This window comes from Odocoileus virginianus, chromosome 30, assembly GCF_023699985.2.
Source record: "Odocoileus virginianus isolate 20LAN1187 ecotype Illinois chromosome 30, Ovbor_1.2, whole genome shotgun sequence".
Lineage (NCBI taxonomy): Eukaryota > Metazoa > Chordata > Mammalia > Artiodactyla > Cervidae > Odocoileus > Odocoileus virginianus.
In genome coordinates, this window is record NC_069703.1 from 42,910,886 (window position 1) to 42,982,455 (window position 71,570).

Consider the following 71,570-nt stretch of genomic DNA (forward strand, 5'->3'; position numbering starts at 1 on the left):
TTTGATAACTCCAAGGAACAATTAACAAGTTTGTTACCAAACCATGGAACCTTTTTAAAATTTTTATTGAAGTATAGTTGATTTACAATGTTGTGTTAATTTCAAACAATGCAGTCTTGATTTCTACTTATCCATTAATTGGAAAAAAAAACAAGAACTGATTGTTTTTGTTAAGCATGAACTTTGGAGTCAGAAAAACCTAGATTCAAATCTAGGTTCCACCACTTACTAGCTGTAAACAGTAATTTTGCCTCTGGGAGGAACCTCAGATGATGTGTTTTATTTTGTTTGTTTTTTGATCTGTAAAATGGGGATAATAACAGAATCTCTACTGCAAGGTGGTTGTGACAAATAAGATAAAGTATATTGTGGTTCTCAAAGTGTGGTTCCCAGACCAGCCACATTTAATCACCTGTGAATTAGCCCCACTCTTGACATACTGAATCTGAGACTCTTGGAGTGGGACCCAACAGTCTGTGTTGGAAGAGGCCTTCCGGAGGAGTCTAATATAAATTGAATGTGAAAGTCACTGGTATAGATACCAACCAGGCTCTTTATGCCTAACTATATAAATACACATACACACACACACACACACACACACACGTGCGTATGTGCTAAGTTGCTTCAGTCATGTCTGACTCCGTGGGACCCTCTGGACTGTAGCCTGCCAGACTCCTCTGCCCATGGGATTTCCCAGGCAAGAATACTGGAGTGGATTGCCATTTCCTTCTCCAGGGGATCTTTCCCACCCAGGGATCAAACCCTCGTCTCCTGTATTGCAGGAGGATTCTTTTACTGCTGAGCCACCTGGGAAGTTCCAATTATATAACACACCATGTATGACATATAATAATCAACATACTTAATATTATATATTGTATATAATGAGCTTCCCTGGTGGCTCAGATGGTAAAGCATCTGACCGCAATGTGGGAGACCCGGGTTCGATCCCTGGGCTGGGAAGGTCTCCTGGAGAAGGAAATGGCAACCCATTCCAGTATTCTTGCCTGGAGAATCCCACAGATGGAGGAGCCTGGTAGGCTACAGTCCATGGGGTTGCAAAGAGTTGGACACGACTGAGCGACTTCACTTTCACTTTACTTTCACTTTCATTGTATATAATTACATATATTACATATAATGTGCTAGGCATAAAGAGTCTGGCACAAAACAATTCTCATTATTATTATCATTACTGGTTACTATTAATAGTTTCAGCACATTCCCTCTGAGATAATGAGTTGGAGTGTATCTCTTCCTACTCCTATTCTACAAACATTGTACACATCCTACTCGTATTCTACAAACACTAGGGAGGTCTCCTAATGTGATTGATTAGTGAGATGGGCTTCCAGCCTCTCCCTGCTCACTATTTCTCCAGACAAGTTAAGCCCCCTTGGTCACTCTGCCCATACCTGCATGCCAACTGTATGTGTACTGTGAAGACCTCTCCCCGGGTGCCTCTTTTCCAAGGTCCTTCACCTGCACTCAGGTTCTCCTCAGCTGCAGGGCAGCTCTCCAGCCCACGTAAAGTCTGACAGCCCTGAGGAGCAAGAGAGGTTTCCTTCTCCAGTCTGGGACCAGCATTTCTATTTGTCTGCCCAGTGTTTGGCAGCTATTTCACTGGGATGACTCACTCTGGTCTGAGGTCAACCAAAACCCCCAAGCCTTTTTCTCAGGAACTGTCTGAGCTCTAGTTGTTCGGATCACTCAGTCCTCGATGTGTGCAATTCATTTCTTAAAAATAGCATTTGCTTTCGAATCACAAAGGTAATATATGCTTGATGCAGTAAGTTAGGAAAATACAGAGGGAAAATAATCACTGGAAATGATTGTTTTTAAACGGACTGATTTTCAAAAATGACCCTATGTTTTTGTAATCAAGGGAAAAACACCACTGTCAAGCAATTTCCATTTCGAGAGAAAGAAAAAAGAATTGGAGAAAGCAAAACTAATCTACCATAGGGAAATTGTGAATTCTAACATATATAGATATCTCATCTCATACATAATTCAAATGTATAATAATATAAACTCATCTCCCAGAGACTACCATTGCTAATATTTTTGATATAGCCTCCGGACCTTTATGTTTAACATTCTGTATTTTTTAACTTAAATCTAGGTCTAAACTTGGAAATGAACCTGGCTCAGATTCTGGGTTTTGTATTTATTGGTTGTATCACTTTTGACAATTGATTTAAACTCTTGAAGCCTCAATTTTCTCATCTGTAAAATGAAGGTGATAATCTCTACTTTCCAGGATTGTGATAAAGATGAAAATTAATGGAAATAAAGCACATAGTTGTTTTAGTCGCCAAGTTGTGTCCGTCTTTTGCGACCCCACGGACTGCATCCCGCCAGGCTCCTCTGTCTATTGGATCTCCCAGACAAAAACACTAGAGTGGGTGGCCATTTCCCTCTTCAGGGGATCTTCCCCATCCAGGGATCAAACTCACGTCTTCTGCGTTGGCAGGCGGATTCTTTACCGCTGAGCCACCAGGGAAGCCAGAGTACACAGTAAGAGACTGCAGAGAGCTTATATTTGGGTTGTCACTCTTGCTAACTCCACCTGGCCAGTTGTTGCTCCCTTCCTGATCCAGGTGGGACACCACTCCTCTCTCTAGCCTTGCCTGGATGCTCTTACACATGACGCTTCTTCCCTGTTTCCTTGCTGCCTTGCGCCCATCCTTTACAGTACCAGACACACGCTGCTGTGCCCCTTGCACTCCTAAACTCCTCCAGGTCAGAGATTGTGTCCACCTTGTGCATTTCTGTGTCTCCAGGGTCCAGAAAAAGGCGTGACCCAGTTTGGCTGTCCGGAAGAGTCTATTGAGAGAATTAGAAGGTTCTGGGGTTAAGAATTTGCCGAGGGAGTGCATGAATAAACATCAGGGAGGTCGAATGCATGAATGTATAAGTGTATGAGTCAGTAGCTGCTGGCGTCACCTACCAGCCGGACCTTCTTTCTTCTAGCGGGAGCGAACCTTCGTCTCCCAAGGTGGGCCTCCGCAGGTAAAGGGGCAGAGCTTCGGCATGGCCCCGCCCCTTAGACCTGCCGCACTGCTGGGGGCGGAGCCTTTCAAGCCTCAGGTGCTTGGCGCATGGAGGGCGGGGCGGAGGCAGGGCTGGAAGGGTCAGGGAGGCCAGCGGGGGCTGGAGGAGCTGCTGGCGCCCAAAGTGGGTGGGATCGGAATCTTTCCACCCACAGAGATCGACGCGTTTCAGCACACCCGGCTCCCACAGTCTGCGGCCCCACCGGAGACGTGAGCTCTGGAAGGGCTGAGAAGCTGAGGCCTTAGGGACGCGAGGCGGCAGGCGGCAGCCCATGTATCAGGGTACAAGCCTGGCAGGTGCTTCCTGCCTTCAAGTCTGACCCCAGCCAGTTAGTTCACTTGCCGTGTGTGACCTTCGCTAAGTCAAGTCTCCTTTCCTGCTCCGGTTTCCCCAACCCTGGGGGCTTCCGCTTTGGAAACGATGGGTGAGGCTTGACTCTTTCCCAGGCAACCTCCAAAAAAGTCTGCGAAAGCTAAACAAAACTCAGAACCTGATACTCTACTGATACACTACTGAACAGACCTTTAGGAGGAACAAATTGCTCAGTCAGACGGAAAAGTCGTTATTTCTCGGAGCTCCTTCCTGCTTTCACTTTCCTTACCTGGAAAAGGGCCATTGATAGTAACTGTAACGCCGCCGCGGGTTGGCTGTGAGGATTAAGTGAGCTCTTGTGTGTGTGAGGGCTTTGCAACGGTACGAATGTGTGACTCTTCCTCTCAGAGAGGAGCTAGCTTCAGGCCCGGCCCAGCCTGGGGCCAACCCAGCACACACCCTCTGCTGTGGCCGTGGCAGAGGCAAGAGGGCCTCCTGGGACATTCCTGAGTCCGGCGTGGCTTCAGCCCGAGAAGCTAGTCCCTCTGTGTTGAGAGAGCCTGGCTGGCCTCAGGGCCTGTGGGGAAGGGAGTTTTTAGAGAAGGAAATGGTTGTGGTGAGACAGGATGATGGAGCAACTTCTCTCGGGGATCTGAGTGGAAAGCCCCTCGCTCCCAGTGCGCTCTCATGGTGGGATGTGGGGCAGGCGCAGGGGCCCGGCCCATCCTCCTCACCGCCAGAAAGTACCTGGTGTTCGCCAAGTGCTGAGGTAGGGCAACAGCAGGTCTTAGCTGACGGAGCTTGGGGCCAGCCCCTCGCCGTTTCTGGGCCTCAGAATCTTCGTTTCCCCAGAGACGTTTCCCACGGTCACCCAGAGGCTGCTCCCACCACCCCTCGAGCCTCTATCCTGCCACGCAATGGGACAGCCCAGGGAAATAGCCGTTGACCTTAGACCCTGATTTTCTGGGTGACGTGGGAGGTTGTTTCCCCTCCCTGGATCTCAGTAGGCAGAGTCAAGTTGCATCTGGTTCCACAGTGGCATCATCTTGAACCAAAGATATAGTGGCCAAGACAAGTATTTTGGAAACTCTGGGCTTGAGGACCTTAGAAAGGTCCAGTTCTGTGGAGAGATGAAAAAACACTCGGGATGTTTGGAGGGCTTGATCACTATTTACTGAATAGCTTGGAAAAGACCCAACCTTCTGTGTTTCTACTTCCTCATGGGCAAAATGGGGACCTTCCCCTCTGGGCCTCTTTTTCTTTGTAAGGTAGGAGGGGGATGGGCTCCAAGTGATTCTCTTCCCAGCTGTGACCCTGGGCACACACTTCACCTCCCTGTGTCTTAGTTTCTTCATCTGCCCAATGGGCATTTACCCCTCCCCTCAGAGTGGGGAGGGGTAAATATGGTGAACAGGGAAGAAAGTGGACACTGATGTGGGCACAGCCTGGCTTCATCTCCCCTACTCCCTGAGGAATCTGGCGGTACTGTTTCCATGGTGCTTGCTGGGAGTGACCTTTTTTTTTTCTTAAGAATTAAAAAAATTATATATTTGGCTGTACCGGTTCTTAGTTGCAGCATGCATAATCTTTTATCTTTGTTGTGGCAGTGCTTTCTTAGTTGCAGCATGAGGGATCTAGTTTCCTGACCAGGGATTGAATCCAAGCACCCTGCATTGGGAGCTTGGAGTCTTAGCCACTGGACCACCAGGGAAGGCCCTGGAAGTGACTTCTGGAATCATCTCTCTGAGGATCTGTTACAGACCTACAGTGTCTCTCCATTGCCAGAAAGGAATCAAGGACCAATCTCAGCCTCCACTCCAAACCTCCTACCACTCATACCTAATTCTTCCTGCTCTCCAAGACATACCAACAGCCTTCCCCAAACAAACCTTTTACTTTTCCTTCTCCAGACCTTTACTCATAATTTCAGGGTCCCTGCTGTGCTTGTCATCCTCCCTTTAGATTTGCACTTCTTCCAACTGTCCTTCAAACTAGGGAAGGATACCCCCATGTACCCGGGAGCTGAAGCCTGGAACCTGTCATCTTTTATCCTCAATTTCTTTTTTCTCACCACCCACCTTTATACTAGCCCCAACCCATGAAGATTCTGTTCTCTGTGCCTCTCATAGGTACCCCAGGACCTTGTGGAACATGTGGGGACATTACTGAATAGCGGGCACACACACCTTCTCTATGCTAGGCCCTGTGCTCACTTTAGAGGCACAGAGGTGGGTCCATCTTTATTCCTTAGGGGTTCCAGGCTGGTGGGGAAAGAGTCACGTAAGCACTCTCTTGGACTTGCCTCTTGTATTCCTTTACCATCTGAACCCCTACACAGTAGAACACAGTGAGACCTATAAACATGGGTTGACAAGAACTGAATTGGCTCAGTGGGGAAGCCCATTGGATCTCTGTTTTGCCATCTGCATAATGGTGTGGAACTGATTTGAAGAAGGGAATATTGGGGGCTTTTCCAGTTCCAACAATATTGAAAGCAATGACTCTCCAGGTCAGGGAGCAGGGGGTGGGAAGGGAGACAGAGGCACCACTGTTTAGACATCTGATGAGAGCAGGGGAGGTCCTGCTCCTGCTGGCCGGTTCCTTTGGAGCCCCAGCCCCCTTGCCCTCACCTGCTCACCTAAGAGGGCGTAGGACCCTTTGTAAAGCCTTGCCTAAAACAGAGAAGCTGTTGTTTAGTCCTTCCCCAAGCCCCGCTTGGTTGTCTCTGGCTGGCCCGTGGCCTGACCTGGCTGGTAACTGGCTGCTTCTTTCCAGCTGGCATGAGGCTGGAGATCAGGCTGGGAAAGGAGAGCCCTGGATCTCTGCCCAGAGGCTGCTGCGGCAATGGGTTCTCGAGTCAGATAGTCCTGGGATCGAAACTGAGCCCTACCACTAGTTAGCTGTGAGGCTGTGATAATTTTATGTGCCAATTTGACTGGATCACATGGTGTCCAGATAGCTCCAGATTCGGACTGGAACTAAACCATCAGCTCTCCTGGGCCTCCAGTTTGCTGATTCACCCTGCAGATCCTGGGACTCGCTGGTCTCCGTAACTGCATAAGCCATTCTTTATTAAAAAAAAAAAATCTCCTATATATGTGTGTGTGTGCTAAGTCACTTCAGTAGTGTCTGATTCTCTGCGACCCCATGGACTATAGCCCACCAGGCTCCTCTGTCCATGAGATTCTCCAGGCAAGAATTCTGGAGTGGGTTGCCATGCCCTCCTCCAGGGATCTTCCCGACCCAGGGATTGAACCTGTGTCTCTTTATATCTCCTGCATTGGCAGGTGGGTTCTTTACCACTAGCACCACCCGGGAAACCCCATATATATATGTGTGTGTGTGTGTATATATACATATATACTTATAATAAATCTTTTATAGATATAAGTATAAATATTTGCATATAAAAATATAAGTGTGGCAATACGTATCTCCTATTAGTTCTGTTTTCCTAATACTGAGGCTTTGAGCAATTTGCTTCCTCACTCTGTCTCTATTTTGAAACTTGTGAAGAATCGAAAAAATCATTTCTTGCTTAAGTACCACTTCCCTGCTTTAGAAGTTCTGTTATTTACTGAAAAGAACTCCAAATCTTCTCATAAGCCTTTCAGCGCTCTTTGCCCTGCCCTGACTGCCTTGCCACGACTCATTTGCCCATCCCTGACTGGACTCTCTGGCTCTAGCTGGAGGCCATTCCCTCTCCAGGCCCCCTGCCTTCACACCAGCTGTTCCTGCCTTTGAAAGGCACATCTTCTCTTTTGTCTGCTTGGTAAACTCTCACACCTCCCTCAGAGCCCGTCTCCAGGGCGTCCTCCTCTCAAGACCTCTTTCTCCCTCAGGAGTTGTCTGTACCCTCACAGCGCCTGGCACACCCTGTGGCTGTCACACTTATCATGCCATGTCGGTCTGTGTGTCTGTCTATCCAGACTGTGAGCCCCTCAGAGGCATGATGTTAAACCACTCATCTCTGTACAAAACAAGAGTGGTATTTTCCCCTTGTCTGTGTCAGTTCAACGTTTTTCAGTTTACCAAGTACTTTCAGATCCATGATTTTACTTATTTATTTATTTGGCTATGTTGGGTCTTCGTTGCAGCATGCAGGATCTTCAGTTGCAGCCTGTGGGATCTAGTTCCCTGACCAAGGACTGAACCCAGGCCCCCTGCATTGGGAATGCGGTGTCTTAGCCACTGGACCACCAGGGAGGTCCCAGACCCACGATTTCACTTAAATTCTTATCAAAGCACGGAAGGAAGCAGAGGCAGGATGAAGGTCTCCAGTTCGTCCCACCTCCCCAGACAAGGCTTTTTCAGAAAGGAGTAGGGGCTGGTTATTTGGCTTTTAAGGCCTGCTGCTCAGCAGGAGCTGGAAAGGCAGGGCCAGCTGGTGCAGGGGGCGGGCAGGTGGGGAGGGTACAGGGCAGATGGAGGCCCCAGGACAGGGTCAGGTCTGATTCCAGATGTGGTGTCCTTCTCTGTGGGGATTTGGATTTAATTTCTCCATCTTCAATCTCTTTAGCTCCATAAGATGAAGCTCTGAGGGCCAGTGTGGAGCGTGAGATCATCAGGGAGTGCGTGCTCCAGGGATGAAAAGAACTGAAGCAACTCCATAGATACACAGCAAATATATGCAAACACTTCAACTGTTACCATGATTCTGACAAGTGATTTGTTATTGTCTGAATCCCATCACTGGGGTCCACAGTATTCAAAGACTCCTCATTAAAACCCCCAAAAGATCCATCTGTAAATGGTCTAGAGGTCCTCCCACTGGGACCCAGAGGCCCCTGAATGGGGATGAGATCCCCTTGGGATCCAAAGATACTCATCCCTCTTCAGGGCTTGAGGGTCCTGTGCTCCAGGGTTTAGAGCTTCCTACTGTTTACAGGTCTTTCTGAGGGTGGTGCCTGTGTCCCCTAGAGGCCTGTCCAGCCCTTGCTTACACTCCATTTCATTCAGCAGCAGTTCTGTTTGAAACATCAAGGGCAGAAAGAATCATGGTCCAAGTGTTTACTCTGAGCTCTGGGCTACCAGTAAGGGGGTTCCTGGGCACACTAAGCCCAGGAACATGGTCTTAGCATGGGGCTGCCCCAGAGCTGAAAATATTTCTTAGCAGCTCTCATCTCAAGGAAGTTGTTTTCCAGGAAAGCCCCTTGGGTGTCTGTCATTCCAGGGATGGTCTGGTCCAAGGCAAAGCTGGGAAAGACAGCGTTGCATTTCCTCCATGATCTCACTGGGTATCTCAGAGCCCAGACATGTGGGCTCTTGCCCTAGATCTGACTCGCTCTGTGGACTTGGGTGAGTCACTTGGACTTCCTAGGTTTCAGCTTGCCTCTAAATGGGCAGGTGGGCCCTACCTCAGGGAGGATCCAGCAAGATCAAAGATATAGAAATTCTTTACTGGTGACATCTGAATAATTTGAGAAAAATCCTGATGGGAGGAGGACTGTGAGGCAATGGACCTGGAGTCAGATCCCCTTTGTGAACAGAGGACCTGGGACAAGTCATCTGGGACTTGGTAACATTCTCTCCTCTCGGGCTTCAGTGAGTAAGCCAGCAACTCTGCATCCTCAGGCTCAGACTGCAACATTACCTCATCAGGAATGCCTTCTCTGTCTGCCCAAAGAGGTTAGCTCCTTCTTATAAAGTTCTCCAGCTACATGTATTTTTCTTTTATTTATTATTTTTAAAATTTTGAATTAATTTTATTATTTTTTATTGCAAATTTTTTTTCCACTATGTTTTTTAATCAGAGGATAATTGCTTTATAGTGTTGGGTTGGTTTCTGCCGTGCAACAACTCGAATCAGTCATAATTATATATATCCCCTTCCTCTTGAGCCTCTCTCTGCCTTCCCATCCCACCCTTAATTTTTAAAATTGGAGTATGGCTGCTTTACAATATTGTGTTAGCTTCTGCTGTATAGCAAAATGAGTCAGTTATACTTACAGGTATATCCACTTTTTTTAAGGTTCTGTTCCCATATAGGTCACTACAGAATATTGAATAGAGTTCCCTGTGCTCTTCAGTAGGTTTTTATTAGTTATCTATTCTATATATAATAGTGTGTGTATGTTAGTACCGATGTCCCAATTTATCCCTCCCCTCCTTCCCCCTCTGGTAACCACTGATTTGTTTTCTACATCTGTGACTCAACTTCTGTTTTGTAAATAAGTTCATTTGCATCATTTTTAAAGATTCTATGTATAAGTGGATATTATATGATAGTTGTCTTTCTCTGACTTACTTCACTTAGTACGGCAATTTCTAGGTCCATCCATGTTGCTACAAATGGCATTATTTTCATTCTTTTTTTATGGCTGATGTGTTTTTCTAAACAACCAAAACAACAGTAAATAATTAATTATCAGCATGCTCCCCTGTTTAGCATTTGTCCTCCCAGCCAGACTGTGAGCTCCTTGCAGGCATCCTGTCTGGCCCCCTTCTCCAGAGATAAACGTGGGGACTGACCCACAGGTGCTCAAAACTGTTTCTGCATCACCTGGCAGCTTTGAGCCTCAGCTGCCTCACTGGACTGCCAAGGAAACCTAGAAGATAGAGGATGAAGCTCCCAAGGATAAGGTGCTTGAGATAACTGGGCTGCTCTGTTAAGGACTTTGTCTGAGACTGGAGGGGATGGAGTGCCCTGACCAGGAGGGCAGGATGACTTTTGGCCTTGGAAAGGAGGAGGAACTGGCCACCTGGGGCTCCAGAGGCTCCCTCCCAGCTGCCCATGAGGCCTGTGTGTGGGCTCTGCTCCTTCTGGCCGAGGAGCCTTCAGCTGCGCCTTAGCGGCTTGGGACTCAGTGCGGCCCCGTGCTGCCTCCCATCTGCTCCTTCAGCCCCATTTCCTTGAACACATACACACTCCCCTCCCCACCACCTGCCACATGATGCTCAGCTTTTCCTCAACAGACCAGTCTTTTCTGCCTCCAGGCCTTTGCACAGGTTGTTGCCTCAATAGGAACACACCCCACCCTCTTCTCGACCTGGAAGAAGCAAGACACAGTGCAGTTCCCTGTTCTTCTTATTTGGAGGCCCTCCAGGTCACTGCAGGCAGAGTCAGCTTCTCCCTCCTTGGAGCCCCACAGACCCCCTTGGGTATCCTCTCTGTGCAATAGAGTACCGACCACACTGGGCTGCGATTGGTTTTACTGTCTGTTCCCCAGTCTCACAGCTAACTGGGAACTGCTTGGAGGCAGGAGTCAGCTCATCCCTGCTCTGTGGCCTCAATATAGAGCACAGGGCCTGGCACCGAGGAGAGACCCTAAGTAACGTGAGGGCCAGCTTTTCTGGCAGGAGAGATGACTCTGTGTGCCCCAGTGCCCTGCCCATCACAGGCCACATAAGGAAGGAAGGACAAGGACAGGGGCAAGTTTTACTCATTCACCTTCCAGGAAACTGAGGCCCATGGAGGGGTAGGGATTTGCCCAAGATTCCATTGCACATCAGTAACCAAACTGGGGCTCCTAATGTTGGGTCCCAAGCTATGGGCTCTAGCAGCCTTGCACAGTGTCCTGGCTTTAAGCCAGGGTGTCTGGAGGCCCCTGGGGCCCAGGCCCTGCAGCTGCCCAGGCCATACTGGCTCAGCCCTTCTGGCTGGGCTGTCGGCCAACTGCAGCACGAGGCTCTGGATGCCTCTGCCAAAGGTCACTGTCAGCAGTTTGGGGAGGTGGCCAGGTCACTTCTCTCTCTGTGGCGCGGATACAGCAAGGCCTGGAGCAGTGTCTCCACTGGACTCTGGGCTCTGGGGATGGCCTTCCAGCTGGACAGTATCCTTGCCGACCTGATTAGATCTTGATTAAACCTTCGGTAACAGTCCAAAGTTGAATATGCGCTAGGCAAACCTCATTAGCATAGCATTATTATTATTGCTGTGATGCTAGTGAGAACCCGTATAGCACAGAAACTGAAAGCACAGGCCCTGAAGTGTGCCACCAGGGTGCAAATCCAGGCTTCACCACTTACCAAGCAAAGCAAGGTACTTGACTTCTTTACACCTCAGTTTTTCAGTCTTTAAAAGAGGGTCCTGGGAGAATGGGATTTGTATAAGGTAATTAGAATGGAGCCGAACAGACTGATGACCGAGTGTTAACAGTATTTAGTGGCCCAAACCCCTGGACTAATAGAGCAGCTGCCTCCCGGGCTTCTATATCCCCTCTTCCCTCTACATTAAAACGCAAGCTGGGACTTCCCTGGCTGGGGCCCAGTGGTTAAGACTCCATGCTCTCAGTGCAGGGGGCCCAGGTTTGATCCCTAGTCAGGGAACTAAGATCTCAAATGCCTCACTGTGGGGCCTAAAATACAGAATCCCTCAAACTGACCATGTCACTCTGTTCCTGTTTGAAGATCTTCAATAACTGGCCCTGGGATGTGTATGTGTCTAAACTCCTTGACTTGAGGGTGAGGTCTGCTGCTCCTTGGCCCCTGCCTGCCTCCCTAGCCTCATCTCCCATATTCACCCCTCCCACCCCAGCCCTTGCCTCTGGCCATTCCTCTTATGCTCCAGCCATAAGAAATACTTTACTGTCCTGGAGCATGCTGGGCTTTTTCATGCCTCTGTGCCTTATATGTTTTTCCTTCTCTCACCACCCAGCAAACTCCTGCTTTGCTTTCAAGGCCCAGCTCCATGTTGGCTACTGCAAGTCTTCTCCAATGCACCCAAAGTTACAGGTATCCCCCACTTTTCAAAAGTTTGCTTTCACCACGTTGTGTTTACAGAAGACCCACCTCAGTACCTGTTTTTGCTAACCAAGGGGAATCCAAAGGGGATTTTCACTTTTACAAAACAAGGCAAAAAGCAAAAACAGCATTCAGAGTTTGTTCTGCAGCCAGCTGTAGAGGCAGCATGCACCCAGAGTAGAACAGTGAGAGTGGCATGGCCAAGCTCCTTCCTTGGGAATCCCACTCAGCATCTCAGCATCAAGCCCCCATAGCTTTCAACTGTGTCTGTGAGCACCTGGGCTCTATTTTGTGCATCCTTGTGTCCTGGGGTAACTGCTTCTTCGCCTTACGCCACTTGGGCTTATGAAAGGCTGCAGTGGAATGCCCCGATTTCAGGTATGCCCCAATACCTATAATTGCTCTCACCTGTTTTCCCACCATATCACCCAACACTACAATTACCTGTTAATGTGTGCTTCTCCCTGGACGGTACCCTGTGCTTCTTGCATCCACTATGCCTTGCTTAGCGCCAGCAGGCCAGAGGCAGAAGCCCAGTGTTGGCTGAAGAAGTGGGCTTTGAACCATCCACCCAGAAATGCAGCCCTGGGTCAATCCTATGCTGGACACTGGGTAGATCTACTTTTTGTCTTTGAAGGATCCTTAGTCATTTGTGGAGGTAGGTTGAGTCCATGTATTTATAAATAAAAAGGTGTCCAGGTGGCTTGTGGGCCCAATTATGTTTCCAGGAGATGAACTGGAGGTTGCCAGGCGGATGTGGAGAAGGAGGGGACTCAGGGAGGAGAGACAGGTTGATGTTGATCACAGGGACCTTTAAGAGGTTCTGTTGTAGTGTGGAGATTCCTTAAAAAAAACTGGAAATAGAACTCCCATACAACACAGCAATCCCACTGCGGGGCATACACACCAAGGAAACAAGAATTGAAAGAGACACATATACCCCAATGTTCATCGCAGCACTGTTTACAATAGCTAGGACATGGAAGCAACCAAGATGTCCATTGGCAGATGAATGGATAAGAAAACTGTGGTACTTATACACAATGGAATATTACTCAGCTACTAGAAAGAATGTATTTGAATCAGTTCTAATGAGGTGGATGAAACTGGAGCCTATTATACAAGGTGAATTCCGTCAGAAAGAAAAAAACCAATACTGTATACTAATGCATATATATGGAATTTAGAAAGATGGTAATGATGACCCTATATGCGAGACAGCAAAAGAGACACAGATGTAAAGAACAGACTTTTGGACTCTGTGGGAGATGGCAAGGGTGGGATGATTTGAGAGAATAGCAAGGAAACATGTATATTATCATATGTGAAACAGATCGCCAGTCCAGGTTCGATGCATGAGACAAGTGCTCAGGGCTGGTGCACTGGGATGACCCTGAGGGATGGGATGGGGAGGGAGGTGAGAGATGGGGTTCAGGATGGGGGACACATGTACACCCATGGCTGATTCATGTCAATGTATGGCAAAAACCACTACAATATTGTAACGTAATTAGCCTCCAATTTAAATAAATAAATTTACAAAAAAGAGGTTCTGTTGTGCCAGAGTGTAATATACAAGGGGAAGATGAAGGTGGATGGGCCTCTGTGTGGCGGGCTGGTGAGTCTAAATTTTGCCTTGCAGGTGGCTATGCCTCCCTAGCCCCTTGTTCTAGGAACTCTTGGCCTGGAGATGAGTTTCTAGCGCATTTCTTTGTTTCCTCTGTGAGCAAGGTGGGCTGAGGTAGGAGCTAGCAGGGCCAGACAGCCCCGTTAATAAAACACATTTGACACAAAATCTGTCCCCCACGGCTGCCTGGCAAATTCCCACTCACCTTTCAAGGTGTGGCTCAGATGTGCCTTCCTCTGAGGTCTTCCCAGATCCACCCAGGCTGAGCCGCTCACCCCCTGCCGTGCTCTTACTGCTCCCTCCACGTGTCTCTGATCTTACATCTGTCTCCTCTACTAGACCGGGAGGTCCTTGAAGGCAAGCAATCTCATTTGTTTCTTGGTGCCCAAAGCCCAGTACAGAGAGTAAATATATTGAATCAATAAATGTGTTTATTTTGCAGATGAGGAAACTGAGGCTCATAGAATGTGAATGATACATATTAATAAAAGCTGCCTAGTAAGGGGCAGAACCAGGACCAAGCCCAGGTGTTGGGAGTCCATCCAGTGGGAACAGAAGATGTGATTTCAAACAGCTGTGGGTCAGAGCTTGGCGAACTTTCAAAGGCATTATGCCTCGGTTCTGATCCCTGCTGCCTGGACAATGGCACAACTGAGCAAGGAGGGGAGAAACATATAGTGAGCACCTGGTGTGTGAAGACCTAGCATGGGACACTCTCACATATAGGATTCTGTTTAATTCTGAAGAAGGTGTCACTGTCCCCGTAGTACAGAGGAGGAAGCTGAAGTGCACTAAAGTGACTTGCCCATCATCCCCCAGCCAGGGAGATGCAGAAGGTGGGGAGTCAGGGACTCATATGAGCAGGAGCAGGGGCTGGGTGGCGACTCTCAAAAGGGGGTGACCTAGTATATCTTTTGAATGGGGGGGGGCCCAGTCATGTGATTGTGCCATCCAGCCCGGGGAGCACCTCCACCCCAGAGACAAAGGACCTTGTATTCTGGGGGTCTGCCCAGGGCTGTTATTCCTGCTGTTCTCTTCGTCTGGCACAGAGCATATGAGGGACCACATTGAAGCTCCACACCTGTGCCAGCCTGAGGCAGAAGCAGGGAGTCTCAGAGCCCGGCCTTGGTGGGGCAACAAGGGGTGGGGGAGGGCTCTGGCCTACAAGTGAGTCATATTAGCCCAAGCCAGTATCTCAAAGGAGGGGACTCTTGCCCACCCCCCACCCCAAAGTCATCACAGCGACTTCCTTTTGGTTTCTCAGCTGTTCTGAAGGGAAGATGTGTGGACTGGGATGTGGAAGAGGACAGGAGGATTCCGAAGGCCCTGCTGCGCAGGGCTGGTGTCACCGTGTCTCACAGACCATAACTTGGATAACGAAAGCCTCCATTTCCTGCAGAATCATCATGTGCCAGGTTCTGTGCTGGAAATTCAAAAGAACTATTTCTCACAACAGCCCTGGGAGGAGGTGCCATTATAACCCCACTATACAGCTGAGGGAAATGAAGCTCAGGGAGATTAAGTGACTTGCCCAGGTCACAAAGCCCGGCACAGAGAAGTTCGGATCTGAGTTCAATCTGGCTCCAGAGCTAATAATGCTCTTTAAGCCATATCATTTTGGAATCCCAGGCTCCAGGGTTCCAGACTCAATCGGTTCCTTGGGAAAGTCCCAACCTCTCTGGTTTATTTCTTTTCCTATAAAGCAAGAGGATTAGATAAGGTAAAGCTGAGGGCTCCAACAATCTGTGTCTTTGATATCCCTCCAGTCCTCAGAAGAGGAGGTCACCATGGCAACCATAAAGGGCAGTTCACTGTGTCAAGCCCCCCAGATGAAAAGTTGAAGTGCAGTTTTTGTGAGCTCACATAAGTCTAGTGAGAACACAGTCTCATGAAGTTCACATGGGCTAGGTGTTACAATGTATTATGGGGCTCAGGCTGTGAAGAGGCAAGGTTTAGAGAGGGATGTGGAGAAGGAATTCCAGGTAGAGGAGACAGCATGAACACAGGCTGGGAGATGAAATTCCGGAGCCTCACTTCACAGTCTTAACTACCTTTGTGATGATCTTTGAGGTCAGGCCACTCCACTAGTGCACACACTTCTCAGGTGGCCTTGGCCCTCTTCACTCACTAGTATCATGGCTCCAGAGCCAGACAGGCTGGGTCCAAGGCCCAACTTCAGCAATTACTGTGTGTCCTCTGGGTTTCAGATTCTCACCTGTAAAATGGAGACAATGAAGATACTAAACTTGCAGGTCGTTGTGGTGATTAACTGAATGCCTAAAGAGGGGTTAGCGTGCAGTCTGGCACATGGAAATGCTTGTGATATCTTCACAAGGGTCCTTCCTTCCTCTTTACTGCCCCCAGCCCACTACTCCCCATTGCCTAAATCGTTCATCTCAGGTTTTATTTCAGTCTCTTCTCCGTGAAGCTTCCCTTCTCCGGCTGCTGCAGCCCTCACTCACTGCCTTCTCTTAACTCTTGCAGCCTATGTCTATGCTACACAACTCAACAACTGAGTCAGATGCCTGTATGTTACCTCTCCAGGAACTAGATTGCTTTTGTCTTCTCAAAAATCTCAGTTTCCATTGGGGTTCCTCATGGTTTCAGGGAAGCTGATTCTACTCCCTCCTGCACTTGTTCTAATGGTAGGGCACATGATCTAAGCTAAGCCAATAAATAACCCCTCCCACTAATGGCCAGTTCACAAGTGATCGGATGATCTTTGTGAAGAAGCTAATCAAACTCGAAGAGCTGACTCATTGGAAAAGACCCTGATGCTGGCAAAGATTAAAGGCAAAAGGAGAAGAGGGTGGCAGAGGAAGAGATGGTTAGATAGCATCACTGACTCAATGGACATGAATTTGAGCAAACTCCAGGAGACAGTGAAGGACAGAGAAGCCTGGTGTGCTGCAGTCCATGGCGTCACAGAGTCGGACATGACTTAGCAACTGAACAACAGATGATCTTAGTCCACAGCAAATCCTGCTGGGAATTCTTGGATACATATTCTCTCTCTGGCTCCAGATGGTATAGAGTGTAGATGTGAGGTCTGGAACTGCTGCAGTCATTTTGCTGTCATGAGAGTAGCCAACCTGAGGATGATCCTGAGAGTACAGAGCTAGGGGACCAGCAGAGAAATAGATCAAATCATCAAATCTACCAGGCTCCACTAGACTTCTCAGCTGCATGAGCCAACAATTTCCTTTTCAAAGTCAGTTTGCTGTTATTTGCAACTAAAATTATTCTGATTCAAATACTATCTATTAATAAACTACTTTTACAAAGAGATGTATTTTCTTCACTACATATTGATTAGGCCCCTGCTACATATCAAGTGCTATGCTAGGTGTTAGGGATTTAACAATAAACAGTATTAAAAAAAAACAAAACAATAAACAGTACTGATGTGGACCTATCCTCCTCAAGTTTATAGTTTAGTGGAAAGAATCAGGGATTTAAGCAATTGCTTTGGGACCTGACTCTGATGTTGTATTTAACCTGCTTAACATCCAACCCCACTCCCTTGGACAATAGAACTCTGTCTTTTCTTTGGACACCATATAAACGCCTGGTCAACTGACCTAGGTCTGGCTATTTGGCATAGTCCATGACTCTGCCCACAGTGACTCAATCAGTAACGGGCATTAGGGTCAACTCTGGGGCTGCACACTTTAAAAACAGTTCCAATACTTCTGCAGGGGTCATCCAACTGGAGAAACATAAGCCTGGGGTTTCCTTGAGTTGAGAGAATGCTAAGACTAGTTGTAAGAGTTGATAGCAATAAAATTCTTTGATTTTACTCATTCATTCAATCAGAATTCAGTGCCCCCACCCAAGCTGCAAGACTGGGGAAAAGGAGATGAAGAAGACACGGCCCCTCCTTTTGAGGTCAGTCTAAAGAGGACAAATGAATAAATAATCACAACACAGTGTAGCCATACTAGGAGTAACCAGAGAGACACCAGCTCAGCCTGAAGGCATTAGTTTTCTAAGTATGCGATAATTATACACAGAAAAATTAGAAGACCCAAGAAAGTTTTTTAAAAACTCCATAGTTCCAACACTCAGCTATGATCACAGTTAAAATACTTTCATCTGTAACCGCCCATGCTTTTTCTGTGTGTATACACTAAAAAAAAAAAAAACCAACCCTAAATGCAATGTAATATATTGAGTTGGATCCTGGAACAGAAAGAAAGGACATTAGTGGAAAAACTGGTGAAAACCAAATAAAGTCAGAGTCTAATAATGTACCCACGTTAATCTCTTAGTTTTGACAAATGTACCATGCTTATGTAAGATGTTAACATTTGGAGAAGCTAGGTGAAGTGCATGCAGAAACTCTCTGTACTATCTTTGGAATCTTTCTGTAAACTTAAAATTATTACAAATCAAATGTTTACTTTAAAAAATGGACCCATTCTCTATTGTTTAATAGCCTTTGTTTATTCACTCAATAGTTTATCACGAAATTTTTCTGTCTTGGAATGATCTCATGATAGCATTCTATTTCATCCCTTGAATGAATCATAGCCTATCTCCCCTATTGTTGGAAATTTAGGTTGTTTCCAATTCTTACCCTGTCATACAAATGCTGTGAATACTTAGTCATTTCCTTAGGATACTTAACAAAGTGGAATTGCTGAGGCAGAGCTGCCAGCTAGGGAACACAAACGGAGCACCACAGGCCGTCACTGTTCTAGTGTCTGATATACATGAACTTGATTGCGCCAACCACAAGGGGGAGGTACCACTCTCATTCCTTTAGGGCAGTTTTCAATGGTTTTCAAAGGATGAGCCAACAAATTCTTAGCACTCTCTTTTAGCCCAGTCCAGCACCTCCCTGGTACCCCTGCCGTGGACGCACACAGACCTCTCTTGCTCTTTTGCACACCTTCTCATTTTGGCTTCCAGGAGGGCAGTTCCTGCAGGCAGCCAACAGGTGGTCTGTGGAATAAGGGCAGGTACGAGAGGTGGTTTCGGCAAACACTCCAGTGTCAAGCAGTCTTTCCTGGTTTGGTGTGGTAGCCATCTGGGGTGGTGGTGGGGGTGGAGGTGGCACTGGGGAGTAGGAAAGGGTTAAGACAGACTTTCTGAAATACACCTGGTAGCTATGGTAAGGTCCTTTTATCCTCAGCAAGTGGCCATGGGAAAGGAGAAAAAAAAGGGTCATTTACTGGGCAGCTGCTATATTTCATATTGACTCTGCCTACCTATAGACAAGTGCTATGATCCTCATTTTACAGTAAGTTTGTTGAGGCTTCACAGCGAGGTGTCACCCGAAGGCACACAAGGGAGCTACAGTCAGTGCCAAGATCTAACGACAGGTCATCTTCACCACCCCCAACCCAGGCCCACAACCACTAGGCACACGACTGAATGCTGAGCTACAGTAAAACAGGGCTTCTCCCTCTTCTGAGGGACTGCTGGGTCCCACAGCAAAGGATCACCCAATTCATGGTCGAAGCACCCATGCGGAGAGTTTGGGGGAAGCAGGAAGAAGGGTGGCCTGTGGTTGACCTTCAGTGGTCCCTCAAGCCTAACATGTACATGCCCCTGTGCTCTTCTGTGTTCTTGACATTACTTTTACAAAAAACAATATTTATTATTTATTTGGCTGTGCCGGGTCTTAGTTGCAGCATGCAGAATCTTTGATATTCATCTTGGCATGTGGGATCTTTAGCTGTGGCATACAAACTCTTAGTTGTGGCACATGGAATCTAGTTCCCTGACCAGGGATCGAACCTGGGTCCCCTGCACTGGGAGTGCAGTGTCTTAGCCACTGGACCACCAGGGAAATCCCTTGACATTACTCTTGAGCTGAAAATCTTCTCTTCCCTATGCTTGGTTTCAAGCATATTTCTAACCAGTTGCAGATTTCCCAAGAATTCTAGAGGCTCACTAGGTAAAAGCTGCCCGTAAGTGCCAGTGGCCTCCATACCTCCCCTTGAGCCATGACCTTTGCCTGGAATGCCCATCCTCCCTCCATGGACCCACCCCGACCCACCTCCTCCATGAAGCTACCCATTTCTCTGCAGTCTGACTTCCTGCACCACATAATTAGCACTTTTTCCACATTCCATTTCTTTTCCAAAACAGACTCAAGGCAGTTTACAACGCACATTGGGGCACAGAACAGTAAAATTACAAAAGCAGAGTTTGGGTGAGGTGGGGTAAGAATCTCATTAAGAAACCATGGCAGAGGAAAGCATAGCAAGTGAACATTAGGGGAGCTTTCTTACAGCAGGCAAAAAGGAAACAGTAGAAAATGAAGCATTCCTTATCTAATTGAAGAGTGCAGAGCAGCTAAATAGGAAGCAAAAGGATCTCCTAGCTCCAAGCTCAGAGAGGTTTGTCCCCAAAGTCTTTATCTAAGGGACCCCATACAGAGTAATTATTTGCTATGCAGCAATGTTACCCTCAAAGTGCAGATCTATTTAGCCTGAGTTACCAGCATAGGGTGGGGGGCCTAAGTCTTGTCTTGCTCTTGCTGACACCTCTCTTTCCCCTCCTTTCTGCTCTCTGCTTAGGGGCACCTCATTCAAACTGGGTACCTGGAAGGGGCCTTCTATGAGGGCAGCTCACCATCGTAGTGCCCTGGATGACTCCAAACACAGAGCCGCCACATTCCCAAGACATCAGCAGGGCAATGCTCCCTCTGGGGTGTGGGAGCCATGAGACGTGTGAAGCTGCAGCCTGAGAGGAAAGACTGCGAGGCAGAGCCTCCTGTTGCCATCCGTCCCAGAAGCAGGGGTTATTCCAAGAGCTTTGCAAATCCAACACATTGGTGCCTTCATGCCCATAACAAGGAAGCAAGAAAGAAAAACAACACAGAAAACTACTTTACCCTGAGGTGGCACTCCTGACCCAGGCCCTTCACTGGGACAGAGCAAACCTACTCAGGTTTCTTTTCTGTTCATCCAGGCTTCTCTGCATCACAGGTGCCTTCAGAATCTGTCTTCCAGAAAAATGTCAAAGCAATTGGCACAATGGTGTGCATGGAGTCACAGACCAGGCTTAGCCATTCATAGGTATATGAGCCCCAAAATGCATACATATGAGATAATGATAGTACTTACTTCCACATGGTTATTGAGAAGACTGAGATAATATATGCAGAACCTACCAAACAGTAAGCATGAAATATGTTAATCTATTATTAGTTATGAATATACAAAAATACAGAATTCTACATGCAATTTCAGGCGTCCATAGACTTCTAGATCTTTACGTTAAGAATTCTTACAAATTAAATGTCCATCAACGGATGACTACATAAAGAGGATGTGGTACACATACATAATGGAATATGACCCAGACATAATAAGAATGAAATAACGCCATTTGCAGCAACATGGATGCAACTACAGATCATCATACTAAGTAAAGCAGGAAAGAGAAAGACAAATACCTTATGATATCATTTATGTGTGGAATCTAAAACATAGTACAAATGAAGCTATCTAACAAAACAGAAACAGACACACAGACATAAGAGATCAGACTTGTGGTTGCCAAGAGGGGGAGAGGGTGGAGGAGGGAAGGACTGGGAGTTTGGGATTAGCAGATGTAAACTATTATATAGGATGGATGAACAACAAGGTGTTACTCGATAGTACAGAGAATTATCCAATCTCCTGGGATAAACCATAGCAGAAAAGAATATTAAAAAGAGAATGTACATGTATATATAAAACTGAGCCATTTTGTTGTATAACAGAGATTGGCACAACATTGTAAATCAACTACACTTTAGTTTAAAAAAAGAAAAAAACAAAAGAATCTTTAGCCTAGTCTGGTTCCTGACTCAGGGAGACGACAGCTCTTGCCCACACCCTCATTTTCACTCTGAGCTCCATCAGCACACACCGAGCACCTGCCGCATGCCCACGCAGTTGTCTTGGTCACCAGTGTCGTCAGCACATCTGAGGGGTGGGGATCATTCCCATTCAACGGATAAGGTGCAATGATTTGTTGGAAGGCTGGTAGTGGAGGAGCTGCTGCTGAAACCTGTCATCTCTGACTCATGTAGCTTCTTCCTGAGAAAAGGCTAGTTAGGCTTCTGGAGGACTGAGCCTGCTCTTCACCCCACTCTATCCTGTCTGCGACATTTTGTGCACATGAGATCCTAAGGACACACTTTGGGTCCTCAGACTGTCAACGATATCCCCCAAACTGGCTCTGGCAGTGTGGGGTGCCCATCTGGACGGGCCCTTTCTGCTGCAGTAGCAGCAAGCCTCTGGATCAGTTCAGCAGCAAGGTGTCAGAGACTGTGTGTAAGCCCCGACTGCTTCTTACGGCGCCCTCGGGAGTGTGACCACTGCTGAGGCCTGGTCTCCTCCCCCGTGACAGAAGACAGCGCCAACCAGCTAGGGCGCTTTGTGGGGGCTGGGGAGAGGTCAAGCAAGGTCGTGGGTGTGGGGCTGCTGCAGAGCACCTGACGTGTCAGCCTTCCAGAAACGGTGGGGACTCTTACTTCATCCAATCTCGGTTTCCAGAGAGGAGGCCAAGCCCAAAGGCGTGAGCGAGCAAGAGTTCACCTGTCTTCTTCCAGTTTATCCTTTCGACCCATACCACGTATCCTCCCGGGCTGCTCTGACAAACATTTCCCCCAGTTTGTTGCATGATGATCAAGGGAACGGAAGAAAATTTTCATGGGACATTTAAATACTTTGGGAATGAAAAGATCAGGGCAAATAAATCACCTAAGAATGACCCTGCAGAGGTGGGGGACATGGTAGAGCAGAAGAGGGAGCAGGAGTTCGGACACCAGAAACAGGCCTGCCTCTCTCCAGAGCAAGAACGCCTGGCTGGAGAAGGATGGTGCTTCCAGGTCAGCTCCAGCTGCTTTCAGGGACAGCAGTCACTTCTCAGAAACCCCAGTGAAAAGACAGCCCTTTCAAAGAGCACGAGAGCTTCAGTTTGGACAAATGATTTAAGCTCCTTTTTTGCAGGGGAAGAAATGGATTTACAAAGAAGCAACCAAGGGTATTAAAGAGGCAGCTGAAAAGGCAGCCAAAAATCTGGCTTAGGGATTAGAAGCACTGGCTTTCTAGTCTGTGGACAAACTGTTTGCTTAACAATCATCCACCCTGGCGGGAAGCAGGTTATTTTTCTATGTATCCTTGGATTCTGCTAGCATTTATCCAGTGTCTGTTCATGCCAGGTACCAAGTAGAAACCTTCTTATAAACTTCATATACTAGCAAATGAGTCTGAGAAGGTAGCATCACTAGCCTCTTATTAAAAAATATTTATCAACTTTTGGCTGCACTGGGTCTTTGTTGCTGCCTACAGGCTTTCTTCAGTGGCGGAGAGAACGGGTTACTCTCTCGTTATGTTGCGCTGGCTTCTCACTGCGGTGGCTTCTCTTGTTGTGGAGCACAAGCTCAGAAGCTGTGGTACATGGTTCTAGGTGCGCCACGGCATGTGGGATCTTCCCAGACCCGGGATCCAGTGTCCCCTGCATTGGCAGGTAGTCTTAACCACTGGACCACCACTAGTCTCTTTTTCACACGAGGAAATAGGAGCAGAGTAAATGATTGGCTGGGATTTGATATACATCCCTGAACTCCAAGCACAGCACTGTCTCCACTGGCCCAAGCGGCCTCGTCTTTGGGCTCAAGAAAATCCTGCAGATGAGCTGAAGGCCAAGAGGGAGCAGACTCTTCTTATGAACACACACTTGGACCTTCCTGCCTTCTCATGACTTGTAAGGACCCAAAGAAAGGGCTTCCAAATCAGATCCAGAATTCAGCGTCACTTTACTAGCCCACATCTTCTTAAAAAATGCCACAACAGGGGATACAAACTTTTAACACACTTTATTTAGGGGCCAAACAAGGCAGCATTTGGACAGTTAAGAAAGGCACCTCATTGAAAATAATCATCACAGTGTTGTAGAGTGATCCCGGTCATAGGATTTGAGGATGGAAAGGACAGTCTTTGGATAATGTTGCTTAGGACACTTGCTCATTCATTAAAAAGAGTCCTTTCACATAATGTGAATGGAGGAAGGCAAGATGCCGGACTGTGGCGTATGCTGGGTGGCTGCCGAGGGCTCACCCATGAGGGCAGGTGGGCTGGTAAATCAGTGGTGAGTATGGAAGGGAGGGACATCAGCCTGCCCCATGACTCCAGTAAGCCGGATTTGTTGAGATGCTGCCCCCAGGAACACACTCCATGTCTCTTTCACATGTGGCGATGATCTGATTTCATGGTATGGGTAACCAGGATTAGTAATCAACTCCCGCCCTGTTCTAAGCTATGGGGCAGACAGGACAATAGTGTGATTTCCTGCATTCCTGGGCTGGCATGAGGTTCTGATAAAAGCTGAGGTCTCTGGGCACTGAGACCTGTCCAGTTGTCACCAGTCCAAAGTAAATGAAAACATGATTCCTTAGAAATAATACTGCATCTCCTTGTTTCTATTTATACCCTCTAATCAAGTGTTTTAAAAAATTAATTTTTCCCTTTGCTTATACTTTTAAGAGTCCTACTCCATGTAAAAGGAATTGCTTCACAGCAGCACAGCTCCTCTCCCCATCTTGGGCCCTCGCCGTTCCTCCCTCCCCATCCTTACCCTGACCGCCCCTCCCTCTGCCCAGCACCTAAGAGCAGGGATCATGCCGTGGGGTGATGAGTACTGGTGCAGTCTCGCCTGGCCTTCTGTTACTAGGCTGAAATAAAGAGGAGACAAGAGAAAACAAAATGGGTGTTTAAAAACCAAGCAAACATCAGAGAAGGTTGGCATGCACACCCCAGCAACCAAATGCATTAAACACTGGACATTTCTCTGCCAGGTGAAAGCTCTCATGCCTGCTGAGGTTAAGTCTCTGGAATTAAGTGAAGCAAAAACTGAATTCTGCCCACTCCCAAAAGGACATATGCACCCCCGACGACATTCCCTTTCCCACTGGCAGCCCAAGTAACACAAGTATGTGTGTGCACGTGTGAATGCACATGGACGGATGACACATATTTGAGCAAGGATCATGCACACTCTATCAGCAATCATTCAAGGACCTCAACTTTGAGGCCAAGTGCCTGCCACTGTCCCCAGTCGAAGGGGAGTCAAGTCTAAGATTCATGAGGTCACCTCACCCAGAGAAGCAGCCCAGATCCCTGTGGACACAGCAGACAGTTTTGATTTCACTCCCCTTCCTAGTCCATTCTCAGAAGTCATGTGCTTCCCAGAAACATCCCATGCCAGACTGGGTTTCCGTTAAGCATGGGTGGAGTTAGCTTCCAGCCAGGGAAAGCAGGCAGAGCAGAGCCAGCAAACACAGAGGGACACAGATGGCCACATACCGCAGCCAGTTTCCAGGTGGACAGAGGACAGGCCCTCTGGTGGTCTCACAGACTGCAGGAGAGCTCAGGTCAGGTGGGGGCTGGGCACTTCCGAGGCCACTGCACTGAGTCAGCAGAGTACCCTGGGCAGGTGGCATTATTTACTGGACCTGTCACTGACTTTTTAATGGTTTTTCCAGAGCCTGCTGTTTTTTTGGTCCCTCATAGCAGTCTATTAATTCCTCTGTTTCCCACAGATCAAACCAGAGACCAAAAGGCACAGCGTGGACCTCAGAAAATGCCTAAGAGCCAGGAGCTGAGGTTAGGAAGAAAAGTTGGTTACTGCCATAGATGATCTTATTTTGGGGGTGGTCCTTTCTTGGGGAGACTGTGGCCACCACCGTCATGACATAAGGCGTGAAGGACTGGATATGGAAGGGAGAGGGTTGAGTTCAAAAGGGATATATCTGATTTCATATCCTTTAGAGACTGGGCTTGAATAAATTCTAATCAACATGATCCCCAAATGATCCTCAAATCACCATTTTGTTCACACTTGGAAACAGAGCAAACATTTAAAGACAAATCTATCCTGCTGTCTTTGGGGAAGTGGACTGGCTGCTCTCAGATGCGAAGCCTGGATGTTCAGAAGATAGTCTGAATTCAAGAGGACCTTTCACCTGGTTTAATTCTTTGGCATCAATTTAGTGTTCAACACAGGAACCAAATGATTCCTACTTTACAGAACCATGGTGCAGATCACAAAAATAATTCAACTTGGCCAGGCTCTTTCTGTGGTGATACCCTCTCCCAGTAATTTCTGGAATCTATAAAGTAAGTGCCTTTTCATTCCTGTTTAGGGGAAAAAAATTAATTATCCCTTTCCACACACTGATCTGCTGACTTTTCATTATGGGTGAGAAACAAGTGGAATTTCTGGCCAACAGCCTGCCACCAGGAACTGTAGCCCTGCCTGACTGCACGTGACCCAGGACTTCTAATTAGCTGCTGGAGATGGAAAAATACCCAGTAACTTGTCTGGCTAGTTAATTTATTTTGGTTGAAAATAAAGAGTACAGCTAAAGAAGTAAACAGTCTCGCCTATCACTTAGGAAGTATGAGAGTGTACACATACTGACACACGTATGCACGCACACACACACACACATACAGAGATGAGATGAGACTTGCACACACACCAAAGGTACGTGAAGCAAGTGCTTTTTTAATCAATACATCAAATGATATTCTTGCTGGCCTGAGGAAGCTTCTCTCTGCCTACTCTGCCATTCCCACCCACTCGTTCAACAAGGAAAGTAAGAAGAAAGAAATTCCTTTTTGGACCCGACATTAAATAAACATAACCAAGTCTTTACATGTGGCTTTGGAGAAGGCTGCTAGGATGCTTGCAAACACGACGTCAGGGGTCTGCGATGCATTGATGGCGGAGTGGATCCCCCGTTTACTGTAGTACTCCACCAGTGGGGTGGTTTGAGTGTGGTAGGCCTTCAGACGGATTTTCAAGGCCTTCTCGTTATCGTCTGATCGGCGGATCAAGGGTTCCCCAGTGATCTGAGAACAAGAAGAGGGCAATGAAAGGCTGGGACTCGGCAAGGTCTCCTAATCCAAGGCCAGATGCAGATCTGAGACGCTGTCTGATCCCAAAGTCCATCACAGGGAAAGACAGACAATCTAGACCTCCTTCAATAGAGAACTATGAAGACCTTCACTATTCCCAGCGAGCTGGTCCCAGGAGCATACCACCTGGTCCAGAGAAATTGGGGAGCCTGAAACAGCAACTGTGAGAACAGGGCTGAGGGAGGCGATGGGCAATGTCTTTCTCTCATAGCTGGTGCTCAGGTTGTTCAGCTTCCAGGACAAACACTTCGAGGGTCAGAAACAAGAAAGACAGAGGCCCCTGAGACCAGGAGAATACATCAAAATCAGAGCCACAGTAGCAATTACGATCTTAACTGCCTCAGTTTTTTTTACCAGGCCATCAATGTTCTAAAAGTGGCAAGCGAGGGAGAGGATACTGAGTGACAGCACTGCAACTCTGAAATGTGACAAAGCTGACAGATGGCTTTGAAACCCGTAGGACCTGATGAACTTGTCTCATTTGACAAAGGTTAAGTCCAGGAAATTTGTTCTGTATGGCCTGCATGTTCTGAAACAGATGAACTACTTATGGCAAATATTATAGCGACTATGTATGAGACTCTCCCTTTTACATCTGCAAACAACTCAAGACTGTCATAGGAACTTGGCAGTGTTAACCTGGCCAAGTTCTTCTGGAATCTGTAGGGCACAGTAGTCATTAGGGAGAGAGGATATTCTTCTGAAGCGGGGCTGGTCAACAAACCTCTCTTCAGTCCTGTCCTCCCAACCCTGGCTTTAATTCGGGCTTCCAAGCAGCCTTCTCCTGATTAGTTCACCATTGAGGTTCCCATGATGCCAGGAAGGGGCTGCTCTGGACAAAACAGGTACAAACTGGGCACCATCAAGTAGCTGGCACTGGTGGCTACCTCAAGGTCAAGCAATAAATCACCTGGAGGGATCTCTAAAGATGAGCCACAGTCCATGTGATTTACATGACAGTGATACTTCTCATAGTTTAGTGATGCTGCTAGGAATAGAGGGAAGATGGGAAGAACAAAAGGAAGAAAAAAAGGAGAAAAAGTGAAGTAAGAAAGAAGAAGGAAAGAAAAGGACATTTTCCACCCTGAATTTACATACATCATCTTTCATGGGTTCCTTTGGGGGGTTGAACTCCTCGTGGTACGAGCGGCCACTCTGGGGGTGAATCAGTCTGCAAGACAACAAATGAACATCAATCAGGCTACTGGAACTCCAGGGGTCTCCAAGACCACAGGCACAGACAGAGAAGCTGGATGCAATGACTTTAATCTGGCAGAGAAACCAGTTACAAGCATCCCTTGCTTAGGAAAATAACTGGGCTTATACCAGAGTATTTTTTCTCTTCTGACCCAACATTAAAATAAGTGTCTGGCTGGCTGGTGGCTGGCATGACAGCCTGTGGGCTGTGTGTCCCATAGGTCTCACACAGCCACCCATGTGTTCACCTGTTCATTCAACAAGTGCTGACTAACTGCCTAGTCCAGTTCAGGTCTTGAGCTGAATCCAGGGGCTACAGAAAAGTGAGTCAAGATCCCTGGTCACAAACAGCGCTTAATGTAGAGAGAGAGACAAACGTGTAAATAAGTAACTATAATAGATGTGGTAATCCTTTAACAGAGACTTGGATAACCTGCCATGGTGGACAGAGGACAGAGAGACTACCCTTATTTTCTAACCTACTTTGGGTAAAAAACAAGAAAGGTGCTATAGGAAAAGCACATGCTATGGACGCAGATGCCACCAGACAATACCGCACACCTCTGTGACCACAGAGACCCCAGCCATCAGAGGGCAATACTCAAGGTGTCAAGAAAACTGACACATTAAGTCACAGAACAAAGAGCTCAAGAAGAAGCTTTTATCTGGCACAGGATATGTAGGTAGCAGCTGCCTCTCTGCCATGTCCGCTTAAGCAATAAGCCCATGCCCATGGCTGGCAGTGGCCACACCACAGGAGCCCCGAAATCTAAGAAGGGAAGGAGGCAGGCCAAATGCTGCTCTGCAGCTGGGGCCCTCTCGAGTTCCCGTGGTCTCCCAATTCTATGCCAACCAAGATCTGCCTATTTAACTTATGGCGGCTCTCCTCATGAAGTCTGTTAGACCAGAGCTTCCCAACATTTTCTACCTTTTGGCAGGCACGGAAAGTACTTAGCGTGCTTGCTCTGGTGGAAGAGAGGGTCGGTATTTCAGCACATCAGTTGGGAAAGTTTGGGTCAGACTTCTGAAGCCACACAGATTTGCAAAATGCAGTACTGTATTTTCATAACAGCATACTTTTGGGGGCCAAGGGGTCCATTTATAGAATAAGGTGGTTGGGGACAAGTGATTGCAATCACACAGCGCAAGGTTGAGCCTTTCTTTATTTGAGTTGCTGGAGGGGTTCCTCTGGTGCATTCACTGGAAATGACGCCCACTGGGAGACCCAGCAGAGAGAGGAAGACCAGGAGCTGGGGCTCGGCTACAGCTTTCTCTTTGGGAAGGGCTGGGGGCATGAGATGGGGACCATGTTTCTTTTTTCCTGGCTGAACCTCGCAGCATATGGGATCTTAATTCCTCAACCAGAATCTGAACCCATGCCCCCAAGCATGAAGTCTTAACCACTGGACCACCAGGGAAGTCCCTGGACCATGTTTCGTCACCTTCTGCATAGCACAGGGCATATAGCAGCCAGGCTGCAACAAACACAACTCTCTCCTCTCCATGTCTCTACATCAGCTCTTGCTCACTCTCAGATTCCCTCAGCCTTCCAGTTATGTATAAACACACTGCTCCTTCTCCACCCCCAAATATCATTTTAAGAAGAATGCAAGACTCATTCCCTAGAAGGGAAAAGAAACCAATCTCCAAGTTCTTAAAATGGGACTGGTCTCAAGGACTAACCAAAACAGCTCTTAGAGCCACTGAGCCTGGCCTGGAGGTGAAGATGTGGGGGGGAGGGGGCAGGCTGGGATGCTACAGCCTTGGCTGTGATACTTCAGACACCTGTGTTCTCATCCAGAGAATGGCAATGGCACAAGACATAAGAAACCAATGAAACCAGAGAGCCAACACCGAACAGGTTAAAACAAAACCCACCAGCCATACTTATGGCAAGGAATAATATAATCGCCCATAAAATTATTAGAAGTGAGGCCTGAGCCAACTCAGAAGACATTTACAGTGGAGTCCTTATCGTGTCAGATAAGATCCATATTAAACTGGTTAGTTCCTGACACTTATTCTGGCAACCATCAGCACAGTGGACGATGAGGCAGAAAGTAGGCTTTTGGTGCTAGTTCTGCCACTGACATACATACAAATGGGATTTGGAAAAGCACTTTCACACAGTCTGACCTGTTCTGTTTCCTCCTCTGTGAGGAAAGCACTTATTTCCAAACCAGGAGACTGAGCCTTCCCTCTTTCGCCCTCTACAATTCTGTAGTTTGTTCTCAGAATCTCTCAGTTCCCCACCAGCCAACTTCAGCCTCGTCACTCCACAGGTGGATCACACGAGGCTCCTTGGTGGGGTCCTTGTCTGTTTCTTCTTTCCCTCAATGGAGCCTGTATACCAGGACCAAGCCAATATTCTTACAGTGCTATACTAGCCGCAGCACCTAGTGGCTTAAGAACATCCCATGACTCCTGACTCAGGCATGTCTACCCTCTCTGCTCCTTGGCAGACCTTGCACCTTCCCAACCTCACTCATTCTACCACCCAGCCTGCCAGGCCATTTCTCCAGCTCTGGATATTCTTGCCTCTACTTCCTTCTGGGAAAGCCTCAAGAAAATCCTCTCTATCCAGGAAGGTCAAGTCTCACTTTAGGTCTCTCTCCTAGCCAACCTTCCCTCTCTGCCCGCAGGCTCTCTTACTGTACCCCTACTGCACTAAACAGCCCAGATTTCATGTAGGGTTTGGGGATTGAGGTCAGAGATGGGCACTGGTATATCCTCTCTTGGTCCCTTGCTCCCAGAGCTGTGCTGTGAACAAAGCAGGCACTTAGGAAGCTGGGCCAATCAGATCAAAGGTCCCTTGTGTCATCTAGTTCTGTTAACATTTACTTTGCAATGTCTGGGATCCCAGCCCTGGTGATGTCCCTTCCTATCAACCCTACTGCTTCTTGGACTGTATCAACTTTGCCTACTCTGTGCCAGTGCAAAGAAACAAAAAATCTGCACTGAAGGAGCCTATGTGATAGCTGGAAATATGAAACCTGGACATTTGAAAAGGAAATTAATACAAGGTGCATTCCCCTGTATCTAACACCGCCTTCCAGAACACCTCTAACACTTATTCTGCTGCCTCTCTCCTTAAAGACACGAACTGCAGACACATGGGGGAAATGCTCAACTTTTATAAATGTATAAAAGTAATACATTTATACTTTATAAATGTATAAAAGTAGTACATTTATAATAAAAAAAAGTCCCCCTTAATTACATAACTTACATGTACTACAATGGTCAGAGCATCAGTTTGACAGTAGACAACTAGAAGAAACACAAATATACAACAACTAGGGAATAATGAAGTTAATGATGGTTCATCTACTGTGAAATAACATGCAGCAATGAAAAATAATGGTCACAGGAGTCTGGTTCAAGATGGAAAGCTGACCACCTTCCTGAGATTCCATTAAAATGACTAAAAGGGGACTTCCCTGGCGGTCCAGTGGTTAAGACTTTGCCTTCCAATGCAAGGGGCATGGTTTCCACCCCTGGCAGGGGAGCTAAGATTCCACATGCTTTGTGGCCAAAAACCAAAACATAAAACAGAAACAATATTGTAACAAATTCAATAAAAGACTAAAAATGGTCCACATTAAAAAAAAAAAAAACTTTAGAAATAAAGTGTACTATTGGTACAGTAATAGACAAATAGATGAATTTTCTAAAAAATAAATAAAATGACTAGGGATAAAAATTAGCTATCGTCTATAATCAAGATAAGAATGGGAGGGTCTATTAGTAGTTGGAAGCTTCCCAGGTATCTCTGGAAGGCAGCACAAGGCAGATGTAGAGTGATGGTGAAAGGGTTAAGTAAACCGCAGCCTAGAGCAATGGCACTCTTTAAGCTCCACTTGTCAGAAGCAGAAGCGTCTCTGTGTTCAATGTTAACTCCCATAGAGAAGTCAACACTTTAAAACAAAACACACAAATAAATTAGTGTTTTTTGCTAAGCTGGCTGTACCATGAACAAAATTTTCTTCAATTTTTTAAACTCTGTGAAGATGGTCATACTATTTTTATAACTAATAAAAAGCCTATAGCAAGGTGTGGTAACTCCAACTGAAATCAAACTTAAAAAGCACTAAAATGCAGATACACATGTAAGGAATTTAGTATTTCTTAAGCACCCATGTGAGCAAGGTTCTGAACTATGCACAACATGCTATCTACCATGCACAATGGTTCCTTGAAGCAGGTACTATTAACCCCATGCAACATAAGGATACAGCCTTAGAGAGGTTAAAAAACTTGCCTAGGGTCAGAGTTAAAAGGTGAAAGGACTGAGCTGCTGCTGGACTTCGGATCCCTTGCTCTTCTTTCCACATCCCCATCCCATGTCACCAAATAAGATCAATCCACGTGGAAATGGCACTAAGCTTCGTGGCTGGGATTAGGCCAGAGCAGTTCCCGTGGTCTGCCAAAACTCTGAGGAAGCATGAAAAGAAGGGACCTTCAGGGGACAAATACCTTCCTGTGATTCTCCGGATGAGCAGAGAGTCTGGGATGCTGAGCTCAATCACAGAATCAAGCTTCTCTTTCCTCTTCTCCATGAGGTCATCAAGCTGTAAAAAGAGCATGAGGCCCACCTAAGCTACCAGAGCTTGATAAGACCCATTTCCCTCAAAGGAATAAAGAAATAAAGGGCCAGGATTTGCTTTCCTGCCTTGGTGATAAAAAACCAAGTCACTCACCATTTCTGCCTGCCTCACGGTCCGAGGGAAGCCATCTAGAAGAAAACCATTTTTGCATGGAGGGGTCTCCAAATTCTTTTCAATGAGCTCCACGACCATTTCATCGCTCACCTGGAAGTCAAGAACAAAACAGTTGTTGGGGTTATATCCATTAACTAGGTGGCATTAGCCCAACTCCAGGGTTACAAGTCTGTGTCTGTATAGCCTAATTACTAAATAGGTTCTTGATCCCAAAGAAGCAAAAATCAGAGCACCTATGGAGTGGCTCCCTTTGGAAGATTCAGTTTCATGATTATTTCTGTAGTTGCCACACATGCAATCTCTTCCCTTGAGACTCTCCTGTGTCCCAGTAATCTGGGAGAGGAGAGAGGATTCCAGGGCCTGTCACCCCACCCAGAGACCTTCAAGTCTTAGGTCCCAAAGGCCTCTCTGGCTATTTGTCAGAATCCTAACCATCAGATAACAGCTTCTCAGCAAAGAGCTGTCCTCTAGACACAAGATAGTGAGGGTATACGGCTGAGAGACCACCTGAGGAAGGCTCCAGGAGAGAATGAGGGTTGACCAAAATGTCAAAAGGCACCAACTTAACCCGTTACACAATTTTGATTAGGCTAACAGTAAAGTGACCCAGGCCACCTTGGACACGAAGCAACAGAGTTTACTGACCTGACAAGACTGGGTCAGAACCAAGGAGCCAGCCCAACACCCTCTGAGCCTCTCTGAAAACCCTAGTAAAGATCCTCTCTGGCTTTCAAAAACTGGTTTTCCTCCTGGGTTATCACTGGAAGAAAAGGTCCCTGCCAGTGCTAAAGTGAAGGCTGCCCATTTTGGCAGCTAATGCTCTTATCTCCTGGGACCAGCTGTGAACTTGGGGACAAAGTATAAGCTCTACGACTAAGTGAAGGCTAGAGATAAGTAATCTCATTGCCACATCCCATTTTTTTTCTCAGTAGAGGATCTTCTATCAAGGTCCAAAGTCCAAAATACCAAGCTCTCAGCAGTGACTGACAGCCTCACTCACATGAAGGGAAAGCTAGAAATAAAGGGGCAGTAGGCGCATCGGCAGAGCTCCCCCCAGCTCCAAAATCTCAAAGCCTGACAGGAAGTAACTCAGCCCAGCATGTGCCCTAACCAACATACTAAGATATGTAAAGACCAGAGGCCCAAGCACAAAATGATTCTTCCCAAGACCAAGTCCCAGAAAAACTCAAGTTACGATTAAGCTCTGGCACCCGGATGGTGCTAGTGGTAAAGAATCGCCTGCCAATGCAGGAGACATAAGAGACGGGGATTCGATCCTGGGATTGGGAAGATTCCCTGGAGGAGAGGATGGCAATCGATTCCAGTATTCTTGCCTGGAGAACTCCATGGACAGAGGAGTCTGGCAGGCTACAGCCCATATGGTTGCACAGAGTCAGATACTACTGAAGCAACTTAGCACACACACTAACCAAAAACGATCTAGTGGATAACAAATTGTACTTCTCCTATCACATCAACTGGACTAAAAACAAGAGAAAATGCTATTATAGTCTCCAAATAAGGATACTTTTGTTAACTGCCAAGCAACCCCTCTGACACAAAAGACAGTCACAAAAGTAAGTAAAAGCACTCTGTGCCTTTTTGAGTCCTGTCTTGAAGGATCCTTGAGTTCTGGTCTAGGGATGTGTTTTGTTTCTGGCCCTAAAAACTAGGCGTATATTGCAAAATAAGCCAGCACAAAGGAACTTCAAGAATACTGTGAATAAAATCAGTGCCATAAATTCAGAATGAACCAAGTAGACTTGCTAACATAAAAGTTCATATAATCTTCCAGTTTGTTAAAACACCCCACAGCACAGGGCTGTCTGACAGGACTTTCTACAATGATTAAAATGTTCTATCTCGGGGCTTCCCTGGTGGCTCAGTGATCTGCCTGACAATGTGGAAGATAGGTTCAATCCCTGATCCGGGAAGATCCCACATGCCATGGGGCAACTAAGCCCATGTGCCACAACTACTGAGCCTGTGCTCTAGAGCCTGGGAGCCACCGCTACTGAGCCCACAGTGCCACAACTACTGTGGAGCTCAGGCTCCACAGAGAAACCACCGCAATGAGAAGCCTGCACACTGCGACTAGAGTCGCTCCCACTCGCCACAACTAGAGAAAAGCCTGTGCAGCAATGATGATGCAACATACCTGAAAATAAATAAATAAAATTATAAATACTAAAAAGTTCTATATCTGTGCTGGATAGCAAAAACCTGAAATGTGGCAAGTGAAACTGAGAAAGTTAACTTTAAATTAAAATGAATTTCAATAGCTCCATGTGGCTGGTGGTCACCCTGGCAGGGCAGACCGGGGCTGAGGAAGATCAACATTCATTGGTCCCACCAAACCTACCAGCTTCCCGGCATCCATAGTTGCTTTCAGCTTCTTTCCCAGCTCTGAGCCAGAAGCCACCATGGCCCTCAGCATGTCTCCAGTAGCCAAATGGCAGACACAGAAGTTTTCAGCCAATTTGGGTGCCTGTGGAGGGGAGGACAAACCACAGGATACGGTTAACAGCGCAGGCCTTGGAGTTTGACTGCCTGGTCATGAATCTGACCCTGCCACTTATTGGCTGTGTGCACAAATGCCAATTTCCTTACCTGTAACAGGGATAAAACTACCTTACATCATATTCCAACCTATGATTATAGGGTTGCAGTAAGAATTACATGAGATAATATATGGAAGGCACTTGCAACAGTGCACCTAGCACAGGAAATCGCCATAAATATCAGCTATTATCACTGCTTTCACTAGACACACTAGTGACACATAAGCCTCAGCTTCCCCCTTTATGAAGGGAACGAAACAGCAATATCAAGACTTTACACAGTTGCCCTGAAGTTTAAATGAGTTCATGTATATAAAGCACTTGGCACAATGCCTGGCATGTAATATGTTGAATGAGTATTTGCCAAAGGAATGGATGTGTGGATGTCAAGTAGTGGTCCCTAGTGTGGGAGGCAGCTGGAACCAGATGCAGAAGTCTCCCCCTGGCAGACGCGGTCTTCCCCTTCCCTGTCACTAGGTAGCTGCATTACCTGGGCCAAATCACTTAACCTCTCGAGAGGCAGAGTTTTCTAATCTGTTTAAAATGAAAGCACAAAGGCTCCATCTCAAAAGGCAGCAGTGAGCATCAGATGAGCTATATATGAAAACCACCTGACAAGCAGTGGGGCTTCCCAAGCTGGTGAAGAACCCACCTGCCAATGCAGGAGACATGAGAGATATGAGTTTGATCCCTGGGTCAGGAAGATCCCCGGAAGAGGAAACGGCAACCCACTCCAGCATTTTTGCCCGGAGAATCCCATGGGCAGAGGACCCTGGCAGACTACATTCCATAGGATTGTGGAATCAGACACGACTGAAGCAACTTAGAACAGCACAGCACCTGGCGAAGTAAGCTCTTAGTAGGTTTAGTAGGCAGGAGAGCCTTTTGGATAAGAGCACGGGCTGGAGAGTCAGACTGCCTGGGTTTCATACACCAGGTCCACCAAGACTGGATACGTGACTTGAGAAAAACTCTATCACTTTTGTAAATTTTAAATTTCCTCTAGGTAAAATGGAGATGGTACTATCATCTCCTGTATCACTGGATTGATGAGATTATGAAGAATCACTGTAAGTGCTCAGGAAGCATCAACTGTTACTGTGACCCCTGCCTTAATTCCATGTTCATTCATATGCCTCTTCTAAGAACCTTGCTGGGAGCCAGTGAAACAGATGAATAGGAGACACAGACTCTTTCCCCTATGAGAGCTCACAGCTCAGTAGACTACACAACTGAGTGAATACCAGAAGAGGAAGAGACCCTGGACAGTTCCACATTGGTTTTTGCAGAGGCAAAAAAGAACGTAGAATTCAAAAGGAACAGAATCAGTTCAAAAGCCTAACACTTACTTTTCTGGTTCAACTGTTTTAGAAAATAAGTAGGGTGGGGACCTTGTTCAAGCCAGTTTGTTAGGAGTTTTCTTAGGTGCACATAATAAAAGCTAAATAGACAGGGTTCAGTGCAACAAGTGCTGGTTTGTGAGTCACGGACTGATTCAGCTCAAGCAAAGAACTTCTGAGCAAAATAGAATCCAGGTGAGATGTTAAAAACAGCACTTTAGAAAAGCAATGAAGGTCAGGCCCTCTGGCAATGGAAAGTCTCTGGTCCTTTGCGCTGGCACAGCGGCCACAAAATCAGAAGGCTGTGCTTCTCTGGCGATCTTTCTTCTTGGTTGTTGAAATTAACTTGGGTGGAAAATTTGGAGGTCACGCCTTTTCCAAGGGAGAGACCAACCAAAACACCAGCGAAGCGCGGTCAGCACAGAACCTTACCATCCTATTTTTATCACCCCAAATCACAGGACACTTTTGTTCTGTTCCAGGTGACTGGCCTCTGCAGCTCCATGGAACAACACTCCCAGAGGAAAGGGGTGGCATGGAGCAAGACTAACTCCTTCATTTTTTGCTGGATCACAGGAATCATCGTGGTGGGCTGCAAAGAGCATGAACTGAGGAGTCAGACAGATCTGCATATGAACCTGGCAGCCCCCAAAAGCTGTATGACCTTTGGCTAGTTACTTAACTTCTCAGAATCTGTTTCCTCACCAGTTAAATGGGGGACAATGTCTACTTCACAGGGCTGTTGTGAGGATAAAATGAAATAAAGTGCCCAAAACATCAGACACACTGTGTGTGTCTCAACTGAGTGCTCACTCAGTTGTGTCTGACTCTATGTGACCCCCCAGGTGGATTCTTAACCACTGCGCCACCTGGGAAGCCCCAGACACTGTAAGCATTCAGTAATTAGAAGACCTCCTTCATGGTCTTTATTTTTTACACTATTCTTTAATTGCAAACTATAGAAGCAGCCTGATGAAATGGCTGTATTAAATTCCCCTGACTTCACACTTATACTTTAAAGCAATGCTTTTTCTACTCCAAACCACCTAAGGATGCTGCTGAAATACAGATTCTAATTCAGTAGGGTGGGGCCTGAGCATCTGATTTTAAACGTGCCTCAGGATTGGCTATGCTGCTGACCCTTGGGCCATACTCTGCTGCGGCTGAGGCCCTGAGCCACGTGTCTCACTAGCCACTGGCCACTGTCGAGCCCAAGAAACAGGCACCTCACCTGTGAGAAACCTGTGGCTTGGGAAGTTGTGGGTCAGAAAGGCTTCAACTGTTAGCACGGGAGGCAGCATGGTGGGGCAAGCACTCTCCAACTTCAGTGTGTTATCACAATCATCTAGGGCACGTGCTAAAAATACAAAGCCAGGCCCATCTTTAAAGTGTATGATTGAGCGGCTTTCAGACCTGTTATGGGGACTTGGTAAGATTATATATACACAAAAGAATTCAGCACAGTGCCCGGCATTTAGGGAAATAAAGGGAAACTGATAGTCAAGATTTGATTTAATCATGATCACTTGTCTTCTCGGGGGCTTCCCAGGTGGCTCAGTGGTAAAGAATCCACCTGAAAATGCAGGAGAGGTAAGAAACACGGGTTTGATCCCTGGGTTGGGAAGATCCCGTAGAGGAAATGGCAACCCCTCCAGTATTCTTGCTTGGAAAATTCCATGGACAGAGGAGTCTGGTGAGCTACAGTCCATGGGGTCGCAAAGAGTCAGACTGAGTGACTGAGCACACACACTTGTTTTCTCACCTCAACATCGTCTGTGCAGTCTTCCCCACTTTCACCTCCAGTGCTTCTGCACATGCAGCTGCAATCATTTAAAATATTGCTGGACACGCCACCCACCCCCCAAAACACACACACATTCAGAAGCCTCAACGTTCCCCCAGGACGAGGGAGAAGTTTTAATAGTTCAGTAACATGCTCCATGTCCCCCCCAACCAATTTCCTTTATCTCCCAAGCTACTCAAATTTGCCTCCACAAGCCCCCTACCTAGATGCCCTGCACCACTGCTAACAGCTGCTCTATGCTTGGTTTCCAAATACATAAGCATCTCCATGGACCTCAGCTCAAGCTCCTCTCTATGAAGGAATACCCTCTCCCTTCCCTTTACTGGTCCAAGTCCTACCCTTCCCCTTCTAGAGTCAACTTCTGAGCATCTCTCCCCCACCAAAAACCTCCCCAACTATCCTTTCTTCCTCCGAGAAGGAATCATCAGCTAACTGGGTGTTTGCAAGATGCCAAGCAATTTTCCCATGCATTGTTTTACAGTATGTATAATACATAACTGGAGAAGGAAATGGCAACCCACTCCAGTATTCTTTCCTGGGAAATCCTATAGACAGATGAGCCTGGCGGGCTACTGTCCACAGGGGTGCAAAGAGTCAGAGATGACTTAGCAACTAAACCACATAATACATAACAAATACAGGAGGTAGTAATTATTCTTATCTGCATTTTACAAATGAAATTCAGAGGCTAAGTTGCTCCAAATCGCAGTTAGTAACGGCAGACCTGGTAACTGGTCTCAAGGCTGTCAAGCCCTAGCTCTTATCCATGACACTAAATAGCCTTCTTTACCCTGCAGCTCTAGCAAGGAACTTACCTAACAAAACATGCCGCCACCACCCCCAAAGCCTTAGTGCTGTCCTTGGGAAAGGTATGTATGTGGAAGAGAGTACAAGGAGGCCTTCTTGATGTGGGTACAAGCTACACAAGTATGTTCACATGTGAAAATTCATCAAGCTGCCCTCTTAAGATGTCTGCACCTTTCTCTATGTGTATTATACTTCAATTAAAGTCTTTTAAAAGCACAAAAACCTGTGTTTAAATTTCAGCTCTGCCTTTTAACTGACCATGTAACCTCAGGCTAGTGATTCTTTGAGACTATTTCCTCATCTATAAATTGGTGTATTAGTGGGTAGGTAGGAGAAAGAATGGAACATCCTTCACTGGAAGGGTAGGAGGAAGAACAGAAGATTCTCAACAAATCACAAGTCAAAGTGGCTCGGTCGTGTCCAACTCTCTGTGACCCCATGGACTATACAGTCCGTGAAATTCTCCAGGCCAGAATACTGGAGTGGGTAGCCTATCCCTTCCCAGTAGATCTTTCTGACCCAGGAGACTGGGGTCTCCTGCATTGCAGGCGGATTCTTTACCAACTAAGCTATCAGGGAAGCCCTCAACAAATCATAGTCCTTGTTCTAACCCTGAACTATCCGAGCAGTTGTCAGTCACTCATCAGTACTTCCCCTGTGGTACTCTGCAGTAGTAAGTACTGCTTGCATCTATGTTCGTTTCTGCTCCTATACCTAGACTGCAAGCAACAACAGAATGTTAATGCTGTTCAAGAAATCAGTCACAAGTTCAAATCCTATCTTCGCTACTTTACCTATGTCCTAGGGCAAGAAACAGACTGCGCCTCAGTTTATTAGCAAAAAGGCAAAGATAACAACAGGACTGTCCTCCAAGGGCTGAAAGATTAAATCAGATGACATTAAATCTGGATTAAAAGGATTAAATCTCTGGCTGGGGAGGTGTGGGGGAGATGGGGGGGATACGGGGGGGGGGGGGGGGTCTGTCACAGAACCCAGGAAAGGGTGACTATTTTGCAATACTACACCCTCTTGAAGGCTACCCTGCAGCTCTAGCAAGGAACATGCCTAAGAAAACATGCACAGGATAGGAGACAAATCTAACCCAGGGCAGCAGAAAGAGCAGGAGCTCCAGAGTCATTTCAGAAGCAAGAGCAGCCAATTACTTGCCCTGTAACCCAGAGAACAAGCTCTTTGGGCTTTAGTTTCTCTAGCTGTAAAAGGGGGAATAAGAATGTGGGTCTCACTGAGTTTGCTTCTGCACTGTGTTAGCGCACAGACATAACTGACCAATCCTGATCTGCAAGATGGCAGCTGACAGCCCACACGTGCTGGCCGTGAAGAACTGGTTGTCAGCTGGACACATGGAAGAAACTATGAGAGGGGTTGGCAGAGGAAAACAGGAAACACGTCTGTGCTTTTGGCCACACTCTAGGAACATCCAACCCCAAAAGGGAGACAGGGAAATAAGGTTATTTAAACAAAATAACAAGCCCATATGGTCCAGATATTTTAGACATTATTATGCTGATGCAAAAGCAGGCAGTTTAAAAATGTTTAACTATTTTAGTTAAAACTAAGTTTTAAAAGGAAACAATTATTTCAGTCATGCCAACATTAAATACCTAAGACACTGAGTTTATAGAGGTGTAAAAGGAAGCACCAGTGGGAAGAAAAAAACTACTGAGTAGGTACTAGGTACTAATCCAAGGTACAGGACAACCTGTAAACTGAAAGAGACTTGAGGGTCTTCCCTGGTGGTCCAGCAGCTAAGACTGCAAGCTCCCTGTGCAGGGGGCCGGGTTCGACCCTCAGTCAGGGAACAAGATCCCACATGGCGGAACTAAAGACTGAAGATGCTGCGTGTGGCCACTAAGACCCAGTGCAGTCAAATAAATACATAAACACTTAAAATACTCATAAAATAAACTTGAAATGCAAATGAATAGAAACATAAACATTTACTCCTACTATTTATTTTTTATGGGACATTATGTTTTTCCACAAAAAAAAAAGAATGTCTTTTAGAGATACACACTGAAATATTTACAAATGAAATGTTACAATATCTGGGAGCGTCTTTAAAATCATTTGTGAAGGGAGACTGGATGGGGAAGGAATGGCCTGGATAATATGTACCTGGGAGCTCATTACACCATCCTGTCGTCTTTTGTATATTTAAACTCTTTATAATTAAAAGCTGGGGTGTGTCTGCAGGCTACAAGCTGCTGCAGGATGCCACTCTGCAACCTCTGATTTATGAAGTTTTAACTCCTTAAAACTACAACTGCCAGTATACCTATGGTTCTGAATACCTTAAGAAGGGTGTACAGAGGTTAAGCAACTTGTGTAAATTTTACCCTTTCAAGTCCCAGCTAAAATCACATCTCCCTGACTTCTATAAGGCCTTCTCTGACCAACTCTCATCATATATACACCCTTATAAGTCAGCTCATAGGTAGAATTTCCCCCAAAACTTCCTAAGTACATCACCCTTTACACTGAGATACAACTGAGTTGGGGGTTGAGGTAATGTATTATCAATTAAGATGAATGAGTCAACAATTAGTGAACACATACTATGCACCAGGTTGTCATCTAGGTGTGCTTTACAGACATATAATTTCCAGTATCCCTGTCAACTTTTGGTCTAGAGGGACAAGGACCTTCTCTGTCTTGTTTACTGTTCTACCTCCAATGTCTGGTGCTCAAGAAATGCTGAATGCGTAAGTAGTATCTCCATTTTTCAGCTGGCAGCAGTGAGGCCTAAGTTACAAGTTTGTTAAACTGTCAAGCCCTTGCCTCAGCACTGAGACGGGCTGTCCATTTCATAACCACTGAAATTATTAACTTCAATATGAACTATGAAAAAAAAAATCAATGCATTTGAGTTACCTTGTTTATTTTGGTCACTGACAGCAAAAGTCCATAGAGTTTGGGATTAAACATACCTAGCTGCAGGTTACCTAATAACTGAGGGTGGCAGCAACAGGAAAGAGGAACCTTCGGTGTGAAAGGACAAGGGGATTAGGTAACAGTCAGCCTTAAAGGGCAAATCGGCTCTGGCTACAGAGAGAAAAGGGAAAGTGGTCTTTCTTGACTGGTGCATGCATACAAAGTTATGTTCAACTCTTTGCAATCCTATGGACTGCAGCCCACCAGGTCCTCTGTCCATGGGGTTTTTCAGGCAAGAATACTGGAGTGGGTTGCCATCTCCTTCTCCACGGGATCATCCCCATCCAGGGATCAAACCCAAATCTCCTGCACTGGCAGGCAGATTCTCTACCATTGAGCTGTTTCGGAAGTCCTTCTTGACCTAGTAGCCAGAGCTGAAAAGCAAAGTCACAGGAATGAACTGAATCCTCCCAGACTCCCCTTCAATGCATCATCCATATCTAGTAACCTCATCAAGTGCCAAGAAATGTGCTGGGTATTGCAAGAGTTCCAAGAAAGAGTAAGACAAATTGTCTGCCCAGACTTTGCAATCTTTGCAAGGACTAGGAATAGAAGAGGGGGCACAGCGCAGCATCCAGAACCCTATTTCCTTAGGAGCTCAGATTTTCAGGAATTCTCTCTTTAGACCCTAATAACCAGCAAAATCCCGAGGTCTGGGAGGGGTGGGGGCAATTCCAGGAGGATAATAATCCAATCTATGGGATTCCAAATCCTGAGATCATAAATCTCATTCCTGACCTATGGGCCCATTATGTCCCAGGTGCCAAGAGAGGCCTCACAGTCAGCAGAAAGTGACCTCACTCCAATCACGCAGAGCCTTGAGGTTCCAGGCTCCTTGAGGTCAATTTTACTAACTTGGGAAAGTCATCTGACCTCTCCAGGCCTGTTTTCTTACCTGTACATTGAGGTACACTCTCTCATCCACCTAACTTGGCTCAAACAGGTCATACCTCACTTCTCTGAGTAGTTCTCCTATCAGCACAGGACAGCTAGCGCTTTCCCCCACGTCAGGGAGATGCTCCTCCGCCTTCAGGCATTAGTCAATACCAGCAACGTACCCCTACCGGGTGCGTAACCCTGGAACGTAATCCACTGTCAAATCGCACTGAGTCTAGGGTGCCTCCAACTCGGGTTCCGATCTACCATGCCTCAGCCCAGGGCTCACCCTTACCCTTCAAATCTTCTCAGCTTCTAAACCCTAAAGGAAACTACTCAGTCCTTAGATCCCCTAACACAGCACCTTAGGCCTGGGGCATTCAAGAACTCTAACTCAGACTCCCTCGACCTCCAACTTGGACCCTCCCCAAAACACCTGCCAGAACTCCAGACGCCAGCCAGGGAACCCCCAGTCCAGGCCTCAGCCCGCGCGGCCTGAGTCTGGGGCAAACCGGACCTTCGGCCGACCTGACCTTGGAGTTCCACGGGCTCCACCGACAAGCCCGGCTCAGTAGCTCACCTGGGTACCCTTGCCGGCTCCGGGAGGCCCTAAGAGCACGGCTCGGATGCCTTTAGGAGACTGTGGGACCGGTTCGGCCGCGGGCACGTTGGGAGCCATGGCCGCCAAAACCTCTCACCGCTCAACTCGCCCGCACACCTCTCAGGTCCAGAGCTTCCAGGCCAGCGCGCCACGCACGCCACGCACGCCTCGCTCGCCGCTCACACTGGTCCGTCGCCACGTCCATCAGTCTGCTCCGCCCGCCCCTGAGCGCGACGGAAACTTCAGCTTACCAACCACGCAGCCAGATTGGGGAAAGCTGCTTTTGATTGGGTAGAATCGGTGAGGGAGTAGGAAGGGGCGCGCCACCATGTACGAAGGGGCGGGGCTCGCGGCGGGTGTGCGGAGTGGGCGGGAAAACGTGAAGCAAGCCTACAGGCCGGCCTCGGGGTTCTAGGTAGGCTTTTGACGGTTAATGGCACGGGCAACCCGAGTGAAGTCCTATAAAATTGCCCGTGGGAGAACAAATGAGTGAAATCAGTTTTGGGAGACAAATTGGCTAATATGTATCAAATATCCTTTGGTCTAGCAATTCTACTTCCAGGAAATCCAAGGACATAATCTAGGATATACGTAAAGACTTGTTTAACAAAGATATTAATTGTATTACTTACAACAGTCCCCAAACCTGAAACACATAAAAACAACAATAAAGGCAATATCCTAAATGTTCAACAGTAAGCTTAGTTAAATAAATAGCAACAGGTTTGTATACTGAAACCCCGTCCCCCCCCCCCCCCCCCGTTCTGTATTTAATCACATGGGAAAATGGATACAAAATTGCAGTTACAACAAAATCACAGTTTTGTTTGATAGTTACAAGTGATGATCTTTACAGAGTGTGATTACCGGAGCGTCTTCCCTTCTCTGTGCATTTTTATATTTTCAAAAAGGTCTGTAATGAATTCTGTAATAAGCAGGAAAAGAGAGTTTTTCTCAAAAGACGTGTCCTTCTCTTGGACAGCTTTATGGTGTGTGAAAGTTTCATCCACACCCTCCAGGAAGCAACCCCTGAGGTCCTGGCAAGATCAGCCCCAAGGGCCCCTTTGGACCTTTAGTCCAGAGTGTGATTATGAAGCAATTTTGTTTCTCCACAGACTTATGGCAACTCATTTCCTTTTTTCCCCCCTTTTTCTGTTTTTCCCCCTAGCCTCACCAAGTGGCATGCAGGATCTCAGTTCCTCAACCTGGAATTGAACCCATGGCCCCTGCAGTGAAAGGGCAGAGTTTTAACCATTGGACTGCTAAGAAAGTCCCACAACTCATTTTCTACATCCTGGAAATGAATTTCCTATCTCTTCAGCTTGGTTTCTTCTATTTTACCTCACAAAAGAAGTTGACATTCATTCCTCATGCCTACACTTGTCTTCTAAGGTTCCTGATCTTAGAGAATGCAGTGGTGATTATGCCATTTAAAAACCAAACATTTAATTGGCTGCACAGGTATTAGTTGAGGTGTTTCGGCATGTGGGATCTTTTGTTGCAGCATGCAAACTCTTAGTTGCAGCATGTGGGATCTAGTTTCTTGACCAGGGATTGAACCTGGGCCCCCTGCTTTGGGAACGCAGTGTTGTAGCCACTGGACCACCAAGAAAGTTCCATTATGCCCATTTTTCAGGAAGACATGCAGTGACCAGCCCAAAGCCATACAGTAGTGGAGTCACAGTTGACCCTGAGAATCGCAAGCTGGTGCCCCAGGGAGCACAAGCTTCATGAAGGTGAGAGTGGAAACCTCTAGTTGCCTCAAAGTCATTTCAAGAAGGTCAGAGTTAATAGAGGTCTGATGTGCTCAGGGCACTAGAACAAGAAGGAATAAGAGCAGCCTTTCCTTTCAACCATCAATCCCTACAATGATTCTAGCCAGGGATGGAGCCCCCAGAAAGGAAAATAGCTAAGATTACACAGAAACACACAAAATGTCAGGGTTATTCATTCAGGTTTTTTAAATGTCCTAGTCTTTGGGCATATTAAGGATCATAAAGGGAATATTGACAGCTCAGGGGAAGGAGAGAGTACTTCATTCTTCTTTCACTCAACTATTAAATTTTAGTAATAACTGGTATCATCTACGTATTATTGAGTACTGTGTGCCAAATTGCATGCCAGCACTGTGCTCAAAACTTTATATCCACTGCCTCATTTAATTCTCACAACAGACTATACATGGGGTCACTGATTTATTATGGGCAGTTTTTAAATAGAGGAAACAAAGGCACAGAGAGGTTAGATCTTCTGACTGGCCAGTACCCAGCACTGCCAGGTGAAAAGACAGTCTCTGTATATGTGAGACGCACAGCGCAGCTGGATTCCAGCCAGAGGAATCATGGAGGTTTATGTGAGAGGGATCTTGAAGATTACTGAGGACCTGGCTTTGGGGTGGGGGTACCTTTCAGGCTGAGAGAACATTTGGAGCAAACCACCAGAAGTGAAAGAGAGTCAGGGATGCCATGGGGTTTATTCAGTGGGTTTTGGGGAATCAGGAATTTTCTTGGGTAGGAATTTTCTTAGGTCATGATCAGATTCACATTTTATAAAGATCACTTGCAGGAAGACTGGAGATAAAAGAGATGAATGCAAGACAAGCTAAGAAATCTGTTAGTGTTCTGTGGTAGACAAAATAATACCCCCAAAGATATCCAGGTCCTAATCCCGGGAATTTGTGATCATGTTACCATACTTGGCAAAGCAGACTTTGTAGATGTGATTAAGTTAAGGATTTTGAGATGGAAAGATTATCCTGGATTATCTGGATGGGCCCAATATAATCACAAAGGTCCTTCTAAGGGTAAAAGGGAGGAAGAGAGCCAGAGAAGATGTGATGACATGAGCAGAGGTCAGAATAGTGTGATTGTTGGCTGCAGACCACAAGTCAGGGAATGATGGCAGCTTCTGAGGCTGGAAAGGCAGGGAGACAGGCTCCCCTAGAGCCTCCAGAAGGAACACAGTTTCTTTTTTTTTTTTCCCAATTGTTTTTATTAGTTGGAGGTTAATTACTTTACAATATTGCAGTGGTTTTTGCCATACATTGACATGAATCAGCCATGGATTTACATGTGTTCCCCATCCTGAACCCCCCTCCCACCTCCCTCCCCATCCCATCTCTCTGGATCACCCCAGTGCACCAGCCCCGAGCACTTGTCTCATGCATCCAACCCTGGACTGGCGATCTGTTTCACACTTGATAATATACATGTTTCGATGCTGTTCTCTCAGATCATCCCACCCTCGCCATCTCCCATAGAGTCCAAAAGTCTGTTCTATACATTTGTGTCTCTTTTTGTCTTGTATATAGGGTTATCGTTACCATCTTTCTAAATTCCATATATATGCGATAGTATGCTGTATTGGTGTTTCTCTTTCTGGTTTACTTCACTCTGTATAATGGGTTCCAGTTTTATCCATCTCATTAGGAACACAGTTTCTGGTCATACCTTGATGTTAGCCCCAGAAGACCCATTTCAGACTTCTGACCTCCAGTATCAGAAGACAATACATTTGTGCTCTTCTAAGCCACCAAATTTGTTAACAGCAGCAATAGGAAACTAAGGCATGTTCTTTTGGTGCAAGCAACAGAAACAGACTTTGACTACACTAAGGAAAAAAAAAAGAATTAATTCAGAAGATACAGTTGTACAACTTCGAGCCTTGGGGATGAGAGGAACCAGAGGTGCCTAGGGTAATCTACATATCAGGAACAAGGGGACAATGCAGAGGGGAATGTTTATTTCTTCCATCTTTTTCCGCATGGAGAGACCTCTTTCAGATAACACTCTTGCCTATTGCCTCCCTCCTTCACCCATCTATCTTCCCCAGAGGGGGAGGAGGAGGAGTGAATTATCTGATGTGGGTTTAGGGAGAATGAATGGAGCTCAACTCAGCGTTTCCTCCTTCTTTCAAATCTACCTGCCCACAAGAATCTTGGTTTTTTTGTGCCCTTCCTCAAAGTTTTAAATTTCTCAGGGTCTGACCCTCATAGAAAGGACTATGATATTCCAGTACTGCCTGAGACTGGGTAGAGTAGATTATTTTGGGGGTTCAGTATTAGTTAACTCACATGTCAATCAGACCTAAAGATAGGTTCCCAGCAACTTTGTCAGTAGCAAAGCTGATATTCTGATCTCCCTCTGTCCTACTTCTGTAGCTATCTCTCTTTTGGTTCTAAACTTGGATGAGAACCAAGTTCTACCAGCCAAGTACTACCCCCAAACTCAACAAACAGTTTCTCACAGATGCTATGATTGGAATGACTCAGTCCAACTGTCTTCTATACCTGTGTCCTTCTACTTGGTATTTACAGTCCTGGCTTGGTTTGGATCTCATGTTCACCCCTTGCCAACGGTGGAGAGTACCTTGACTGACAATTCCATCAAGAGTGCAAGGAGGGAGAAGTAGTTCTTCAAAAACAAATGATGACAGTTTCCCAAATAAGAGGGAAGAGCTGTTGGGCATGCGGAAGTGACAGATGTCAAGTCAGAAGTAGCTATGGTAAAAGTCCAGGAGAGAGATAATATGGGACTGGAGTATGCAGGTAGAATTAATGGGACTTGACACCAGACCAGATGGGGATGACAGTGTCCCAGGTGATTAGGGGGATGGTGGTGCCACTAATTCATCTCATTCATTCCTTAATTGACTCATTCAATATACATTTATTGGGCATATGTGTATTGTGCTGGGTGCTAGGTATCCGGTGGTGGGACGAAGAGAGCAGTCATAAAACTTGCAGTCTAGTGGGGAGAAAAGACAAGGTGGTGATTTCAGCACGATGATGGAGACTGTGCTGGGGAAAGTACAGTCTGCTCTAGAAACACAATGGGGTGGGAGAACCTAGCCTAGATTTGAAGTGAAGTGACATCTAAGACATGAAATCTCAAGAATGTGGAGGAGGACTTCCCTGGTGGTCCAGTGGCTAAGACTTTATGCTCCCAATGCAGGGGGCCTAGGTTCGATCCCTGGTCACGGAACTAGATCCCACACACTGCAACTAAGAGTTTGTATGCCGCAACGAAAGATCCTGTGTGACACAACGAATATCTGGTGAAGCCCAAAAAAGAAAAGAATGAAGAGGATTTGCCTGGAGAAGAGGGAGGGGAAAAGGGGGGAGAGTGTATGTAAAGCCCTGGAGGCAAGAGAGACTATGGAAAGTTGAGGGGAGCCTTGGTACTCTGCAGAAGAACGTCTCTTTTATGCTGTGGAAATTCTGTCCTGCAAAGGGCCTGGGGAAGAAGGAGCCAGCTCTCACCTACAGAGCTGAAAGGGTGGAATCTTGCTTGCCTTCCTGGCAACTGGGAAATGAGCACATGACCAGGCCTGACTAGTGGGATGTTTCTGCCCAGGACTTCGACCTTTGAGAGAGAGAGAGAAGTAAAGTGGCAGGGCCTGTTCTTGGAGGGGAGGGGAGAGTCCCACAGCAGTGTGTAGCCAGTGGCCAGTAGTGGCTGTCCAACCAGGCTTTTCCTGTGTCACATCTTTGCCTGTGTTCTTAGCCTAACTGCTTTTGGTTCCTATCTACCTTTGGAATTTGTAACCCCCCACATTATTCAATAAACTCCTTCACTGTTTAGGTTACGCACCAAAACCCTGATCCTACTGACCTGAGAGAGGGTCAGTCTGGCTGCCGCTACCACAGACGGTAAGAGAAAAAAAAGAAGAGAGTGAAGAGGCAGGGACTCAGAATTTGCTGGGCGCTTCTATGGAAGGCTTTCTTCTACAGTAGAAAGGAAGATGTCCAGGAGGAAAATGTCCCTTCCTGCTTGCCTTTGTATATTAGGGAAGCATGCAATACCTAGCTTAATAGCCACCCTGGGACCATTTGGTAGGAACCAAGGCTCTCAGAGAAGCTGACCCAGAGTCAGACATCACTGAGCTGCTCAGTTAAACAACCTGATACCTACCAGCATCTTCTTCTAGGTCCCTTGTGATGAGAGATAAACTCCTCATGTTCAAGCCACATTTATTTGGGTGCTCTGATGTCTGCTGCTAAATGCACCTTATGGAACTTGGGCAAGATACCTAACCTCTCTGGGACTCAGTTTCTCTTTGCAGAGTGAGGATGATCATACCTGCCTCACAGGACCACAGTAAACACTGAACTAGATAATTTGTTGCTGTTGTTCAGTCACTAAGTCCACACTTTGCAACCCCATGGACTGCAGCATGCCAGGCTCATCTGTCCTCTACTCTCTCCTGGAGTTTGCTTAAACTCATGTCCATTGTGTCAGTGATGCTATCATCCTCTGATGCCCCCTTCTCCTTTTGCCTGCAGTCTTTCCTAGCATCAGGGTCTTTTCCAATGAGTCAGTTCTTCGCATCAAGTGGGCAAAGTATTGGAGCTTCAGCTTCGGAAGCAATCCTTCTGATGAATATTCAGGGTTTATTTCCTTTAGGATTAACTGATTTGATCTCCTTGTAGTCGAAAGGACTTTCAAGAGTCTTCTGCAGCACCACAATTTGAAACCATCAATTCTCCAGTGCTCAGCCTTCTTTATGGTCCAACTCTCACACCCATACATGACTACTGGGAAAACCATAGCTCTGACTATACAGACCTTTGTCGGCAAAGTGATGTCTTTGCTTTTTAATATGCTGTCTAGGTTTGTCATGGCTTTCCCTCCAAGGAGCAAGCATAGTTTAATTTCATGGCAGCAGTCACCATCTGCAGTGATTTTGGAGCCCAAGAAAAGAAAACCTGTCACTGCTTCCACTTATTCCCCTTCTATTTCCCATGAAATGATGGGATTGGGCTTCACAGGTGGCTCAGTGGTAAAGAATCCGTCTGCCATTGTAGGAGACACTACCAGAGGCACAGGTTTGATCCCTAGCTCAGGAAGATCCCCTGGCAATCCACTCCAGTATTCTTGTGTGGAAAATTCCATGAACAGAGGAACCTGATGTGCTATAGTCCATGAGGTCTCAAAGCACACAGCATGCCCACACAATGGGACTGGAGCCATGATCTTAGTTTTTTTACTGTTAAGTTTCAAAACAGCTTTTCCCCTCTACTCTTTCACTTTCATCAAAAGCCCTCTTAGTTCCTCTTCATTTTCTATGATTTGAGTGGTACCATCTACATATCTGAGGTTGCTGATATTTCTCCTAGCAATCTTGATTCCAGCTTGTGAGTCATCCAGCCCAGCATTTTTCATGATGTACTCTGCAGAGATCAAATTGCCAACATCCGCTGGATCATTGAAAAAGCAAGAGAGTTCCAGAGAAACATCTATTTCTGCTTTATTGACTATGCCAAAGCCTTTGCCTCTGTGGATCACAATGAACTGTGGAAAATTCTGAAAGTGATGGGAACACCAGACCACCTAACCTGTCTCTTGAGAAATCTGTATGCAGGTCAGGAAACAACAGTTAGAACTGGACATGAAACAACAGACTGGTTCCAATTAGGAAAAGGAGTTCCTCAAGGCTGTATGTCGTCACCCTGCTTATTTAACTTATATGCAGAGTACATTATTAGAAATGCTGGGCTGGATGAAGCACAAGCTGAAATCAAGATTGCCAGGAGAAGTATCAATAACCTCAGATATGCAGATGACACCACCCCTATGGCAGAAAGTGAAGAAGAACTAAAGAGCCTCTTGATGAGATTGAAAGAGAAGAGTAAAAAAGTTGGCTAATGCTCAACATTCAGAAAACTAAGATCATGGCATCCAGTCCCATCACTTCATGGCAAATAGTTGGGGAAACAGTGGCAGACTTTATTTTCTTGGGCTCCAAAATCACTGCAGATGGTGACTGCAGCCATGAAATTAAAAGAGGCTTACTCCTTGGAAGAGAAGTTATGACCAACCTAGACAGTGTATTAAAAAGCAGAGACATTACTTTGCCAACAAAGGTTCATCTAGTCAAGGCTATGGTTTTTCCAGTAGTCATGTATGGATGTGAGAGTTGGACTATAAAGAAAGCTGAGCACCGAAGAATTGATGCTTTTGAACTGTGGTGTTGAAGACTGTTGAGAGTCCTTTGGACTGCAAGGGGATCCAACCAGTCCATCCTAAAGGAAATCAGTCCTGAATATTCATTGGAAGGACAGATGTTGAAGCTGAAACTCCAATACTTTGGCCACCTGATGTGAAGAACTGACTCATTTGAAAAGACCCTAATGGTGGGAAAGATTGAAGGCAGGAGGAGAAGGGGACGACAGAGGATGAGATGGTTGGATGGCATCACTGACTGAATGGACATGAGTTTAAGTAAGCTCTGGGAGTTGGTGATGGACAGGGGAGCCTGGTGTGCTGCAGTCCATGGGGTTGCAAAGACTCGGAGACAACTGAGAGATTGAACTGAATTGAAGCACAGCACTAAAAAAGGACAATGATGTTCGGTCTTAAAGCTTCTGCCCAGAAATGGCACAGGCTGTGGAAGTCTTACCACAAGTCACATGCACTCACATTTTATTTGCGAAAGCAATTCTCCCGGCCATATAGCAACCAAGGAGACTGGGATATAATTCTCTCACTGGGAGGGCCCCAGTAGGAGGAGCAGTGAACATACATGAACAATAATATAATCTGCTTCCTGAAGGAATCAAAATGAAGACTGAGAAAATCTCCTTGAAAATGGCCTCAAGGAGTCTGTCCATTTGGAGAAAGCAACGGCAACCCACTCCAGTGTTCTTGCCTGGAGAATCCCAGGGACGGAGGAGCCTGGTGGGCTGCCGTCTATGGGGTCGCACAGAGTCGGACACGACTGAAGAGACTCAGCAGCTGCAGCAGCAGCAGCAGCAGCAGCAGTTTGTCTATTACCTTTAACAAGGGAGTAGTTTCAGCGGGAGGTTGGGGTGGAGAGTGGATTGAGGTGGGGGAGGTGTGAGTCAAGATTCTTCATTCTTGGGAGGGGGGAGCGGGATGGGGAATACCTGTAAATCCATGGCTAATTCATGTCAATGTATGACAAAAACCACTACAATATTGTAAAGTAATTAGCCTCCAACTAATAAAAATAAATGGGAAAAAAAAAAAAGATTCCTCATTCTTGAGGCTGGGCCAGGAAAGGAGGGAGACAGTGAGCTGGTAACCTGAGGAGTGGCCAAGTAGAAGGGAAGGTGTCTTCTAGAAAGAGGTAACCTGTTTATTAGCCTGAGTGTCATTTTTAGTATAACCAATCTCTTTCTGCCACTGTAGTTTTTCTACCTTCATGCTAGGGATGACAGTAAGGAAGACAAAGAACAAAAGAGAATGAGTCTCATTTGACGATGCTAAATGTTGAGGTCCTGTCTAAGGGAAAAGAAAAATAGAAGAAGCAAAGTTAGCTACCCACTGCCAGAACCAAGCATTTTCATAAATCTGGGGCAACTTGGGGGTCAATGGCATGAGGAGTGTCAATGATAGGACGTGCGGGAAATCCTAGAGCAGATGAAGATCTATCATTTTTCTAGGGACTGGAGTGTGGGGTGGGATGGGGGGCAAAGAAAGCATAGGATCTCAGAGCCCTACCCCCACCCATGATTCAGAGCAAGGCCAGAGACCCAAGACACCCTATGGTCCCCCTCCTGACCCAGTGTACAGAAGGGGCATTAGAATGCATAGCTGCCCATTGGGGGTTGGTGGGCAGTGGACACTGGTGACCAGTGGATTAGAAGAGGCCTTGAGAGAGTTACAAGGAGCTCACAGGAGAGACCTCTGTGGACTGATGACCGGAAAGCAAATGGGGACAAGGACAGCCCTGCAGGCCCTCTCAGGAGGAGCCTAGTGTGGTGGTCAGCTGCCGCCACTGCTATTTTTATAAGCCCACAGTCCCTTATCTAGGACCAAATGTGATTCAGAATTTGGAGTTCTTTTGGACTTTAAACAAAAGTGACACAGGGTGGAACAGTGCATTATGTAACGCCATGAGTGTGGTCGGGGGCAGCCCCATGTAATGAAATACATGAATATTTCTGCAGCAAAATGTATGAGATGCCTAAAGATTATAGACTCATATCCTTCAAGTTGGAATGTCTTTCAGGTCAGATTTTGCTGCCAAGGAACTTTTGGTGCCAAATTTAAAAAATCTTTCCTAAGGCAATCCTGGGAGTCAGCCTGCCTCATTCCCATCCCTCCTCCCGCTTCCCCAGATCTAAGTGGTCGGCAAGTTGTATCTGCCCTGTCTCCTTAACACCTCTCATGTCTGTGTCCTTCCTTCCTTCCCTCTGGCTCCATCCTGGTTCAGGCCACCTTCCCCTCTCACCAGGATTATCTCAACTGCCCTCTGGCTGACCTCCTATAGCCTCCAGTTTCTCCCCAGTATTGCTCTCAGAGGAGCTGCTGTAGAACGCAAACTCTTGGCCTGGCTGGGGTGTTCCATCAGGAGACCGAAATGATTAATGAAAAACACCAGCAGAACTGAAGAATGCCAACTTTTCTTTAATGGCCCAGTATATGGAAACCTGGGCTTTCCAGGTGGCCAATGCACCCACCTGCCAGTGCAGGAGACTTAAGAGACGTGGGTCCAATCCCTGCGTCGGGAAGATTCCCTAGAGGAGGGCACTGCAACCCATTCCAGTATTCTTGCCTGGAGAATCCCCATGGACAGAGAAACCGGGCAGCCTACAGTCCATAGGGTCACAAAGAGTCAATCATGCCCAAAGTGACTTAGCGCCCATGGGAATCTATCTATTGGGAGTCCACAGGACTCCAGTCCAGCAGGAAACATTCTGCATGTTCCCAGATAGAAGTAGAGGGAGCTGAGGCCTCCCAAATCCACATTGAGATGCAAGCTGCTGCTCCCCCATAGAAAGAGGGTTCTGCTAGGTGTGAGAATCCTCCATCTCCTCCTGGCTCCTGGCTGACTGCTTAGGCAGGAGCTGATTATGTGCCTGCCTGGTGCAGGTAACTAGCACAAAATGTATATCTCAGAATTTATTTCTCAGGCCTAGGAGGACCAGGCTTCAGTCAGCCTGAAAGCTCTCCTTGCAACTCCCAAATCCAGCGCTGACCTCCAGAGGGCCTGGCTGGCTGGCCACAATCACAGTTCTGTTTCACATGTCACATTGGCCCAGGGGGCAAGAACCAAAGCAGGCCAAGAGGTCAGCTATGTCTGCTTGGGCCCATAAAGGTCAAAGGCCTTCTCAAGGCAGAACAGCAGCCTTTGATCCCGCTGCTGTGTGTATGAAAAAAAAGAGAGGAGAGAAATGCAGCTCAGGGTCCTTACTGTTCTAGCTTCAGTGATCCTGCATGATCACAGGGCTTCCATTTCACTCTTGCTTTTTGGCCATCATGGTTCTCCATAATTTAACTTTGAAATCATTTTTTTGTTTATTTTTTGGCCTCGAAGCTTACAGCTTAATTCCCTAACACAGGAATTGAATTTAGGCCCATGGCAATGAGAGCAGGGAGTCCTAACTACTGGGCCACCAGGGAATTCCCTAAGAATCATTTATTGAGCAAGTATTTATCCCAGGCCCTGTGTTCAACTTTCTGCATTTAATTTTACTGAGTCATCACATCCCTAGGGCCGTGTCAGAACTATCGCAATCCTGTTTTCTGTTTGAGAAAATCAAGTCCCAGCCTGGTTGATCGCTTGTTTGAAATCCTGCAGTTAGTGAAAGCTCCCACCACATGGCATTTTCTTTGGTGGTAGATCACTGTCATTCGCAGATATTTTCTGCCTTTCCCTGTTACATATCCCTGCTTTGTGAAACTTCAGCAAGAAGTGGGCAGAAGTGACATACATGGCACTTCAGGGCAGAGCTTTTGAAAGCCAGTGCAGGATTTTTATGTTCTCTTTGCCCTGCCTCTGCAGACACAGAAACCTGTTTTAAGATGGATCCTCTCTTGGATTAGGTCTCTGAGAAACTGCCTGGAGGTAAAACCCCTTTTTGATTCATAGGAGTGTAGAATATGAGCAAGAAATTTATTTTGTGGACTTTCCCTGGTGGTATCGTGGACAGGAGTCCACCTGCCAATGCTGGAGACCCAGGTTTGATCCCTGGTCTAGGAAGATTCCACATGCTGCAGAACAACTAAGCCTTTGTGCCATAACTACTGAGCCCACACTCTAGAGCCTGTGAGTTGCAGCTACTGAGCCCACATGCTGCAATTCCTGAAGCCCAGGCACCTAGAGCCTACAGCCTGTGCTTTGCAACAAGCGAAGCCACTGCAGTGAGAAGCCCGCACGCTGCAAGGAAGAGTAGCCCCTGCTTGCTGCAAACAGAGGAAGCCTGTGCACAGCAACGGAGATTCAGCACAACCAAAAATAAAGAAATAAAGTGATTTATATAAAAAAGAAATTTATTTTGTTGTTTCAGGCTACTGAGGTTGCCCCTGTTGTTTCTTACTACAGCAAAACCAAGTCCATCCAAACTGATCTATCCCTCACTAGGGTTAAAACAAAGTGGTTGGACAAGAGGCTCTTGCCAAGTGAACCGAGACCTACTTACCATGGACTCTGAGTTTCAATTACCCACCCCCCATCTACCAGAGCTTACCCACCCTGCTTCTGTGACTTCCTGGGGCTCCACAACCTCCCCTGACCTGGTGCCTACTTCCCAGTCTCTGTAACTTGCTTCGTGTCCCTTTGCCATCCAAACCACAATGCTGAGATGCAGTTTTCTAAAGAATTGGCAAAGCCCAAGCCACTTCAACAAGCAAAGCCTTTCAGCTCGCAGCGTTTTGAGGTCACTGTGGCCAAATGTTAATTTCCATAAATGCTGCCAGCCTACTAAGAAAAGGCTTATGTTGTTAACAGCAACCAGTACACGCTTTGGGGAGAAGGCTGCACACACTGCCTGTGAGAAACGAGCCAGAAATTCTGTTGGAAAATGATGCTGCAGAACAGAGGGCAGTGGGTTGCAATTGCTCCTAGAATAACATTTACTGAGCATCTACTATGCCATGTGGTCAGAACTCTGTGGTCCCTGGGTCAGGGATCTCAGATGACAGTGGACACAGACAAGAGAGTGAGCAGAGGATGGTAGTACAATGTGATAAAAGAGGTGGGCTGGTTAATTTAGTCATTCATTATCGGTTGCATATTTATTGGGCTCTTCTGATATGCTTGGGACTGGACATCTATTGAAAACCAGATGGGGACTCTCACTGCCCTGCTGATTTTTTTTTTATGCTTAAAATTTTTTTTTTTTTTTTTCTAGTTTTGGCTGCACTGGGTCTTTGTTGTGGTACACAGGCTCTTCATTGCTTCGTGCACCGGCTTTCTCTAGTTGTGGCGAGCGGGGGCTACTTTCTAGTTGCGGTGTGCAGGCTTCTCATTGCAGTGGCTTCTCTTGTTGCAGAGCACAGGCTCTAGGCCATGCAGCCTCAGTAGTTGTGGTACATGGGCTCAGTTGTCCCGCAGTGTGTGGAATCTTCCTAGACCAGGGATAGGACTGCATCCCCTCCATTGGCAGGTGGATTCTTAACCACTGGACCACCAAGGAAGTCCCCGCCCTGCTGAAGTTTCTAGTCTACCAGACACCAGAGAAATAGACACAATGTACCAAGGAAGCATTTAGTAGAAGTGGATAATCTGGGATTGGGGTGGGCGTTCTGGGATAACTTTACAAAGGACATGACTCCAGAACTGAGTCCTGAAGGATGAGCTGGAAGGAGGCAGCAAAGAAGAAGCAGGAAGGGCATTCCAGGAAGAGGAAACTGTTTAAGCACAGGCCTCGAAGCATGAATCAGCTTAGTGCACTTAGTAAGTGCAAGTAGTTTGGTTTGAGTGAAACATAAAGTTTATACGAAAGAGGAGGAAGAGATAAGGTGAGAAACTAGTCTGATAGGCACTTTTTATCTCAAAGAATCCTAAGTTCCAGGTTCACTTGCTTGGACGTAACCTGAAAACAGTAGGAGCCATAGGAAGAGTTTGAGTTGGAGTATTTATTAGTTAGAAACAGGCTCAACTACTAAAATGCAAATCAAAACCACAATGAGGTACCACTACACGCCAGTCAGGATGGCTGCTATCCGAAAGTCTACAAGCAATAAATGCTGGAGAGGGTGTGGAGAAAAGGGAACCCTCTTACACTGTTGGTGGGAATGCAAACTAGTACAGCCACTATGGAGAACAGTGTGGAGATTCCTTAAAAAACTGGAAATAGAACTGCCATATGACCCAGCAATCCCACTTCTCGGCGTACACTGAGGAAACCAGATCTGAAAGAGATACGTGTACCCCAATGTTCATCGCAGCACTGTTTATAATAGCCAGGGCATGGAAGCAACCTAGATGCCCATCAGCAGATGAATGGATAAGAAAGCTATGGTACATATACACAATGGACTATTACTCAGACATTAAAAAGAATACATTTGAATCAGTTCTGATGAGATGGATGAAACTGGAGCCCATTATACAAAGTGAAATAAGCCAGAAAGATAAACACCAATACAGTATACTAACATATATATATATATGGAATTTAAAAAGATGGTAATGATAACCCTATATCCAAGACAGAAAAAGAGACACAGATGTATAGAACAGACTTTTGGACTCTATGGGAGAAGGGGAGGGTGGGATGATCTGAGAATAGCATCGAAACATGTATATTATCAAGCGTGAAACAGATCGCCAGCCCAGGTTGGATACATTAGACAAGTGCTCAGGGCTGGTGCACTGGGAAGACTCAGAGGGATGGGATGGGGAGGGAGGTGGGAGCGGGGATCAGGATGGTGAGCACATGTAAATCCATGGCTGATTCATGTCAATGTATGGCAAAAACCACTACAGTATTGTAAAGCAATTAGCCTCCAACTAATAAAAATAAATGGAAAAAAAAAGAAACAGGCTCAACTACTATAATAAAGACTCCAAAATAACTATGGGTTAAACAAGATAGAGGTTTACTTGTTGCTTATGTAAAAACCCGAGTAGGTAAGCCAGAGTGGGCATGGTGGTTCCACAATCCTCAGGGACCCTGCCTGGCACCTTCCCTCCTGTTGCCCAGACATCCTTAATATACTGCTTCCTTCTAGTGGTCCAAGAGGGCGGCTTCAGCTCTGATCATCACTTCTGCATTTCAGTCAGCAGGGAGGAATGAAGGGGCTATGGAAGACACACCCCTTTCCCTGAAAGGCATAACCTCCAATTTGTACACATCACTGTCTTTCATTGCTCCATCAAGAATGTAGTCTCATCACCACCCTTGGCAGCCAGAGTGCCAGGAAACATAGCTTTTATTCTGGACAGACATGTGCTCATCTAAAATGTAGAGACTCTTACTAAAGGAATGATGGACGTTGGGGGACAATGAGCTGTCTTCATCAGGGAGTGATGAGAAAGGTCTTTTGGAAAGGTCTCTCTTTGGAAGGGTGGAAAACAGACTGGATGGTAAGAGGTCAGAGCCAAAAGTATAATCCAATGGGAGCTACTGAGGCTTGAGCCAAGGCAGAGACATCTAGGGTCAGAGAAGTGGACCAAAAAGGCTTAGGAGATATTTGAAAGTTGAATGGACAGGACCTAGTGGTCAATTGACTCTACCTCTAATTCACTGTACTTATCATAATACTGTGCCTAGCACAGTGCCTGGCAAACAACACATGCTTATGAGTGAATGAATATATGAAGTGAAAGGGGAATGAATAAGTGAGTGAATGAATGAAATGAAACAGGAGGAGTCAAGAACAACAACAACAACAACAATAATAATGGCTTCAGGAACTAGTTTGAAGAATATCAACATTTAAAGGTGAACATCAACATTTAAAGATAAATATCAAACAGTTAAAAAACACCAGCTCTAATCTGTCACTCCCCCTTTCCTAATTGGCTCTTGCCTTCCCCCACCTCCTATGAAGTTGCCAGCTGGTTCCAAACTGTTCAGTCATTTTTGGTTTTTAGTGCAGCCTCTCTCTCTCCTGTTTTCCTATTTTTTTGGCTGCCCCAAGGGCATACCAGATCCCAGTTCCCCAACCAGGGATGGAACTCCCGCCCCCTGCAGCGTAAGTACAGCATCCTAACCACTGAACTGCCGGGGAATTCCCTAGTTTTCGGTGCAGTCTTTAGTTTGAGGCATTACTTCAGTTTTTCCTTTTTTAAAGAGCAATCTCTATTGGGTTCAAAGTTGCAGCATGCAGGACCTGTGGCAGGAGAGGAGACTGTTGTGCTCTGATCTGTCTCTTCCCTGCCCTCTGGTGGACGAACGAGAAGGAAAAAAAAAAAAAAAGACTTGTTTCCTTAGGTGTCTCTTGCTGACCCTTGGCTGACCCCTCGGTGACTGCTTATAGCGTGGCTGTGTTCCTGTCATCACAGTTGCTCAACTCATTCATTATCTACAGACACGGTGCGTGGAGGTGCTCCCCCCGGGCAAGGCCGTGCTGTTCAAGGACTCTGTGACAGATAACTTCCTCTCCTGGCAGCCTCAAACTCTCTGACAAGGCTTGCTGTTAGCCCCCACTGGCCTGCTGCCCCCGAGCTTCTGCTCTCTGCAGCCCCAATCCCAGGGCCCATGGACATGGGCAGTATTAGTCTTTCCTTGTCTTCTTGCCCATCTGCCACCTGGTCACTTCCCTGGACTTTTCTCTCCAGTGCCCTTGATTTTGGCAAATGTCAGGGACTCAGTTATGAGCAGTCAGACGCCCTCTAGTGGCACCTGGAACTAGATGAATAATTCTCTTGTCTCTGTTCACACAATCTTGTTTAGTTGCTGGGATGCATCCCACTCTTTGCGACCCCATGGACCCCTCCAGGCTCCTCCGTTCATGGAATTTTCCAGGCAAGAATACTGGAGTGGGTTGCCATTTCCTTCTCCAGGGAATCTTCCCGACCCAGGAAGACTGAACCTGCATCTGCTGTGTTGCAGGCAGATTCTTATTGCGGAGCCACTGGGGAAGCCTACGACTGTGTAATAGAGCACCCTGAACTTCATGGGAGCAAGCAATCAGCATTTGATCACGCTCAAGGATTCTGTGGGTCAGGAATGTGACAGGGCACAGGCGAGATGCCTCGGCTCTGCTTGCCTTAGGTAGCCTCCAAGATGGTTCCCAATAACCCCTGCCTCTGGGTTTTTAGGTCGTTGTGTAGTCCCCTCCCACTTTCCACCAGATTGGTTTGTGTAACCAACAGTATATGGCAGTCTAGGTTATAAAAGATATTGTGGTTTTTGCCTCTCTCCCTCTTTTTGATTGACCTTTTCCAGATTTAATATTCTCAAGTCAAAAGCCTGCTATTTCTCCCAATATAATATAGAGAAATATACATTATTTCTCTATAAATATAATATTTATATTATATATAAAAATATAATACAGAGAATTTCCCAGCACATCCCAATAAAGCCAATAAAAATGACTTCGAATTTGGCAAACTTTTTTCCCTGAGGAAACCTGGCAATTGTGTTGAACACACTCAGAAGCTGTGCCTCAGCAAGAAGCCAGATGCCACTTTGTGATGACACTCATATATGGAGAGACCCATCTAGGGAAGAATTGAGGCCTCCTGCTGACCTCAGAGAGAAATGACTGCAGCCCGAGGCTGAGAGCTTGGCTGCAACTTCACGAGAGACCCTGAGTCAGAACCATCTAAAGGTGCTCCTCTCGGATTCCTAACTGTCAGAAACTGTGAGATCACAAATGTTTGTTGTTTTGAGCTGTAGCATTTGGGAGGTATTTTGTTATACAGCGATAGATAGCTAATACATTGCTCCATGATGTCTGGGCCCTTTGCTGGGAAGATTCAAATGGGTAGGGCTAGAATCACCTGGAGGCTACTGCATTCATGGGGCTGGCACCTGAGCTGGGATGGCTTGAAGGCTCAGCGGGCCCTGTCACCTTGAGGTAGGAGATAGATGGGCTCCAGGTTGGACATTTACAATCAGCCACCCTTCTGTTTGTATTTCCCGGGATAAGAGATAGGTGGGCTCCAGTTGAGGAAATTATAACCAGCCTCCTGTTTGCTCTTGGAAATGGAAGTAACAACGGAAACATGTAAATGGCCAGTCTTTACCTCTTGTAAACACCTCAAGGGAATAATCATGGCAAGGACAGTTCAGTTCAGTTCAGTCATTCAGTCATGTCTGACTCTTTGTGACCCCATGGACTGCAGCATGCCAGGCCTCCCTGTCCATCACCAACTCCCGGAGCCCACCCAAACTCATGTCCATTGAGTCGGCGATGACATCCAACCATCTCATCCTGTCGTCTCCTTCTCCTCCTGCCTTCAATCTTTCCCACCTTCAAGGTCTTTTCAGATGAGTCAGTTCTTTGCATCAGGTGGCCAAATTATCGGAGTTCCAGCTTCAACATCTGTCCTTCCAATGAATATTTTAGGACTGATTTCTTTTAGGATGGACTGGTTGGATCTCCTAGCAGTCCAAAGGACTCTCAACAGTCTTCAACACCACAGTTCAAAAGCATCAATTCTTCGGTGCTCAGCTGTCTTAATAGTCCAACTCTCATATCCATACATGACTACTGGAAAAACCATAGCCTTGACTAGACAGACCTTTGTTGGCAAAGTAATGTCTCTGCTTTTTGATATGCTGTCTAGGTTGGTCATAACTTTTCTTCCAAGGAGCAAGTGTCTTTTAATTTCATGGCTGCAGTCATCATCTGCAGTGATTTTGGAACCCCAAAAAATAAAGTCTGTCACTATATCCACTGTTTCCCCATCTATTTGCCATGAAGTGATGGGACCAGATGCCATGATCTTAGTTTTCTGAATGTTGAGCATTAGCCAACTTTTTTACTCTTCTCTTTCAATCTCATCAAGAGGCTCTTTAGTTCTTCACTTTCTGCCATAGGGGTGGTGTCATCTGCATATCTGAGGTTATTGATATTTCTCCTGGCAATCTTGATTCCAGCTTGTGTTTCATCAGACAAGCATTTCTCATGACGTACTCTGCATATAAGTTAAATAAGCAGGGTGACAATATACAGCCTTGAGGTACTCCTTTTCCTATTTGGAACCAGTCTGTTGTTCCATGTCAAGTTCTAACTGTTGCTTCCTGACCCGCATACAGATTTCTCAAGAGGCAGGTCAGGTGGTCTGGTATTCCCATCTCTTTAAGAATTTCCCACAGTTTGTGGAAAGGACAAAGAGAGACAAAAACCCTGCCTGAGTAAAGGATCAGGAAGACATTACACAGGTGCAGAAAGGCTCCTTGGAGTCAAAAATCAGGGGATAATTCTGGACCATAATGAGTCTTGCTCCTTCCAGAAGCCTCCACTTTGAGATCCATCTTGGCTAAAGTGTGCGGATGCACCCCAGGGGAGGGTCCTGAGACAAATTAACTGGGGGTGGGGTGGGGTGAGTGGGGACACAGAAAGGTGATTGACCTGAGGAAGGACAAAGACCTGAAAAACTGCCCCTGTATAAAGGAGTTAAACTTTCCAAAGGCTGACTCTCTCTCTGTGAACTCGCCCATGTGCCTTTCTACATATACTTTTCTTTTCAATAAACTTTTTACTTTACCTTCTGCCTCCTCACCTGAATTTTTTCTTGGCTAGTCAGGCAAGACTAGGGACCTTAGCCCTAAATTCTTGCTCCTGTGGTCCAGTGGTTAGGACCCCCAGCCTGGGGAATTGAGATCCTGCTTCCAGTTACCGCTCCCCGCTGCTTGCCGCAAGCTGCTGTTTACTTCTGTATGTGTCCGAACTTAACCTGGAGGGACAACACATGGCCAGGTCACGTGGCCTGGCTTCTCCCAGCAAAGTAGCTGGGTTCTTGGAGAGGGACTGTCTCAAGAGGGACTGTCTACAGAGTGAGCTTTCCAAGAGACTAAGGAAGAAGTTGCAAGGTTCCTTTTGGCCTTGTCTCAAAAGTCACCTGGGACACCTGTTGTATTCTGTCTCCAAGGTCAGCTCAGATTCAAGGGGAGGGGGTGTGACTTGTCCTCTTGATTCAGGAGTGATCAGGTCACATTGCAGAAGACCCAGTGGGATGAGACGTACTATGGGGGGCATAGTTGGACATAGCTGCCCAGACGCAGGGAGTGGAACCAACCCATTGCTCCTTGCTCTGCCCAGGGAGAGAGGGACACACCTCTACCCTGTGAATAGCACCCTGGGTCTACTTAAAAGGTGTCTCCTGCCAGGCCCTGTGGGGAGCCAGCAGTCCTCCAAGCTTGGAAGGTGGAATACTTTTTGCCGTTTGGTCTCAGTTCTGGCTTTTGGTGTTAATCCTACCCTTTTGGGTAAACAGAGAAGGTCTTGCCTGGTATCTTTTCCCACCAAGTCGCATTACCCTTTCTCTGCCAGCTACTGCACTTAGCAGTTTATCTTAATTGATCCTACATTCACCCTACTAGCTATCACCCATTTTACTGACAAGGGAGTCTTCCAGCCAAAGTCACATAGCCGGAAGGTGGTAGAGGAGGGACTCAGCACCCTGACCCTTAAGTCCATGCTCCAGGGGTTCTGAGATTCCAAAAAGCCTACTGGATGTTGGAAGCTTAGCTCTGGTCTTCCTCAAGGCTCTGCCAAGGGTGAGGCCAGTGTGCAGTGTGAGAGCGAGGGGCTGAATGGAGGTCCTCAGAGAGGCCTGGCTTCCAACCTTTGCCTGAGTGTTGGGGCTAGTTGGCAGGTGCACTGTTTGGGTGAAAAGGGAGGAAACAAGTGAGGAGAATCGGGATTGACCATCTTATTGAGTCTGTCCTCAACCAGTGAGATTTTCAGTGACCCGAGGGGACAGCCTTGGACTCAGGCCCTTCTGTGTTTGTTGGCCTGGAAGTTCCCTTTCTGTCCTAGAACCTCTGGGTGAAGTTCTCTTTGAGCTCCCGAGGCCTGGGGATTCTGGGTCTTGGAGTGATTTCTGGCACCAGTGGACAGGTCTTCCACCAGTGTCCAGCCTGCCTGCCCCACCGCTTGGTTCCCTGTTGACTCCTACATCCCATCACACCCCACTTCCAAGTTCCCAGCACTTACTGCCTGGTCAGGCACTGAGCTCATATTGTGTGCTGTGCTAAGTCTTCTCATTCTTGTCCGACTCTATGTGACCCTGTGGACTGTAGCTGGCCAGGTCCTCTGTCCATGGGGATTCTCCAGGCAAGAATACTAGAGTGGGCTGCCATGCCCTCCTCCACGGGATCTTCCCGACTCAGGGATTGAACACACATCTCCTGTGGCTCCTGCCTAGGTGGCAGATTCTTTGCCGTGGAGCCACCAGGGAAGCCCTGAGCTCATATTGGGGACCGTTAAATAAATGAGATGCAGGGACTTCCCTGGTGGTCCAGTGGTTAAGATTCTGCTTCCACTGCAAGGGGTGAGGGTTCAATCCCTGGTCAGAGAACTGAGATCTTATATGCCACTTGGTGCTGCTAAAAAAAGAGAGAGAGAAAGAGAGAGATAGCCTCTGTCCTCAAGCAGGTCACAGTTCAATAGGAGGAGAAACATGCAGAATTAACTGCCAGTTGTCAGGTGTCAACTGAAAAAAGCACAATGTAAACGTTGAGAATTATGATTTATTCAGTGGACACACTGAGGACTAAGGCCTCTCAGATAGCTCTGAGGGACTGTTCTAAAAAGCTAAGGGAGGAGACAGGATATATCGGGTTGCAAAAAAAAATCCCCCAGGTAGTCAGAATATAGAATGATTAATGTTAATTACAGAAAAAGCTAATAAATTTAGCACTTTCTTGTGCTTGGGAAGATGCAAGAGTCTGGGCTCCTTGAAATCATTCTTTTGATATACATCTTAACTATCTAGGGCCAGGATCCTGTTTATCTCCATCCTGAATCCCCTCAGGGTACACAGTTGGGACGGCTGCAGTGGCCGATGGCAGGAAGGCCTCAGCATCCTTTGTTTACTGAAATGGCAGGTGACATTCTTTGTCCTCACCCTTCACAGGGCACGCTGCAGAAGGGTAAGACTCACACTGAGGTGAGAGTGCCTCACTCAGCAGTAAAAAGGAACGAACCACTGATACACACAACCACGGGGATGGATCACAATCATCATTCAGAATGCAAGAAGCCAGACACAAAGGAGCACAGGTGGTCCAAACCCACGGTTATGAAGTTCTAGATCAGGCACAACTGTGGATCAGGTATGGATAGAAATAGATCAGCGGTTGCTTGGGGGAGGGAGGATCAACCCTGACGAGGCGTGAGGTGATGGCTGTTCTGAGGAACGTTCTGAGAATGCGGGGCATTGTGAGGGGATGGACACATTCTAAACCTTGACAGGAGTGTGAGCTTCAGGAGAACATTTGATTGTTAAAACTCATCAAACTGGGCTTGGGCTTCCTTGGTGGTCCAGTGGTTAAGAATCTACCTGCCAGTACAGGGGACACGGGTTCGATCCCTGGTCCGGGAAGATCGCACATGCTGCGGGGCAGCTAAGCCCATTCACCACAGCTACTGAGCCTGAGTTCTAGAGCTACTGCAAGAGAAGCCCACACACCACAATGAAGAGTAGCTCCCCTTCCCTGCAACAAGAGTAAGCCCAGTGAAGACCCAGCACAGCCGAAAATAAATCAATAAATCACATCGAGGGTAAAATATGTATTAAAAATCTGATCAAACTGTATAGCTAAGATCTATGAATTTCATTATATGGAAATTATACCTGTGATGGGCAGCTTTCAAAATAGCCCCCAGGGAGCCTTGCCTCCTCATGTAATCCCTGCCTGCACATTGTATCAGTTTAGTCTGTGTGGTGACCTAGAATATGGCAGAAATGATGGCATGTCACTTTTGAGATTAGGTTATAAAAGATGCTAAGATTCTGTCCTGTACTTTCTATCTTTTATTTTGCTTATTCTGCCCAGTGTTAGGCATCCCTAGGGAGAAATGCACAAGGCGAAGAACCCAAGCTTCCTGGTTGTGTGACTGAGCTTCCAGTAAGAGGATCCTTCCGCCTTGGTTAAAGCTCTCATTTGTCTGCAGCCTTGGCTAACCGCAAACTCATGAAAGACCCTGAGCCAGGCCATGCAGCTAAGCTGCCTCCTGATTGCTGAGCCTCAGAAACGGTGTGAAAGCATATATGTTTGCTGTTTGAAGCCATTATGTTTTAAGAGTTATTTTGTTTTGCAGATGTAAATGACAAATACAATATTTCAACAAACTAAACATGTGGGGAAAACATCTTCTAAGGGCTCCTGGCCCAGAGAGCTTTCCCAGGGACCTTCAAGTGTTTTCTGTGACTCAGATTTCTGGGCTCCATCTCCACGGTGGGGAAAAGAGGGGCCTGAGCTCGGTCTAGACATCAGGAACTGGTGTCTCCAGAATAGCCACAGCCTCCACCCATGTCCACCACAGGAGCCGGCTGCACACAGCACCCAGGCCCACACCCGCAGAGCAGAGAGGACTCCAGAAATGCGCCCCACCCAACCTCACCCATGTGCACCTGCAGGGATCCACTTGGGGCTCAGAACCTAACAGCAGCTACTATTTTTAGAACACTTTCTATGTGTCAGGTGATGTGCAGAGCTGTGTGCATCTTTTAATTTACTCTTCTCAACAATCTTCTGCAGGAGATATTACTAAACCTGTTTCACAGTGGAGAGAATTGAGGTTCAGAACACTCAAGCAAATTGCCGGGGTCAGAGAGCTACTTCGGTGTGGCAGCTTTAGATTTAAATTCTGCCATGTTTAGGTCCCAAACTGGGAGACTAGAAAACAGAAGTTCCTGACCTGAAAATACTTTTATCATCCATTCCCTGTAAGAAGAAGAGACACAGGCTTCCATCAGAGAAAAGAGCACCATCTCAACCTAGATTTCCCAGGGCAGTGATGTAAAGAGATTACAGAGGATATCTAAGTCACCAAGAGACTCATAGACGGAGTCACGAAGAGGGAATGTGGACCCAGAGAAGAAAGTGACTTTTCCAAGGGTTCCTGCCTGGTGCTCTTTGCACAGAGCTGCCCTGTCCCTGACACACAAGAGGGGAATGGTTGCCATGTGGGGGAATAATACTGGGATACAGGGTAGCTTTGGGGTGGATGAAGGAGAGAAAAAGGGGAGCCGAGGTAATAGCAAAATGGAGATCTCAGTTTTGTTTTGGGTCATCCCCACCTTGGCTAGGGGATACATAAATCAGCATCACAGTTTGTCCCATGGAGAGCTTGGGGACCTCAGAGGACATCACAGAAAAGCTCCAAGAACAGAGCCAGCCCCATGGCGCCACCTGATTGAAAAGCACTGTGCCATCATTGCTGTGACTCCGAGCTGCCTCGTTCATTCATTCGATAAATATTTATTGACAATCTGCTTTGTGCTAAGTACTGTTTTAGGAGCTTAGGATATTTCAGTGAACACAAGAGACTTGCCTTTATGAAGCTTAAAGTACATAGACTTAACATATAAATTCTAAGATTCTGGAAAGTGAAAGGTGCCGTAAAACAGGAAGAAGTATGAAGGGGGAAGAGGACCAAGAATGACAACAGTGTGTGTAGAGGGTGGGTTGAAATCTTTAAAGGGGTCGTTGGGCAGTCTCCCTTAAAAAGGTTTCATTTGAACTTTCAAAGACTTAAAGGAGGTGAGGGTGTGTTACATCTGGAGTGAGACATTTGTGTATCTCGAGGGAACACTCTCCAGGTGAAATACAACCTGATGTATTTGGGGTGAAGGGGAATTATGTCTAAAACTTACTCTCAGACAATTTAGAAAAAATAAGTTATATGGACATACAATAGAAATAGACATACAATGTATATGTGTGTATTCACATAGATAAATACACTTGTATAGAGAGAAAAAGAATGACAAAACTGTTAAAATGTTAATATTTGGGGAATCTGAATGAAGTGGGGCACCTTTTTTATTTTTAGGAATTTTCTGTAAGAAATTCCAAAGTAAATATTTTTTAATAGATTTGTATTATTAAAAGAAAAGCATTCCAACAGGGGGAGCAGCTTGTGTAAAGACCCTAAGATGAGAGCATGCCTGGACTTGTGAAGGAGATACTCAAGGTGCCAGCAAAGAAAATACAGATGGTCTCTCACTTATGATGGTTCAACTTATAATGTTTCAGCTTCACAATGGCGCGAAAGTGATACACATTCAGTAGAAACCATACTTGGAATTTTGAATTTTGATCTTTCCCCAGGCTGGTGATATGCAGTACAATACTGTTTTGTGATGCTGGGCAGTGGCAACCACAGCTCTGGGTCAGCCATGTGGTCACAAGGGTAAAGTACATGTACACTTACAACCATTCTGCACCCACACAGCCATTCTGATTTTCACTTTCAGTGCAGTACTCAATAAATTACGTGATGTATTAAGCACTTGATTATAAAATAGGCTTTGCGTTAGATGATTTTGCCCAACTGCAGGCTAACGTAGGCGCTCTGAGTACGTTTTAAGTTAGGCTGGGCTGAGTCACGATGTTCGGTAGGTTGGATGTATTAAATGCATTTTCAGCTCATGATATATTCAACTTACAATGAGTTTATTGGAATGTAACCCCATCCTAAGTTGAGGATGATATGTAAAGGGAATTCATCAGTGTTTATTAACTGCCTAACATGTGTCCCCCTTCTTCAGGTAACAACACTCCTTTGGAGAGCTACCCCTGCCCCACTTTCTTTCCATACTCATCCCATCTCCCAGCTCGGGGGAGGGAGGTGGCTGGAAATGAAGGTCCAGCCAATCAGATACATGCACGTAAAGCAACAGACCCTAGGAGACACGGTCCTGGGGTCCAGGGCTGGCAGATGGGGTAATAGCCTGCCTGAGGAGAAAGCCTGCCTCACCAAAGGCCCAGCTGAGACTTCAAGCAAAGTTTGGGTCTCAACTTTTATTCCTTGGTGGCCTAGATACAGGAGGCAACAAATTCTCTTTTTGCTTGGGCCACTTTGAGTCGGAATTTTTCTTACAGAAAAATGTGTTGAGTGCTCCAAAGTGTTAGTGTCAGCCTCTCTTAGGAAGGGGCGCTGAGGCAGAGACCTGAAGGGTGAGCAGCAGGTGGATGGATGAAGAGTCAGGGAAACTGGTCCAGGAAGAGGGACTAACAAATATGAAGGCTTCAGGAAAGGGAAGGGCGGAGCAGGAGATGCAGGAAGGCCTGGATGGTGGTGGCAGGGAGAGCGAGGAACCTGGAACTGGGTCCCTGATGCAGGACTTCACAGGCTTTGTTAAGGATCTGGGACTTTCTCCCAAGAGCCATGGGAAGTCACTACAGGGTTTAAAATGGGGATTGACAATTTACATTTGATGTTGTTTGTATTTTGATAAGAACACTCAAGTGGCAGGGACTAGATTGGCAGAGGTAAGAGTAACGCAGGGGAATCTCTTCGAAAATTACTGCGGACCTGCAGGCTAGATGTGATGACAGCTTAGAGGAAGATTGTGGCTATATAGGGGCTTCCCAAGTGGTGCAAGTGGTAAAGAACCCACTTGCCAATGCAGGAGACCCAGGTTCGACCCCTGTGTTGGGAATATCCCCTGGAGAAGAGCATGGCAGCCCATACCAGTATTCTTGCCTGGAGAATCCTATGGACAGAGGAGCCTGGTGGGCTATATAGTTCATGGGGTTGCAAAGAATCAGACACGACTGGAGTGACTTAGCACACACACATGCAGGTGACTATATAGAGATCGGATGGATTTTGTACCACTAGTCCTCAAAGATGGTCCCCACGAACCGTGCGTCCCAATAGTCATGTTTCGTGTAGTCTCATCCCACGTTGAATCTGGGACAGCTCTGTGGCCCACTTTAACTAATAAATGCAGAGGAAGTGATGCCATGCCTCTCAAAGGTGGGAGGTCTGGTGTCTATGCTATGGAGGACTCGGCCACGAGGCATCTGTGAAGGGGTTTACCCAAAGGACACAGGCCCTCTCGCAGATGTCAGGCAGGGCTGGAAGCCTCAGTGGTGGTTTAGTCACTAAGTCGTGTCCAACTCTTGCAGCCCCATGGACAGAGGAGCCTGGCAGGCTACAGTCCATGGGATTCCGTGGGATTCTCCAGGCAAGAATACTGGAGTGGGTTGCCATTTCCTTCTCCAGGGGATCTTCCCAACCCAGGAATCGAACCTGGGTCTCCTGAATTGTAGGTGGATTCTTTACCAACTGAGCTACAAGGGAAGCCTCAGAGACAGAGGCAAATCCTTACTCTCTGGCTCCCTCTGGAGAGGATTTCACTGACCCTGGCTTTGACTTACTACTTAACCACGGTCTCTGTGTCTCTGATTGGTCAGTTAACTGGAGGTATATGGATACTCTGTGATTTTATCGGCCGTGGGGCAGGGGAGCAGGAACCCTGAGGTACAGACATGGCTACCTGTCTATTCTGGGGGTGAGGGAGCAGTTTTCAAGGGGAGACCATGACACTACAGCAATTTAGGAAGAGGCCCAACTTGGGTCAGGCTTCCATGACTCAGTACTCAGCACATCAGCACTGCCCCTGTGCAATCCCATAGGGTTGGAATCGAATTCCATCACCCATCCACCCACCCCCTCACACTGCTCTGACTCTCTTCCTGAACCTCTGACCCCTGCTGGGTGTTCCTTGGTTCAGGTCCCAAAAGTTCCTGTGGAGCTGCTTCTCCCATCCTGTTCCAGCAGGGTTGCTCTGACACAGTTCTAGCTTTTCTCCTCTAGTCCCCTGGACCCCCCAGCTCAGGGTAATAATACCGAAAGCTACTACTTACAATGCATATACTAACGTACATGCCAGACACTAGGCAAGAGCTTTATTAGAGATAATTTTATTTATTTAGGTTGCACGGGGTCTTCATTGCTACAAGAGAACTTTCTCGAGTTTTGGTGAGCAGGGGCACTCTTGTTTATGGTGTGCAGGATTCTCATTGCAGTGGCTTCTCTTGTCATGGAGCACAGGCCCTAGGCTCACGGGCTTCAGTAGTTGCACTTGGGCTCAGTAGTTGCAACTCACGGGCTTAGTTGCTCCTTGGCATGTGGAAACTTCCCAGACTAGGGATTGAACCTGTGTACCTGCATTGGTAGGCAGATTCTTATCCACTGTGCCACCAGGGAAGCCCTAGGCAAGAGTTTTTTTTTTTTTTTTTTTGGCCACAGCGCAGATCAGACTTTATTATTTTTTCTGTGTGTGTGGTTTTTGTCATACATTGAACTGAATTAGCCATGGATTTACATGTATTCCCCATCCCGGTCCCCCCTCCCACCTCCCTTTCCACCCGATCCCTTTGGGTCTTCCCAGTGCACCAGGCCCGAGCACTTGTCTCATGCATCTAACCTGGGCTGGTGATCTGTTTCACCCTAGATAATATACATGTTTCGATGCTGTTCTCTTGAA

The 71,570-nt window shown here is 46.6% G+C and overlaps 1 protein-coding gene, 1 long non-coding RNA gene and 1 other non-coding gene across 5 annotated transcripts; 1 reads left to right on the top strand and 2 right to left on the bottom strand.

Moving 5' to 3' along the window:
* Positions 1-7,826: 7,826 nt before the first annotated feature.
* On the top strand, positions 7,827-22,941 carry LOC139032259 (uncharacterized). Its single transcript, XR_011484796.1, has 2 exons — positions 7,827-9,000; positions 20,212-22,941. It is a non-coding gene; the product is annotated as an uncharacterized lncRNA (long non-coding RNA).
* TRNAG-CCC (transfer RNA glycine (anticodon CCC)) lies at positions 19,406-19,478 on the bottom strand. Its single transcript has one exon. It is a non-coding gene; the product is annotated as a tRNA-Gly (tRNA).
* A 544-nt stretch (positions 22,942-23,485) lies between the features above and the next one.
* Positions 23,486-43,614, bottom strand: AK2 (adenylate kinase 2). Of its 3 annotated transcripts, XM_020896047.2 has the most exons (7): positions 43,446-43,607; positions 34,888-35,013; positions 32,505-32,615; positions 32,281-32,375; positions 27,706-27,778; positions 26,346-26,541; positions 23,486-24,359 (listed from the first exon to the last, which is right to left on the bottom strand). In XM_020896047.2, the coding sequence occupies exons 1-7, from the start codon at positions 43,542-43,544 to the stop codon at positions 24,355-24,357; spliced, it is 705 nt and encodes a 234-aa protein (XP_020751706.1). In that variant the 5' UTR covers positions 43,545-43,607; the 3' UTR covers positions 23,486-24,354. The 3 variants fall into 3 exon arrangements, with proteins under 3 accessions (XP_020751706.1, XP_020751705.1, XP_070315210.1); XM_020896046.2 differs by lacking the exon at positions 23,486-24,359 and having other exon boundaries at positions 26,175-26,541; positions 43,446-43,608; XM_070459109.1 differs by lacking the exons at positions 23,486-24,359; positions 26,346-26,541; positions 32,281-32,375 and having other exon boundaries at positions 27,707-27,778; positions 43,446-43,614.
* Between the last annotated feature and the right edge of the window lie 27,956 nt (positions 43,615-71,570).

Coding starts and splice junctions, on each gene's coding strand:
- AK2 (XM_020896046.2), bottom strand. CDS start 43,544: ATGGCTCCCAACGTGCCCGCGGCCGAACCGGTCCCACAGTCTCCTAAA. Junction 27,779..32,280: donor ATCCGGAGAATCACAGGAAG/GTATTTGTCCCC, acceptor GTTGTCTTGCAG/ACTGATTCACCCCCAGAGTG. Junction 26,542..27,705: donor AGGAACCCATGAAAGATGAT/GTATGTAAATTC, acceptor TCTTGTTCTCAG/ATCACTGGGGAACCCTTGAT.